General features: G+C 35.0%; 8 protein-coding genes and 1 long non-coding RNA gene across 25 annotated transcripts; 4 read left to right on the top strand and 5 right to left on the bottom strand.

Moving 5' to 3' along the window:
• Positions 1-1,335: 1,335 nt before the first annotated feature.
• Positions 1,336-2,605, bottom strand: LOC148937983 (uncharacterized). 2 transcript variants are annotated; one of them, XR_016138739.1, is made up of 3 exons: positions 2,476-2,605; positions 1,834-1,951; positions 1,336-1,631 (listed from the first exon to the last, which is right to left on the bottom strand). It is a non-coding gene; the product is annotated as an uncharacterized LOC148937983 (long non-coding RNA). The 2 variants fall into 2 exon arrangements; XR_016138737.1 differs by having other exon boundaries at positions 1,336-1,951.
• A 67-nt stretch (positions 2,606-2,672) lies between these two features.
• Ranbp16 (Ran-binding protein 16) lies at positions 2,673-13,592 on the top strand. Of its 7 annotated transcripts, none has more exons than XM_089074332.1 (15): positions 2,673-2,814; positions 4,625-4,948; positions 5,046-5,212; positions 5,316-5,540; positions 5,621-6,491; positions 6,585-6,870; positions 6,937-7,081; positions 7,163-7,310; positions 7,396-7,555; positions 7,647-8,049; positions 8,227-8,389; positions 9,784-9,861; positions 9,968-10,155; positions 10,376-10,503; positions 10,574-13,592. In XM_089074332.1, the coding sequence occupies exons 2-15, from the start codon at positions 4,678-4,680 to the stop codon at positions 10,668-10,670; spliced, it is 3,330 nt and encodes a 1,109-aa protein (XP_088930458.1). In that variant the 5' UTR covers positions 2,673-2,814; positions 4,625-4,677; the 3' UTR covers positions 10,671-13,592. The 7 variants fall into 7 exon arrangements, 6 of the variants coding, with proteins under 6 accessions (XP_088930458.1, XP_088930449.1, XP_088930469.1 ...); XM_089074323.1 differs by having other exon boundaries at positions 2,678-2,814; positions 4,693-4,948; XR_016138699.1 differs by lacking the exon at positions 2,673-2,814 and having other exon boundaries at positions 2,918-4,948; positions 10,574-10,730; positions 11,708-13,592.
• A 766-nt stretch (positions 13,593-14,358) lies between these two features.
• Rlip (Ral interacting protein) lies at positions 14,359-17,757 on the bottom strand. The gene is made up of 9 exons (XM_011647171.3): positions 17,589-17,757; positions 17,286-17,424; positions 16,566-16,816; positions 16,230-16,491; positions 15,967-16,147; positions 15,448-15,762; positions 15,004-15,370; positions 14,693-14,934; positions 14,359-14,623 (listed from the first exon to the last, which is right to left on the bottom strand). Exons 1-9 carry the CDS (start codon positions 17,671-17,673, stop codon positions 14,522-14,524), a joined length of 1,944 nt encoding a protein of 647 aa, XP_011645473.2. The 5' UTR covers positions 17,674-17,757; the 3' UTR covers positions 14,359-14,521.
• A 1,396-nt stretch (positions 17,758-19,153) lies between these two features.
• Positions 19,154-23,851, top strand: LOC105432378 (glucose dehydrogenase [FAD, quinone]). 2 transcript variants are annotated; one of them, XM_089085365.1, is made up of 5 exons: positions 19,154-21,218; positions 21,407-21,762; positions 22,068-22,427; positions 22,745-23,134; positions 23,307-23,482. In XM_089085365.1, the coding sequence occupies exons 1-5, from the start codon at positions 20,638-20,640 to the stop codon at positions 23,336-23,338; spliced, it is 1,719 nt and encodes a 572-aa protein (XP_088941491.1). In that variant the 5' UTR covers positions 19,154-20,637; the 3' UTR covers positions 23,339-23,482. The 2 variants fall into 2 exon arrangements, with proteins under 2 accessions (XP_088941491.1, XP_011645474.2); XM_011647172.2 differs by having other exon boundaries at positions 19,159-21,218; positions 22,745-23,115; positions 23,307-23,851.
• Positions 23,852-24,007: 156 nt separating this feature from the next.
• Positions 24,008-32,111, bottom strand: LOC105432380 (uncharacterized). 5 transcript variants are annotated; one of them, XM_089085366.1, is made up of 10 exons: positions 30,729-32,111; positions 28,974-29,599; positions 27,887-28,397; positions 27,299-27,427; positions 26,197-26,337; positions 25,666-25,794; positions 25,006-25,269; positions 24,668-24,763; positions 24,500-24,571; positions 24,008-24,374 (listed from the first exon to the last, which is right to left on the bottom strand). In XM_089085366.1, exons 3-10 carry the CDS (start codon positions 28,035-28,037, stop codon positions 24,307-24,309), a joined length of 1,050 nt encoding a protein of 349 aa, XP_088941492.1. In that variant the 5' UTR covers positions 28,038-28,397; positions 28,974-29,599; positions 30,729-32,111; the 3' UTR covers positions 24,008-24,306. The 5 variants fall into 5 exon arrangements, with proteins under 5 accessions (XP_088941492.1, XP_088941494.1, XP_088941493.1 ...); XM_089085368.1 differs by having other exon boundaries at positions 30,841-32,111; XM_089085367.1 differs by lacking the exon at positions 28,974-29,599 and having other exon boundaries at positions 27,887-28,563.
• A 376-nt stretch (positions 32,112-32,487) lies between these two features.
• LOC105432381 (uncharacterized) lies at positions 32,488-37,372 on the bottom strand. 2 transcript variants are annotated; one of them, XM_011647178.2, is made up of 7 exons: positions 37,115-37,369; positions 35,590-35,754; positions 35,349-35,483; positions 35,036-35,173; positions 34,409-34,684; positions 34,115-34,264; positions 32,488-33,977 (listed from the first exon to the last, which is right to left on the bottom strand). In XM_011647178.2, exons 1-7 carry the CDS (start codon positions 37,188-37,190, stop codon positions 33,913-33,915), a joined length of 1,005 nt encoding a protein of 334 aa, XP_011645480.2. In that variant the 5' UTR covers positions 37,191-37,369; the 3' UTR covers positions 32,488-33,912. The 2 variants fall into 2 exon arrangements, with proteins under 2 accessions (XP_011645480.2, XP_011645481.2); XM_011647179.2 differs by lacking the exon at positions 35,590-35,754 and having other exon boundaries at positions 37,115-37,372.
• An 82-nt stretch (positions 37,373-37,454) lies between these two features.
• On the top strand, positions 37,455-42,071 carry LOC105432382 (uncharacterized). Of its 4 annotated transcripts, none has more exons than XM_089085373.1 (7): positions 37,455-37,588; positions 39,540-39,689; positions 40,192-40,332; positions 40,686-40,814; positions 40,945-41,088; positions 41,628-41,744; positions 41,830-42,071. In XM_089085373.1, the coding sequence occupies exons 2-7, from the start codon at positions 39,620-39,622 to the stop codon at positions 41,895-41,897; spliced, it is 669 nt and encodes a 222-aa protein (XP_088941499.1). In that variant the 5' UTR covers positions 37,455-37,588; positions 39,540-39,619; the 3' UTR covers positions 41,898-42,071. The 4 variants fall into 4 exon arrangements, with proteins under 4 accessions (XP_088941499.1, XP_088941498.1, XP_011645482.2 ...); XM_089085372.1 differs by having other exon boundaries at positions 37,486-37,588; positions 39,537-39,689; XM_011647180.3 differs by having other exon boundaries at positions 37,552-37,651; positions 39,537-39,689.
• Positions 42,072-42,727: 656 nt separating this feature from the next.
• mRpL51 (mitochondrial ribosomal protein L51) lies at positions 42,728-43,856 on the top strand. Its single transcript, XM_011647182.2, has 2 exons — positions 42,728-42,889; positions 43,294-43,856. The coding sequence occupies exon 2, from the start codon at positions 43,299-43,301 to the stop codon at positions 43,773-43,775; it is 477 nt and encodes a 158-aa protein (XP_011645484.2). The 5' UTR covers positions 42,728-42,889; positions 43,294-43,298; the 3' UTR covers positions 43,776-43,856.
• A 106-nt stretch (positions 43,857-43,962) lies between these two features.
• On the bottom strand, positions 43,963-48,522 carry LOC105432383 (dipeptidyl peptidase 9). Its single transcript, XM_011647181.3, has 10 exons — positions 47,746-48,522; positions 47,525-47,659; positions 47,285-47,447; positions 46,978-47,219; positions 46,593-46,904; positions 46,224-46,510; positions 45,815-46,143; positions 45,493-45,744; positions 45,146-45,418; positions 43,963-45,069 (listed from the first exon to the last, which is right to left on the bottom strand). The coding sequence occupies exons 1-10, from the start codon at positions 47,958-47,960 to the stop codon at positions 44,722-44,724; spliced, it is 2,556 nt and encodes an 851-aa protein (XP_011645483.2). The 5' UTR covers positions 47,961-48,522; the 3' UTR covers positions 43,963-44,721.
• Between the last annotated feature and the right edge of the window lie 10,267 nt (positions 48,523-58,789).

The raw sequence follows: 58,789 nt of genomic DNA, 5'->3' as shown, positions 1-58,789 counted from the left end.
TGTTTACTCTTATAACGCATATTTAAAGAAAGAAAGAAAAAAATATATAGATAAAGCGGATATTTGTACGCAAATTGTTCGCGTCGCAAACGGTTCTACATCAAACAGGAAATGTGAAGATGGAAAATTAATGAATTGCATGCGAACTGTGGGTACAAACTTAGAAATTTTGAAAAATTAATACGATTGGAATTTTGTATAATTTCGAATGTAAAACGAAGTATAATTTTGTAGAGTGTATACGACGTGTGTAGATTTTTGAGTTTGCGACTTGTTTCAATGAATAGGCGAAGTAATAGTGATCGTAGTCAGGCATTAAGATATTCTTGCATAGAATGCTCTCCTTCATTGTTCTTCTGCTATCAATAGATACGCATTTGTAGGTATTATCAAAAGATACAATCGCTTATTCTGTGTCTTCCCGTATTCCCTATCGAGACACGGAAATTTTTCTCCTACTTCTTTTTTAAATTGATATCTGAGAAATCATTGGGAGCTGAAAAAGACCTTCTGTATGTCGCGTCTTCTATTAAAATATATTCACCGAATTGTGTGCGTGTTGTTCTTCGACAAATCGACCGAGTGAGAAGTAAATGATATGAAAGATGGAGCCAAATATCTGGAGATATGAAATATCGGACGTAATAGTTAAGAAAATCACACGAATCTGTATCTTGTAAGAGCATCGCGACACGCACTGCGATCAGATCGCAACATGGGCGTTTGTGATTGTCGAGGATACCAGTGAAATACCCTTAAGAAGATTATTGTGATGCTTTATTGTTAATATCGACATGAATCTTCGTGTATGAGAATAATTGAATAGAGAGGATACAAAGGCTGTGCAAAAGCTATATTCGAAATACAATACCTACACAAGAATACGGAGGATTTTTTACGAAGTCCATTATTATCTTATCCTTCTGTATGCAATATGTGTATTTAATTATATTATAAAATCGTATTGTTAAGTGATCTGGGTAAAAAACAAATCAAGCATATTAAGCATAATTTCATTGATTATTTTTTTAAGTATTGTGCAAGAAAATATCATAAAATAATGAGTAAAAAAAAGTTAAACATCCAGATTTATCAATTAAACTTTCAGAGAATTTATTAATGCTCCAATTTCATTAATAACTTTTGACATTTATATTTACATATATCACCTCATTTTTCAAGAAATTTCTCTCCATGCAATATGTGTAAACATGAGCATTAATCCATCATAAATATTATGTCATAATGGAGTATTCAGTATGATTATAAGAAATAAGAAGACTTTTCAAAACATTTAATAGATCATAAATAATTCTTAAAATATTTTCTAGGTACTTGGCATTGTCTAGAAAACTAATATTTATTTTTAATATAGAAATATCAAATTTATCACAGCGGAAGGTCGACCAATCATTGTCCCTTATCGTGTAAAACTTATTGCATTCTATTCACACATAAAGAACGTTATTAATCATTATAATTTAATAACAATAATACATATTTTTTTCAGAAGCTCCTAAAATTGTTTCTCAATAAGAAACAGCCAATTAAATAAATCGTCGATTAAATTAATTCGAGTTTGGCTTAAATTTTATCTCCACTACTTGATTTATATTCTTTGTGATATTTTGCTAAAATCAGAAAGTTTGTTATATTATCATTGCGCATGCATGAAAAAAGATTATTTCAACTAAATTATAATTAAATTAATTGACGATTAATTTATCCGATAGAATTGCGTTATAAGATAAACTATTTATAATTTGTTTCTAATCTAATCTCCTCCCTGATCCCTAATCTTTATGTTATATAATAAAAATTAATTTTATTTACCTTGATAAAATAATATAAATATTAAAAATATTAATTAGTCAGACTTTGCTTGTCCATTTCTATCAATTTCTATTTTACTCTCTCTTTAACTTACTCTTCATTTTTTTAATTCTTCGAACTAAAAAAATAATAAGATAATCTAAAATTATGATTTACCAATTTTAAGTACTTTTTTACCAATTTTAAGTACTTATATTTAGAATAAATAAATATAAATTTAGTTTTATTAAAAAAAAAAAACAATATTTGATGTAATTATATCGTCTTTTACTGCTAACACTAATTTAAAGCTGTTTCAAAATTTTTGCATATGGCATACATATGTTATGTGTGGCCTCAATTTTTTTGTGGCGACTTTAAATTGCTTCATGTATTAATAGTTATTGATCTTTAATAGTGTAAATTTGATATTTCGCAATCTCTGAGCTTTAAAGCGTATACAGTATATCACGAGATTTGGTGTGTGCCAAGATTTTAAAACAAGCCTCAAGCTAAAAATAGGAGCAAAAGATGATATAACTGGAAAATTGCATCAAATGCTTGTTATTAACTAATAAGAAAAATACCGGAATTGAATTTAAGAGTTATACTTTTATTTATTCTAAATATATTAATATTAATGAAATAAATTTCTTCATGTACCACAGAATATATCTCTCGTCCTGTACATTGAAATGGACTTAAGTCGAAATTAGATCGAAGTCGATCCACAAAGACCTAATTAATCAACAATTTGGCTACTGATTCGGAAGTCATCGGCTCCAGAGATCCCGAGATCGCAGGGCGCGTTCCCATGGGCGCGGGTGGCTCGCGGAAAGAAGATGGCGCTGATTCGCGCGCGCCCACACACGGGGGCAGGACGCGTGCAACGTAGATCGTCGGCGTAAACATGCGCCGGCGGCGGCCGCAGACGGAGGCTGGCATGTGATCCTGGCTTCACCGTAGATAATACGAGGCTGGCGGAAAATGGCGGACGAACAGGTGAGTCGCCGATGGCAAGTACCACGCGCGCGTCCCGTGCGTGACGTTATTAATTGCGGAGCGGTGCGGCGCCGCGCGAGCGACCGCGACCCGCCGGCGGAATCCGCGCCGGATTTCCGCGCGTGTCGTCAAGTCGTACGCGCGCGTGCATGCGTACGTACGTGCGTGCGTGTGTCGCGCGTTCGCTCGTTCTCTCGCTTTCTTTCTCTCGTTCGCTCGTGCGTTCGTTCTGTTTCGCTCGCGTGTGCGGTGAGCCTGACGCGATCTTTCAACGCAGAATCGCGGAGGATTCCCGGGCTGGAGGACAAAATGCCAAAATGCCCGAGCGCGTTTTCCTCGCGCTGACACGCGAAACGGCGTGGATGCGACGGAACCGGGCGACGCAACCGACTCGACGCTCATTTCGATCAAGTCGCCGATCGCGCCGTTCCACGTTAAGCGATTTTACGTTACATTGGTCTCCTTCGATTTTTGTCGCGCCTATCAAACCGAGAGAATCTTAATTCTCGTAGTAGCTGATCCAACGGATAATTAACGACCAAGAAGTCTGATCCACACGTTGAGGTGCCGAGAGATCCGAGCGAGCGAACGGCACGTTACCGATCGCGATCGTACACCGCCAACGAGCATCACGTGAAAGCTCGCATCGCGATGTTGTAAATGAAAAAAAAGTGCGGTAACCCCGCTGCGCCTCGGCGCGGCTGCGTCGCGTCGTTGTTTATCTTCGCATAGAAGTCGTTTTGTACTCCGAGCTGTCCCTCCTCGTCGTCGCCGTCGCCGCCGCCGCCGCCGCCGCCGCCGCCGCCGCCGTTGCCAGGATGTACTCGCGAAGCGAAGCGGAAGCGCTGCGATAAACCGCTCGGCTGCGTACGCCGCATCTCCCGGGCTCGGAATCGTCGCGTTTATTTACAATCCGTCGCCTATAACCTGTCCTGTCCGCGGATTTCGTGCGAAAGATCTCCGTAAGCGAAATCCTCGCCCGACAACGATGTTCAATGTGTGCAACCTGCCGATAAAATAGACAAACATCTTGTCGCGAGTCAATCTTCCACTTTATTGGGTGTATCTGCGTGTGTCTTACGTGAATATAATTTGTGTTGCGTATAGCATAAATATAAATATAAATATAAATAATATATTATCATTAGGTTAATTATTAAACGCGTGTGTCGAACCCTTTGTTATATTTCCGAATATTTCTTGGAAATTTTGCTTTGGATAATTAATTTGATTGCACAAAATGTGTTTATGTCTGTAAATTGTATTAATAAAACGTTATGCTAATCAAAATTAAATCCCAGTTGGGTTTATTGTTTACTACAGATATACACGAAATCATATTTGCTTGTGTTTTTTTTATAATTATTGCCACACAGGATAGAATTGCTACGTAGAAAATTGTTGACGTCGATATAACCTTCGTTTTATCACACAATTATTTATACATTTTTACCATTGTAGATTAATTTTAATCTTAATTTGATTTAATTTGTTTCTTTTATTTTCCATCTTTTTTCAATATCTAAGAATTAAAGAAAGATGAAAGATAAATTAATCTACATTGATAGAAATGAAGATTAGAAGTATATCCTCGAGTTAAATGGTATGACGTATTTCATACATTCATAATAAAAAACGAAACTGTCTTCAGATTTCTCTATTGATTCCACGAGTTAATCTTGAAGTTAATTTCAAATTCTGCGATTTGATCGGTGTAATGAGACTGTAAAATTGTCGATGTTACGAACTGTAGCTAATAATGATTTGTAATGCGCCATAAAGAGTGGATACATTGTTATGAAACTTTTAGACTTGTACCTAAATGGAAACATTGAGGAACGGCTTTATATAGTGTGATTAAAAATGGATCACGTGCAGGAAGTACGGCAGCTGGAATTGCTATGCAAGCAACTGTACGAGTCGCAGGATTCGGCGCATCGCGCGGAAGCGGAGAAGGCCTTGGTTGCTTTTCAAAATGCACCAGATACGCTTACAAAGTGCCAGCTTCTTCTGGACCGTGGGGACTCCGCGTATGCTCAATTACTGGCCGCCACCACTTTGACGAAGCTGGTGTCACGCTCGGCGCAGGGACAGCTTACGACAACACTCAGCTTACAACAGAGGCTCGATATACGTAAGTGGTGCTCATGGCGTTTCATAGAGATCAATGAAAGAGTGTATCTTTTGAAAAAACTTATCGGATTTATCTCATTTGTCTCATGTGTTTGCAGGAAACTACGTACTCAACTACTTAGCAACGCAACCAAAGTTACCGAATTTTGTGATACAGGCTTTGGTTACGCTATTCGCTAGGATATCAAAGCTTGGGTGGTTCGATTCCGATAAAGAGGAATTTGTTTTCAGAAACGTAGTCAGCGATGTAGCGAAGTTTCTTCAGGTTTGGCATATTTCATTCAGCATTATTATCTTGCGCACGCTGCATTTCTCTATGCACATATTTTTTTCATAATTAATAACGATCTGTATTGTAACGAACAAAGGGGTCAGTGGAGCATTGTATGATAGGAGTACAGTTGCTGTCTCAATTGACATGTGAAATGAATCAAATATCGGAAGCCGATGCGAACAGATCTTTGACAAAACATAGAAGAATAGCGAGTAGTTTTAGAGACACACAACTATTTGAAATATTTAGGTTATCGTGTACTTTACTGAGTACAGCTCGTGAAAATTGTAAGAGTTTAAATTTCAACGATGAAGGGCAGGTAAAGTATGACAATGTACATACGCGATTAATAATTTTTTCAATTTTACGTTAACGCATCAGTCATAACACTTTCCGCAGCACGGTTTGATAAGACAACTGTTAAAGCTTGCACAAAACTGTTTGACATTTGACTTTATCGGCACATCAACCGATGAGAGTTCGGACGATCTTAATACAGTACAAATCCCGACAAGCTGGAGGCCTGCATTTTTGGATTTCACCTCGTTGAAGTTGTTTTTTGATCTGTATCACAGTCTACCTAATACATTGTCGTGTTTGGCTCTTTCATGCTTGGTTCAAATAGCGTCCGTCAGACGGAGTCTATTCTCTAATACCGAAAGGGCGAAATTTCTGACGCACTTAGTCAACGGTATTAAGCATATACTACAAAATCCTCAAGGTCTTAGTGATCCAGGAAACTATCATGAGTTTTGTAGATTATTATCTCGATTGAAAAGCAATTTCCAACTCGGCGAGTTGGTCTTGGTGGAGGATTATCCCGAAGCAATACAACTGATCGCAAAGTTTACAGTGCAGAGCTTACAGATGTGGCAATTTGCGCCGAACAGCTTGCACTATCTTTTGACCCTATGGCAAAGAATGGTATCTTCAATGCCATATGTAAAAGCGGGCGATCCACATTTATTGAATACGTACACACCAGAAGTTACGAACGCGTACATCACATCAAGACTTGAATCGGTAGCGGTAGTAGTCAGAGAGCGTCTGGAGGATCCATTGGATGATCTAGGAGTGGTCCATCATCAATTAGAACAAATATCGGTCATCGGTAGATGCGAATATCAGAAAACGTGCACCTTGCTAGTCCAATTGTTTGATCAAGCTGCAAGAACGTACCAGGAATTAATGACGCAAACAGTATCACCGACGCAACAGATTGATATTGCAATTCAAGAAGGACAGCTTACGTGGCTTGTATATATCATAGGTAAACGGAATATCTTAGTTGACATTGCTACCTTTCATAATCAACAATGCTTATATTTTTTTCTTATCTTTAGTTTTTTTTTATTTCTTTTAGGTGGTGTTATCGGCGGAAGAGTTGCATTTAATAGCAACGAAGAGTTCGACGCTATGGATGGAGAATTAGTTTGCAGAGTATTACAATTGATGAACCTGACTGATTCGAGACTCGCGCAGGGTGGCTGTGAGAAATTGGAATTGGCGATGTTGAGTTTTTTCGAGCAATTTCGGAAAATCTACGTCGGCGATCAAGTTCAAAAAAATTCTAAAGTATACAGGAGATTGTCTGATGTGTTGGGTCTTAATGATGAGGCAATGGTACTCAGCATCTTCATTCGAAAGATGTAAGTAATTTGTATGTTACTCACGAGATGTGCCTCAAACTGCTAACGCTGCTTTACGATTTACAGAATAACGAATTTGAAGTACTGGGGTAGGAGCGAACAAATTATTTCCAAAACGCTACAACTTTTAAATGATTTATCAGTTGGTTATAGCTGTGTTCGTAAACTTGTCAAATTAGAAGAAGTACAATTTATGCTCAACAATCATACGGTATATGCTGAGATCTGTTATTACTTTAATATTTTATACGAATATCTAATTAATGTATTAATTAATGTATTTTTTTGACAGCGAGAACACTTTCCATTTTTGGGAAACAATGTTGCTGTGACAGAAATGCGTTGTAGATCAATGTTTTACACATCTCTTGGTAGATTACTGATGGTAGATTTAGGTGAAGATGAGGAAAGATTTCATACTTTTATGCTACCTCTAACAGGTAAGAAAATTTATAAATATGTAATTAATTCTTTCTATCTTGAAAACATATGCAACAAATATAGTCTCTTTTTATATAATTTTAGGTGCATTGGAGAGCCTTGGTCAATTAATGGGTGCTGCAGATACACCTCTTTTTGCAGCAGAGGAAGCAAAGAAAGCGTTAATTGGTTTGGCTCGGGATCTTAGAGGTTTAGCTTACGCATTCAACACCAAAACATCCTATATGATGCTTTTTGATTGGATGTACGTGTGTCCAAGATATCTGTTTATATTAATATTTATTAATAATTTACAATATTAAAAAATAAGCATTTTATATTTTTAAAAAATTTAGATACCCGAATTATACACCGATTTTATTACATGCTGTGGAGTTGTGGCATCATGAACCGCAAGTGACAACACCCGTCCTGAAGTTATTTGCTGAATTAGTACAAAATAGGAGTCAACGATTACAATTCGATGCGTCGTCTCCAAACGGGATTTTGTTGTTCCGCGAGGCCAGCAAAATAATATGTAGCTACGGCAATCACATATTGAACGTTGAAGTACCCAAGGATCAGATCTATCCATTAAAACTGAAAGGAATAAGTATATGTTTCAGTATGTTAAAGGCAGCCTTATGTGGAAGTTACGTAAATTTTGGAGTGTTTAGGCTATATGGTGATGAAGCGTTGGACAATGCTCTTAATACATTTGTCAAATTACTTCTTAGTATTCCTCAAAGTGATCTTTTGGTAAGTATATACATGTGCTCGCAATAATATTTTATTAATTGTCCAAGTAAATTCTTAATATATATATATTATAAATTATAATAGTAATAATTATAGTAGTAATAATGAATATACAATATTTAAATTTTTATAAATATTTATGAACATATTGTCACTTTTAAATATTGTTTTTAATAGCATTATCCGAAATTGTCGGCAACATATTATATGTTACTTGAATGTCTGGCGCAAGATCACATGGTCTTTTTATCCACTTTGGAACCTAGAGTTTTTCTCTACATCCTCTCTAGTATCAGCGAAGGGCTTACAGCACTAGGTGCGCAAAAAGACTTCTATACAGGTCTGTGCGGCTGATTCTATCTTGCTACTACTCTCTAAATCCTCAACGCCATATCTTGAAATTGAAATTATTTTGTTAGATTTCTCTGAAACATTCTTACGAAATAAAACAAAAGTATTTATTTTTCTTAATAAATTAATGTTTCTAAAAAAATTTTTTTTCTACATAGATTACAAAAAAGGAAAAGTTATAAATATTATAAATATTTAACAAACATCGTAAGTTATAAATATTTAACATACATCGTAATCAAGCATAAATATGTGTGTTAATAATTTATATATTGGAAAAAAAATAATACCTCAATACATTTTTATATTACATTAGATATATACAAAATTAAAATATCAGTATTTTCATAACAGTTTTTTATATTTAAAATTATTCTTCGAATGTATTTATATTATATTTTTCTAAATCATATAAACATTTATTTCACATTTATTTCATAATTATTCAAGATATTTATTTTTGTTATACATACTTCAAGAACTTATACATTGGTTTTGATACTTTTTGCTTTTTGCATTATTGCTTGGAATGTGAAATCTGCCTATTATTAGTCACTGCGACAGTTCGAAATGCAAGAAATGGATGCATATTTTGAATATTTTATTATGCACAATAAAGAGGATTACTGAGAACACTTTATAAATAACATTGGCTATAAGAGGATTGGAGTGCGTGGAGCCCCTGGACCCTAAATATGATTAAGTCTAATATGCAAGAATTACATAGCTTGTATTTTCAACAATATATCTTACTGAGTGTTATGATGCAATTTTCCATTACAATAGAATTGAATAATGGGTCTGGCATAGATAATCAGCCACACAGCTGACATATTATTAAATGCATTAACATTTAATTAAAGATTATATATGTTTTCTAATAACTAATGTACTAATTATAGTTGCATGTTTTATTCTTAATATATGCTTAAACCTTTTAATATTTATATGCAATTCAATTAAAAATATTTGTGTAATATGTTATGCATGTGTGCATGCAAAAGAATGAAGTAATAGAGATAAAATTGTTGAGATTTCAATATTGCAGTTAGCTAAGTTTTTAAATTGCAAATTGCAATATAGAATAATTTAAAAAATTTTACATCCTGTATTTAAATTTATGTAATATTTTTTTTAATGATGATTTAAATTTATTTTATTAATTTATTAATTTTTCTTAATAAAAGTATGATCAAATTGTAAGTTTATGAAATATTAAATTATGCGAAAAAATAGATACATTTTAAGAAGCTTGCAATAAAAATACTATCATTTTATATGCATGTATTTTTCATTATGATTTTCATTGTGATTTTATGCACGTGTTTTTGTTTTTTTCTGGGAGTAAGAGCTAGAAGTAAAAATAAAACTTTCTGATTTCAGATACTATGGTCTGCACGGGTTGTTGTGCAACTCTTGACCATATTGTAACATATTTGTTTAAACAGCTTTATCAAAAAGGTACATTTTAATAATTATTAATAAAACAGTATTTTCTCAACGAAACTATTAATAAAAATGTAAAAAATATATTGATATTACATGTATCAGAATATCATGTTTTTAGGATATCCAGGAAGAAAAAATGCAGTTGTTCCTGGAGGAGGAGAATTATTTTTACAAGTTTTGAAGCAACATCCTGAAATATTGCAACAAATTTTAAGTACTGTTTTAAATGTGATAATGTTTGAGGATTGTAGAAATCAATGGAGCATGTCTCGTCCTTTATTAGGTCTCATATTATTAAACGAAGACGTAAGTTTGCAACAATGTTTATAATATTGTAATTTCTATAAATAATATTTTATCTCTTAATATTTGTTTTTTTTTGCATTTTAATTTGTTTTCTTTCATATATATATATATATATATATATATATATATATATATATATATATATACATACGTGTATAATACATATATGTATAAGTTTATAGAAGAAGAGAAAGTTTTATATATATAATATCTTTTGCAGTATTTTAATCAATTAAGAGAAAATATTATTAGAAGTCAACCAGTTGATAAACAAGCAGCGATGGCCCAATGGTTTGAAAATTTAATGAACGGCATTGAGAGAAATTTACTCACAAAAAATAGAGATAGGTAAGAAAACTAATATATGTATTCTAATATAACATTTCTTTAAACATTTTGACGTTTTCTTTTTTTGCAGGTTCACACAAAATTTATCAATGTTTAGGAGGGACATTAATGATGCTCTAAAAGGACCTAATATATCAAATTCAGTCAATGATATGATGACTTCGTAGTAATGCTCTCTCTGAATTAGATTTTCTCGGTTCTTGCCTGCCAAATGCTTGAATGTGTGTGTGAGTGAAATTCTAAATTAATGGCTTAGATGAGTATAAAGATAATAAATATTACCGTTTTACATAAACCTTACAACTTGGCTTCCTATTCTTTGTAACTCTCTTTATCACACGATTAATTCTAGCACTTTTCCCCAATATAGTTGAATAAAGTTAAATATTTATTTTTTTTTATTACCTTTATACTCGAACGTTTTTAACTAATGAAATGATCAAATTCAAATTTTTATATCAATATATTAGTAAGAATCGACAATTATATAATATTTTATGATCATATAAATATAAATTATTTGAATTTCTCGGAACAAATTGCTTTTATATTTCTCAAACAAGATATTTTATTTATTTTACGATCTTTATGAAAATAAAAATATGTAAACAAGTTCTAATAGTTAAAATTTACAATAAGTAAAATTTAATAGTAATTTTTTACTTTAGATTTACATTGTTCAGATTTATTCTTCACGTACATATTTATTTTTGCCATGTAATAATATATTTGCAAAAATTATTTTGATATTTTCTATATCATGACTAATTTAATATCATTGCTTTTGAGTTATTTTATATGGCATACGCCTTGACCGTTTACATATTATTATCATATCTTAAATATTACTGACTTTTCACACAAATAAATCTTTTAGAATCTTTTACAAATGATATTTTCTTATAAAATTATCAACAAAGTATCAAACATCAAAAGATTTTTTTAACTTGATTATAATCTCGAGAAAAAAATAAATATGTTCACAAAATAATTTAATAGATTTTAAAAAATTAGTATTAGACCTATATATATTATAATTTTATTAAATTTTAAATTTTTTATATTGCGTATAACATTTAGAATAGGAAGCCAATATTTTTTACAATGACACATTCTGTTCGATCTTGTTTTCAACGAAGCACGGATCTCTGTTTAAAAATGTTGTGCATATAAACAACTTGAAAAGAGTCATTTGCTCTTACAGATTCTTGTATTGGCGTAGTATTGTAAAAGAGAAAGAGAGTGAGAGAGAGGGAGAGAAAGAGAACAAGAGCAAAAACGCAAATCATGATATATTCATTATTGAAAATTTATTCGAGTAAAAGAGCTGCTATGAAATTATATTATTATTCAGTGAGTTGCGAATAATGTGAACGATGTAAATGAGGATATCATTAAATTTATCATACAAAGACTCACTTAAGAATATATAGTTATTATTACATTGCATTATCATTGACATTACTTCATCAAGAAAGAAGATAGATGAACGAAATAGATATTAAACGTTACGTAATATTCGTTAATTATTTTACAATATAATAACTTTAAAATTGATTATATGTAAAAAGCAAATTATCACATTTTGAACAATTGTCTGTCTAGCAGCAGATTGTGTCAATAGAATCTTACATCACAAACTTCTACATTGATATATTTATTGAGTCATAACTATCAAATGTTCAAATTTCCATCGATGAATATGAATATCAAATACTTGATATATTTTATAACAAGATAGATAACTGGAATGATCGAGAAATCAAACAATTGCAAATTACAGATAAGATAAGATCGATCCTGCATCGAACTGCGTTTAATTATCTTTTTTTTTTTGTTGTAAATATCATTGCAAAATTTATTGGCCATAAGAGAGAAAGAAAGAGAGAGAGAGAAAGAGAAAAACATTCCTTTATTTTTTTATACGTATATATTCCATCTTTTATAACATTTTGTAAATTACTTTTATGGGCTTTATAAAAGTCTACGTGCCCTCTATAAACAGGCAATAAGATGTTCTCTTCAAATTTAGAATTCACGCTATAATTTACGGCGTTTTTTTAACGGTAATCTTTGGAAAAGAGGTACAGTTAGAGGCTTTTTAAAAATGCCGCATTCCCAGGATCATAAATCCCGCGTAAAGTTTATTCGGTGCTCTGCAATTAGTGAAACAATCAAACGATATTAGAAAATCCAATTCAGCTGTCTCTTTGTAATGACTGTGTGATAAAATTACACCATATAATATTTTCTATAATTGCAGATCGTTAGGCGAAACTGGTACTTTGCAGTTTCGTGATTTTGGTAGTGAAACTACCCTCACTGCTCATAGGTACCGCGTATGCTACTATTCTTAGCAAATTGTTGTATTACACTGTGATAGTGACGCCGTAACGTAAGTTACGTTATTGTATTATCTGTCGCTTGATCTTGGCGAATGAAACAAGATGAAAAAAAAAGAAGAAAAGAAAAAAAGTATCGCATTGAATATAAGATATACCTGTAAAGACATGATTTTTTTCACGACGCGGTACAATATTGCGTTGCAATAGTCGGATTTTACGATCTCGAGCTGGTAGTACTCAATCCATGCCCAATACAACGTTTCGAATTGCAATGACTTGTTTGACAATATGCAATACGATATATTGACAGGATACCTAGCGTTACGTTGCGTTGCGTTATACGTTGCGTTACGTTGCGTTGCGAAACACCGTAGAACCCGCAAGAGTTTGATCTTATTCTCCAAGACTATCGTATATACGAGGTTGCGTGATCCTCTTCCGCTGATGAATGCGAGAATCTGTATCAACAGTCCTCAGCACAATTTCAGTTTCCGCGTGCGCCCTCCCGCGCGAGGGACCTTCAATAGATTTTTATACAGATGCATATAAAAGAACCTACGACAAAAAAAAAAGAAAAAAAAAGAGAAATAAATTATATATCGGGCGTGCAAATTTTTCCTACGTATAAAGTACACAAAACAGCATTTTACCAAGATTATATGCCTATACGGGTCGATATTCAGCGCTGTACCTTTATCAAATAATATTGTAAATATACATTGAACACATGAATTGTTCCCTCAATCCTGAGTTACCTTTTTCTATTGCTCTATCTACAGCGCTTATAAGACTTAATAAGAATCTTAATAAGAGAGATTGATACTAATACGCAATTTTGAAATTTATAAACTATATCAACTATATCATATATAGAAGAATGTATAGAAAAGTGTAGTATATAGTAAATATCACGTTTTGTTATTCCCGTAAAGATTTTTTTTCTTTTCTTTTTGCTTATTTCTTTAACTTTAATTTCAAGCAAGTCTTATTCCAATTTTATGCTCTTTTTAACGCATGAATCCTTTAACAACTTTCCTTATTTTTTTTTTCTTCAAATTGATCTCAGTCTCCTGTTTCTATTTGCTCTGATTTCTTATTTTTTTGTTTACATGATACGAGAACTGTGTGAGAAATATGATAACCTTCATCTTTTCCAAATTGACTCACTTTTTTATGCAAAAGGATAATAACACTGATTATGATTTTAGGATATATATATATATATATAGAGTGCTTTTTAAACTCGATGTATTGATTTGATTTACCGAAGTATCTGAAATTTCACAGCACAATTAATATATAAAAATATGTTCATGTTTTTGCTGACGTTGAAATATAAAATATATATAATACAAAATAACGTTTTTATTATATAATATATTCTTTTTATTGTAAAAAAAGAAATTATTTTTTATATTTACCTTATTTGAATATTTGGGATTTGCCTTTTCCCATGCCTTTCTTTCTTATGCTAAATATTCAACAAGGAACTTACAAATTGTAAAAAAAATTTCAGCATTTTGTATATTTTATTCACGGAAAGATCAAACGAGTTAATGGTACATGTGTTAATTGTAACATGTTATAAACTATGGTCATTATATGCAAAAACCTAATGTCAGATCGTATTTTTATAGTGTATAGATATTAGGATTTCGATGTGAAGTCTGTGGTCAGGTTTTGGCCATTAGTTGATGTACTGCCAATTGTACACGTAGTTCTACGCAGGCATCTTTTTCCTCAATAATACTGCGTATCAATGTCGTCATCTTTTTCTGTAACGAAAGAACCGTGTAAACGTATAGAATCAGATCGAGAAATCTCCGACGTGTGATAGAACGTACTTCGAGTAACTGATTTTCTTTGACTAGCTGTATCATGGCCGTCATTTCAGCTTCGTTGGGAGAATGCGTCCTCTCTTTGGGTTTCTTCTTCTCCGTGCCGCGCTCCGTCAACATCTCCATCAATCGTTTGATCTCGTTCCTCTCCTGACTGATGCGAGATTTCAGTAACGCCTGCATATTCAGCAATTCCTCATGGATCAATCTTTCTCGCAACTTATCTATGACGTCTTCTTCTTCAGGTTCTGCATATAAATCAAAGATGTATTAATTAGTTTAAAAAAAGTTAAGATATGGTATTAATTATTACGTACCGGTCGGTTTGTCATTCGGCGATACATTTTCAGATTCTTGCGGTATAACCGTTGCAGCTTCAACCGCGGAATCAACCATGTCTTTTTCTTGTATACTTATGCTCTGTTCATTTTGTGTGGCGTTTGCACTGGTATTTGCCGAGCAGGAACATTTCTCTTTCGCCTCTTCTACATTGTGCAGTTTATTATCTTTTTTTATCAAGTTAGTCAACGATTGAGCATCGCTAGATTTTGCCTGTCCGATGTCTTCATCTACAATCTTTGGCTTCTGGGTAGATTCTATTGGGACATTATCGGATGATTTTATTTCTTCGTCTATACTCTTTTGCGTAGCACCTTCCAATTTTTGAACCGTTTTATACTTTCTCTGTAACAAAAAATGTAGTTACTCTCTTTATATAAGCATGTAATATGCAAATTTTTAAAATGTCCTTGCAGCTGTACCTTCAATTGTGTTATCATCCGTTGTACCTCCCACAATTGTTCTTCACGAGATTTCGTCACAAAACCGGCGTTCATCTGCATATGAATTTGGGAAAGTAATGACTCCTGCTTGGATAATTCCGCAGTTATACCTTCCACGGAATCTGGCAGATTGGTACTACCGGACGATAGCGGTGGCACATATTTTGTCAATTGCACATTCGGAAACAATGCCTTGCAATGAAACAATAGAGCCAATAGTAATCTGTGGCTCATTTGCAAAACCGGACTTAATGTCATCGAGATCGTTTGTGCGTTCATCTTCGTCGTCTTCTCCTGAAGATTCATTAAAAATCAATTGATATACGTTTCATTGGGATAAATCGAGATACAAAAAGTTTTTATCGTGCCATAATCAATTCTTATTTTAAGTAAAAATTGAAATCTGCAAATTGAGAAATTAAATTCTTTGAAAAAATTTAAGCTATAAAGTTCCCTATCCAGGCTTTTCGCATCGAGCTAGTAATATTTCGAACGTACTCGTGCCGTGACATGATCCAAATGTAATGTGACCCACGCCAGGAGAATTCTGTTGCATTCCGGTAACTGCTGCGTCAGCTGAGCCAACTGCGCTTCCCGCTGCGCAACGTCCTTGGTCGAGGCGGCCTGCTCGAAGCGCGATATCGTTTCGCTGTTCTCCAGCACGGGTTCTGGTAGTTCTCTACATCACCACAATGCGCACTTTTTCGTTTGATCTTAAAACACATGGTGAGAAAGAGAATAGAATCGCGAGGTATACAAACCTAAGAAAGAGTATCAATAAGCTCGTAGCTACCGTAGGTTCGAACTCAGATATATTCACCGGCTCTCGGTTATTATACAACTTCTTCAAGTGTTGAACCTTCGACTTCACCCCGGGGACTTTGTACAGACCTTCCACGTTCATTCCATGCTCCTCCACGTAATCTATGCAATCTCGTACCACTAAGGGTAACTCGACTCCATCGTGACAACAACTTCTTTCAATGGCTAGGTGAAGGCTAACACCGAAAATCGGTTGTTCCTCTGAGGAACGTAATACGTATGTATTGAAAAAAAACAAGATATTAACCACATTTGTGTATAAATTATGATCTTACCACCGATATCCAATCCTTCACCACCAGCATGTTTTCCTTTCTTCCGATCCTTTAATTTTTGCTTCGACTTGTCTTTATCCTTTTCCTTCCGCTTTTCCTTGTCTATATCTTTTTCATCCTTTTCTTTCTTCTTTTTATCTTTCTCCTTCTCAACATCTTTTTCTTTTGCTTCCTTCTCCCGTGACTTCTCTCGCTTCTCTTTCTTTGATGGGAATTTAAAAGCTTTGGTCTTTTTTGATTTCGAAGGACTTCTGTGTAGCAAAATATATATCAGTCCGTAATGCATATTAAAAGCAGTTTGATAATCAATTAATCATTTTGTATATGTAATGGAGACTCTGACAATAAAATAAACGTTCACTGAACACATAAGAAGCAATATAAAGAACAATATCAAGTCATAAATATTCGAAATAAGCCGATTTTCCATTTACAAATCAGAATTCAAAATCGATAACAAATGTGGTGCAACAAAATGCGCGCTACAAATGACAAGTACAGAAACAACCATGGATGTGCGATAATTAATTCTAATTATCAAGTATCAGTTAACAGTCTACACTTTTCATACACTTCTGATAAACATCAGATTAACATCAGATCTGTTAATCGCGTGCATTAGCATTTGTATGTTATCTGAGAGAGACAGAGAGAGAAAGACCAAATAAAAAATACTATTAATAAAGACAGGAATCGCACAGCTCTCCGCGCGAATATTACTTTGTCTCTTGATCCTCGTCCGGCGAACTCTCACCCTCTAGGGTCGCGTAACCTCTGTCTTTCCGGTCCTTCTTGTCCTTCCGCTTCCCTCCCAGGAGCTCCTTCTTGGAATGCTTATCGTGACTGCCTTCATCACTAACTGCAGTTAAAAAAAAAATTATTGACGTGATGTAAATATTAGTAAAATAAAAAGGAGAATCAGAGAAGTAAATATGTTTTCTGCATTCTTTGACAGATGATGTAACCTCTTCATCACCTGACCGTTCAAGACGCAAATACAATGTAACAATGACGATCACGTACAATCGCTCTCGTTGCTTTTTCTCGCCGACTCGGACGCGTACAACCCGGGAAATTCTTTTTCAACGTCAGGACTTTCGAAGTCCATTCTCCTTCAATTTATACGCATTTGCGTCAAACGGTTTGACACTTGCCCGTGTGTCAATTCGCATGAGATATCTCGATGATAATGTTCGACTAGTCGATATATCGTATTCTCGAACTGCCGTTTAAATGTCCGCAAAATAACATCGTTTCTCCTTTTCAGCTATTTTTTTTTTATTAGAATAAAAGAAAATTTATTATAATAAATTTATAATAATAAAATAAATGAAAGAATAAAAAAAAATGCACTTCAGCAATCCTGTTGTATTTATGTCAAATATATATGTATTTTGCTTTTCTTATTTTAACTTTTTATAATCATTGACAGATTTACATGATTGTCAGATTCTTATCTATATAAATAACAAAAAATTATAATTAAAAATTATAGGGTCTTCAGTTCTCATTTAACTTATTTGATTATATTCTTCTAATATCTATTTTTATGATTTAATAATTTTATTGGGAATAATTTTAGATAGTCATTAATTTTAGATCAAGTCAATTATATATATTTTTATTGACTATACACTTAATTAATAATACTAGTATGTAATTATTATGTATTATAATCGTGAACAAAAATTTTTATTTAAAAAAAAATCAATTAATTGAAGAAGTGAATAAGAGATAGCAATAATTAAAATTTAAAAAAGGGAAATTTGTAAAATAAGATTCGATATTGTTCTATATTTTATGTCTTTTTTTTTTCTTTTCTTCAAACGACGATGAAAATAACATTTGTGGTATTTTCAACTTATCAAAATTACATTAGTACTATTTATGCAGTATCTATGAACACATGTTACATAATTTTATTATCTTCTTCGTGTGCAGCAAAGGTGCAAATACAGATGTTCCATGTACGGGGCATATTTCGTAATTGCTTATGTGGGTCACACGAGAATACGTTTCCTTACGATTTTATATTGTGCGGTATTTTCACTCGTTTAACCCAAGGCACACCTTAATCAATGATTTATCTAACATCGCTGTTGGAATTTTTCTCTAAACGATATCGATGAGCAAACTCTTTAAATGGTAACTATAGTGAATGTAAATTGCAGATAAATTGGAAATGTTAACATGATTATATGATGTACTTTATCCTAATATATATATATATATATATATATATGTATAAGTTACATTAATATATATATATATATATATTAATGTAACTTATACATAATATATTTTTTCATATACATACTTTTTTCGTTTCTTCTTCATATATTCAATAAAAATTAAAATTAAAATTTACATTTTATATCTAACAAATAACAACAAAAGCCTTAAATAAAATTAAATTAGAATTTTTTAAATATAAAATTAATGTTCAAATAAAAAATATAAATAATATGTCAAAATTAAATTGTAAACAATTTAATTATTGATACAAATACAAAATAAATAATACAAATATAAATAATAAGTCATTAATATATTATTTTTATATTTTAAGTTTTAATTATTAAAATTGAATTATTAATTATTGAATTTTAATCGATTTAAACGACAAATTTGTATATCTTAAATATGGCGTAGACACATTTCTAAATTACAATAATTGGTAAGTCAAAGAAAAAATGTTAACAGTACTCGGTTGTGCAAGGAATTTTGTCATCATCGTAATTGCAGCAGTACACGTTACTGCAAGAATGCCCAAAGTGGTCGACCTTGCCAATTTTTTTCTTTCGCATAATTTTAATGCAGATGATCACCACGGGGAGGTTCAATTCGATTTCAGTATTCGAACAACTTTCGCACGATAAACACGATTACTCCGACACATTTCGTTCATTAACGTAGCGTTTAATTAAAGTGTAAACTCGCGCCCTTGAAAAAGTTGAAGCAAAGCGATGTAACATGTGCATCGTAAACGTGAGAAACATTTCTCACTCGTTAAATCAGAAGAACAACGCGCAGCTGCAATTCAAGATGTAATAAAAAATATGTATCCAAGATTTGCGTAATGAGGTAATCGCGAAAGAGACAATCGACGTTTATGTATACGTGGAATGAATAAGGAAAACACGTAAAGATTCTGCGAACATGTTACGACTGCCCGAGTGCTTCCGGGAATTACGTCTCGGTAAGAGTGAAATGATAATTAAGTTAAATTACCGACGATAAGTACGCACAATCGATTTGGAAAACCGTTATGAGAGTTCAGTGCATCCGAACCGTTTCCCAATGCCGATACATGAAGTACGTGGAATGCGGGAGAGACACTTTAACTGTATTGTATCAAGATTTTAAATCGCTGATTGGGATTCGCTTCATGTAATCTCATTGCATATGACTTGCGCTTACCATGACTGTAAGATCTATCATGACTAAAAAAAAAAGCTGATGCGGTCGACCCTGATGTTATTCAGATCGGCGGCTTTTTCCGATGCAACGCTGAAAGACACTGCAGTTGATCTCCGACGTCGCATTACGAAGATATTGCAATTGAGTGTCACTTGGTGCAAACAGTTAATTTCTATTTCTATTGTGCTAATTAACATCCGCGACCGCAAAGATTTGCAATTAAAGAGACAAATAAATTGTGTTTGAGATTCAATGCAGAATTATCATACATCAAAGTCGTATTAATAATTGCAGTTCCAGAACTCCTATGAAAAGGATTGTTTTACGTCACCTTACGAGTATGCAATTTATAGTGAGTTGACGACATTGCGAAATTTCACAATTAGACATCTCGACAAAACCGCCAATTGCGTATTTAAAAATCTTCAATTTTAAGATCACTTAGGAAATGTAAACTCTCACTTCGATTCGATTACTTAATGTCAAGGTCCCAGCTTTCTAAAGAGAAAGATCTAAACTATTTATGCAAGAGATTCGTAGGAGCACAAATAACTTATTAAAGAACTAGGATACCAATAATACCGATTATAAAAAAAAAAAAAAAAAATTTGACAAAGAATTATTTTCCGTATAACATAAAATCAACTTCACGATGCTCGAGTCCTATTTGATAATCCTGTTCCTGGGAAACGTCGCTGGTATCCTGTCGCCGGCCATTCTCGAGACGATACAGCACTTCCTCGCGGGACTTCCCTCGTCCGATTTGGCGCAGGGCAAGGACGTGCTGTCCGGACAATATCATCTGTCTTTCGACTTCCTCGTGGTCGGCGTCGGCTCGGCGGGATCCGTGCTCGCGAATCGCCTGACCGAGAATCCCGAGTGGAGGGTCCTGCTGCTCGAGCAAGGCAAGGACGAGACCTTCGTGACGGACATCCCCTTGCTCGCGCCGGTTCTCCACATCACGGATTACGTTCGCGTGTACAAGGGTGAGCCACGGCCGCGGGATGCTCCCGGTGGAGGATACTGCCTGTCGATGATCGACGGCCGTTGCAACGTGATAACTGGTAGGGCGGTCGGCGGCACCTCGGTGGTGAACTTCATGATCTACTCGAGGGGCACGTCGTACGATTACGACGGCTGGGAAGCGCTTGGAAATCCCGGCTGGAGCTACGAGAGCGTGCTACCTTATTTCATCAGGTCCGAAAGGTGCAGGCTGATCGATAAGGACGTGAGGTGCGTGGTAAGGTCGCGAGATAAGTCGCGTGAGGAGTCACCGGTTAATCCCGCTTCTCATCGCGAATCTTCTCGATTTTCGCGTTAATTCATGTACCTTCGAGTTATACGAGATAATTTAACGGCGATACCATGCTCTTCCTCATACTTCGTCGTTGCATCTCTGTCTTGCATGTTCTCTCCTTCAGATATCACGGATATGACGGGGAGCTGGACGTCACGACTCCTCCTTACGCCACTCCTCTGAGGGATCGTTTCTTGAAGGCTGGCCAAGAGCTCGGCTACGATCTGATCGATTACAACAGCGACAAGTACATTGGTTTCTCGACCGTTCAAGCGAATCTGCGATACGGTCACAGAGTCAGCGCTAGCAAAGCTTTCCTCAGGCCAATTCGCGACAGAACGAATTTGTATCTATCCAAGCTCTCGACAGTGACGAAAATCGTTATTAATCCACAGACGAAATCAGCCATGGGTGTTCAATTCGTGAAGGATCGTAAGATGTACTTTGCTTCTGCTACTAAGGAAGTTATACTTTGCGCAGGTAAACGAAAATCGTTATAAAGTGTAATTTTAAATTCTACATAAATTCTACATAATTCTACATAATTTATTTTAGAACCGATGAATCTGATATTTTATAAAAAAAAATTAATTTCTCTGAAAATAGATATAGTAGATTGCGTACAGGAACACCTTTACTTTATAAGATAAAACACAATATTTCAGAAAAATGAAAAATTTTTTTTATAAATAAAAAGCTTTAATTCAATTCATTATTTAAAGTTATAAATAATTTAAAATTATAAATTTTTTTAATTAAAATTTTTATTTAATACTTTCAATTAGGTACTTTCAATTCTCCACAATTATTGATGCTTTCCGGGATAGGCCCAAAGGATCATTTGATTTCCTTGGGCATCCCCGTGATCGAGGACCTTCCAGTAGGATTTAACTTACAGGATCACGTGAGCATGTCAGCTTTGACGTTTCTAGTCAACGAGAGTGTGAGCGTGGTCGAGCCGCGTGTAGGTTCCAATCCAGTTAATTTTCTAAAATATCTGAAAGAGGGAACTGGTCCTTTAACAATACCCGGGAGTGCCGAAGCGTTAGCCTTCATTAATGCCAATAGTTACATGAAAAAAACACAAGCAGAAAAACCAAAATATAACTACAATCAACATGTAAATATCTACAAAAACAAGCACGGTAAGCATTTTATCCTTGCAAAAAAATATCGAAATTTCTTGAATAAATGATTTCTTGAAAAAAATGATTTCTTTGTCCTAGAAAAAAAATCCAAGATGTTAATTTATCCTTTGAATGCAAATTAATTGCTTTTAATGGTTTATAATAAAAAATAATAGCATTTTGTAACATAAATGTAAATAATATCTTAAATAATTATAATAATATCTTAAATAATTATAACTTATTTCTTTTTCGATTACAATCTTTCAAGTTCAGTTGGCTTTGTCAAAAGTCGTTACATTATAAAAGTCGTTATATTATAAAACTTCTTGCAGTTTTTCCCAATGTAACTTCCATCACCGTCAATCGCGACTTTTTCAAAACATATCCTCACGTTAACACGAGCAAACTGACAGCGAAAGATCATTATCCTGATATCGAGTTGGTGTTAGGCGCAAGTTCGTTAGCCGGCGATATTTCCGGCAGCTATCGCGGCTTACTAGGATTAACGGAGGACTTTTATAAGGAGGTTTATAGCGGTTACGAGGGCCACGATTCCTTCATGATTGTACCTGTGCTCCTGCGACCTAAGAGTCGCGGTAGAATCACTTTGAGAAGCGCTAATCCGTGGGATCCGCCGATCGTGGACATCAATTATTACGATCACGAGGACGATCTGAATACAATGGTGCAAGCTATAAAGATCGTAAGAAGAGACTTTACATGTTAATATATTTATCTATATTTGTTTTATAATCTTTTTACCTACATTTCACATATTCTTTATATAAATAAATATAAATATAAATATAACATATAAATGAAGACAATTTTTTTATTTTTTTACTCTCCAATTTTTTTTTAAATACGTTCTTCTTATCGCACGACTCGTCGCAGGCGATCGAAGTGGCTTCCACGAGGGCGTTTAAGCGTTTCAACACCACCCTGCTGCCGGTACCATTTCCGGGATGCAAGCACGTTGCTTTTAAGAGTGACGCATATTGGGCCTGCGTCGCCCGCCACGTGTCGACGAATCTAGGTCACTTTGCCGGCACGTGTAGGATGGGCACTCGGGACAATTCGGGAGTCGTGGATCACAGATTGCGGGTGCACGGGATCGGCGGTCTCAGGATCGTGGACGCCAGCGTGATGCCGACCATAGTCGCCGGTCACACGAACGCGCCGGTGTACATGATCGCCGAGAAGGCCAGCGACATGATCAAGGAGGACTGGAAAGGTTCCGCTTCGTGAAACGTGTGGGAAGCGGGAGGAAGTAGAGACGCGACGACGTGTGAAACGTAGGATGCGCGAAAGGGCGATGAATGCGGTGAGGAGGAGAATCTTTTCTGAAATCTCGAAGGCAGACATTAAAGAGGACATTGGCGCCTTTGCGCCATAAAAATTTTAAAAAAGGGAGAAAAGTGAGAAAAATCGGATGTGTAAAATAATAGAAGATTGTTTTGTAAAACAAACTGAATGTTATTGTGTAAGAATAGAACACATTTGCATGTAATTATTATACGAGGCTTCATATATGTGGAGGTCAAATGATATTTTGTTCACGTGTATCCTAGTCAATGATTGACTATAGTAAATACGTATAAAAAAAGATATTATCATATGTTTAACATTAATTGATTTAATGGACTCTTTGCCTTTCTGGAGAAAAGCGATCATTCTCTTTGGCTACTTATAGTTGCTAATTAAATATACATACATTAGTCAAACATTTTAATTTAAATAACAATTTAAATAAATACGATAACAAATATAACGATACGCGTACATCTTACAATAACATAAGTTAATAACCTACAGTAGTTTTATTTTTAAATATTTTAAATTAAATAAATCGATGAATTTTTTTTGCTGAATACCAATTATATATCCACTATTTTCAATACGCAAGGAATTTTGCAATGATAATAATGGAAAATATTCCATGTACTTGCCATCTCGTTGCACCTGTAAGAAATTTTAAATTAACAAATAAGATTAATAATAAAAAATAAGATTAATAATAAAAAATGTAACTTAAATAGGTAGTTTTAATGTGTTTGTAAATATTATTATATTATAAATATTTTTACCATTATCGCTGAACTGAACACAGTCCTGCAGTTCCTCCATCAACGTATAGCCTTCAGTGCAAGTGCAGAAGCCTGAAAAAAAATATATAAAACCATATTTGAATTCTTTCATTGAATAATAAAACAAAGTAATAATTATTATAATGTATTTAACAAATAATTTTGTACCATTGACGCAGTCCACTTTCGATTTCCACGTCGAATTGGAGTCTTTCAGAGTTTTGGTAATGCAATGATGATGAGTCTCACAATGACCACCAAGTTCTGAAACGTGGAATTTTCCAACATTATTATACTTCGATCTGAATGACAAGATTTGATATCTATTTATTTATCTCGCATTTATCTACTGATTTTATCTACTTATTAATTTTATCTACTTATTAACCTAATTAATTTATTTTTAATGGAAAATCAGCATATGATAATATTATTTCAAATCTAAATCTAACGATCAAGTGAGCATATTTAGCAGTAAATGCAAGCAAGAAAGTGTTCGCACTTGCCTACATCGACGAAGCATCGAGGACCACGTCTATGGGAACCGGCGATGCAGTCGCACGTTTTGTTCGCACCACATTGGCTATGGTTTAAGAACAGTTGACACTGCGATTGCTGCTCGCACTTCTCGCCGATCCAGGAAGCGGCTTTCAAACACCGCTGATCGCCCTTGGCCAGCACGTAGTCCACTTTGCAATCGCATCTGTTGTGCATGCACTTCGAATTCTCCACAATGCATTCGTCATCGCTATCGCAGTGCTCGCCCAACTCTGAAAAACAGATTTAGATAACTCCAAACTTTATAAATTCAAGATATTTCTTATAAACCTCATGAATATTCAATGAATTGTCTTTTGCCTTGGAAATGGTTTTTTCCTCATTTGTTTTGTCTTTTTTATTTTTTTTTCTTTTAAGAAATTGGCATAAATATAATTATACTTTATTGTTTTTATGTAATTTAAGGCATTGTTTTGTTTAATGATACATAAGTATTAAATTAATATTATATATTTGTATAAAATATCATATCAAATCAATTAATTAAATTTTACAAAAACAAAATGAAAAAGCAAAAAAAAGAGCTATTTTAGATTTAAAAAATAATAAAATACTCGCAAAATATGAAATTTATTATTAATTTTTATTGATTGTACCATGGTACTTACTGGCGCTCGGCAGGCAGCCGGTCTTGTCAGGATTCGCATGATGACGCAAACCGCAGGCGCAGAAACCAAGTTCGCAAAAAGTATTCTTGATGTAACAATTGCGATTCGAGCGACAAGGTTTTCCCAAGCCTAAATACGAGCAGAAAACAATAATAAATTGTAGTTTTACTTAATTACAGTAATTGAGTAGTTGACAGCTACATTCAATCAATTTCTTCTTCTGCGCTTGATCATCGTCATTTGATATCATGAAAAGATATGAAAGGCCATAAATACAGGCAATTTACGATGCGGTGGAAGTAGCGCTAACGGTAGAAGACAAGCCAGAGTTACTTTATTATGTTACGAGTAATCATTCATAATTTCGCCTCCGCGCACTGAATATGGCATTGAATAGAGACTGCCCATTGTATCATCTCTTGTTATTAGGCACTGACCTCGGATTGTTTATTTTTCCCATAAATATATGCCTAATAAAGGGGCCGCTTTTGATGGCTTGGGATTTTTCCCAGGAAAAGTAATAATACTCACCAACGGACTCGTAACACCTCCCATCCGTGAAGTGGGAATCGTGGGCGCATTGACAAGTGCCTTCTCGACACTCCGATTGCGGTGTAAACGTAAACTCACACTGGATGTCCTCCTCGCAGGGATCGCCGATGTGAGTAGCCACTATTGAAATAATATTCTTTAGGCGTGTTATTCTGTGTCTTCAAGTTTACGTATTTCGTTATATCGATACTTATTTATATATGAGAAAAACAGTTTTGTTGAAATTTTGATCAGATTGAAAATTATTTTGTTGAGGACCAAATATTTAGGACAGGATGTCAGTTGCAGAATATAAAAAATTTTTGCACCACAATTATGTTTAAGCGACCTGCATAATTTGATGGCCCAACAAAATTGTTTAATATCTGTGGCTGATCAAATTTTTGGATACTTCAGCAAAATCACTATTTTTATATATTAAAGATGTTTTATAGAAACTTTTTTTTAAAATTTTAAGTATTTTACTAATAAGAGAGTAAATAAATTTTCTTCTTTGCATTTTGCAAATGCGCGATATTCAAAGATAATATCAATGTTGAAGGTAATCGAATGAAATTTTTAGTGCAATTTAGCAGGTTGTATATAAATGATGTATCTCCTCTCCCCGAGCGGCTCACGTTTAAAAAATTAAATATTGTTCAAATATGGAATAGACAAAATGTCGATCTCATTCTTCGAACTTTATTTTTAAAAGTCATGTTTATTCAATCGCGTAGGATCGTGTCGAGAGGGTTTCTTATCTAGGGACGGATTTACGCCGTCCTGACTCATTCATAGAAATTATTCGTGATCTCTGTCGGCTCAACGAGCACGACGAACGACACGCTCCAGGTGAGGCGGGATCGTGAGAAAGGAACGGATAGGAATAGGGATGAACGTGTATCTCCGCGGGATCTCGTTTCTGAGGTCGATGACATCGTTCCTGACTGTTCGAATAATTAGACCGAGATTCAGAGAGTCTCGACTGCTCGAGTTTTTTCTAAAATTCTACTTTGTTTCAAACTTTGAGACGCCCGTTAAATTTAATAATATAATCAACGTCGTGTGATACGACGCTCGAATAATGCAAAACGTGAAGTACCTCTCAGACACTTGTAATTATTGTTACTTCTGAACTCGATGTGATCATCTTTGCACGAGCAGGTCTGCTGGTTCCGGCAATACGCGTTCGGAATACAGTCGACATCGTATTTACACAGGGAGAAGGTTTCTGAAAAAAAAATATTTACCTCATTTATGACGCGATATGTTATTTATAGAATCGAAATACAAGTTTGAACATATTACTCCCAAAATTCATTCTCTTAGCAATTTTTATATCATTACGATTTAAAACAAAAAAAAAAAATTTTAAATTGAAGAATGTAAAATTTGTACGCCTAATTGAGAAATAAAATCTAATTAAAAATAAAGAAGTAGGAGAGACGGCCAGCGGATGTGGCGATCGGCTTTGTACGTCCGCTGGCCAATTTACCGTGACATAACGAGTGCGAGCTAACAATCGATTAGATACGATCCGTGAAGAATGAACAATCAAGAGACCCTCATATTTCACGGTAGTTGCACGTTTCTCGGTTACCCTTGTTCAATCAATTTCGTATGTAAAAGCCGCAATCGCGGCGAAGACGCGCCTGGGAACTCGTCCCGCTTCGGAACTCTGTTTGCTTACTATTGCTGCTGAGATTGCTGTTACTGCGATCGTTGTTGCATCGCAGGGACGGGTCCTCGTTGCCGTTGACGTAGGTGATCGTCGCGCAGACGGTAACGGGTACGAGGACGAGGAGCCCCGTGAAGCCGCATACCGTCCACGTCTTCGTCATCCTCGCGACGACGGCGGACGAACGCCACGTACGAAACGTTTCATCACCGTCGCCAGTCGACTTATTGTCATTTTCGGATCCCGCGAGGGCCTCGACGAGATCCGACCGTTCCGATCGCTCGAAGGCCGCCACGTCACGATTCGACAGCCGGGCTCTCCGTTTAGCCTACGATGCTCCCATTGTTTTCTCGCTCTCGTCCGATTTCCGTTGCGCAATCGTAGGCAGGGATACGTGGGTACACCCTCGGATGGACATCATCGAGGCGTATCCCGCGTAATCATCGTCGGATTCCACGACATTGTTCGCCCGTGCCTATCGCTTCTTCCCCGTCCAGCCAAGGCGAGGCATCGAAGGGAACCACTGTAATTTGTTCGGTCATCAAAGAATCGATCTGAGACCTCGTTCGAAATCACGAGATCTCGTTAGGCGGTCCGGCTACAAAGGTCACGAGACTCCAATTTGAATTAGAATAGAGTTTTGTGACGGATCAATTTTCGTCCTTCGCGATTAAAGATCTGAATAAAATCTGAATAAAATCATTAATTAATTAAAGAATCGATGTCTTTTTTCCAAAATCAAAGTCTTTGACCGATCGAAAACGTTTCTCTCATCGTTAGATCTTTTATTCGCCGCAATTTAAGTAAAGAGATGTTTATGATAGATGCATCTTTATCTCGAATTTCAATCAAAGTTATGATATGTAATTAGTAATTATCATAGTTAATTTTAGACGGCTAACTTTAGACGTTCCAGTTCACAAACGATCGCGTGCGAGCGAGCTCGTCGCTATAGCATCATCTTGTTTCGTCGATTTCGATAGACGGAAGTCATAGTCGAAGAAGTATTTCCCACGTACCCCGTAACAAATCGACTTTGATTTAAACGTGCAAATATCGCCCATTCATCGACGGTAATAATCAAGAAATCGTTTTATACCCGCTGAGTTGTCACTGACGAGCGGCAGGTGCTGAAATCATCCTAACGCCTCTTGGTCCCGTTCGATTTGAATTAGAATTGCACATCGAAGCGTAGCAAACACGCGCGAAATATGTCTCTTCTAGTAAAACAAATTTCACAGGAAACTCTTTTCTTAAGAAACGACGCGTTTTGTTTCCGCGCGTAGGCAGAAAATTGTTTATATTAATTTTTTATATTTTCTATATTAATTTTTTCTATATCTTTCTACATCGAAGTCGTCATGTCTACATCCGAAGCTTCCGTATTTACATTTCCTCTGAGATACCGAGCGATTTGAACCGCTTCTCTCAGTGCCTCGGGTCTGTCGACACGAAACCGTGGGCGATATTCCTCGCAATGGATTTCAATGACGGTCCCGTGAACGCTCGAAGGTCGATCGTGGCGAACAAACGAGTTTAGCGCCCTACGTTTCTATAGTTTCGGTTTGCGTTGCGCAACGCGGTGCCACACATACAACAGTAGAAGCCATTGTTACGTGTCAACAGTGCTGTACCGTTGTGAGTGAAATTTATTCGAACATAGCACGTATTCATTCAATGTTTGCTCGACTTGTAACTTCATTGGACGACTAAAATGATTGTACCCTTGAAGAAACAAACGCAAAAGAAAGGGATTATTTAAGCGATAACCGAATAAAATCGGACGATTTAATCGGACTTTGATCGTAATCCGATGCATTTAAGCAGATTTGGTAATCGTGATAATGTCAATGATGTTAATGAATGTAATTATCGCGATTACGGCGAGTTGATTTACGTTGATTTAATAATGTCCGGCATTATTTGCACAGTGCAAGTAGTTTATGCAACTCCGAGCTTTGTTGAAGACCCGGCGTGTTGTAATCTCCAAAACACATTGTTAAATCCGTATAACAGGCAAGCGTAGGAAACGGGCCCCTTTGTTCTTTAATTATGAGCGATTCTACTCGACATTCACCTAACTGTGAGAACCAGGAGCGTAGATCCGGTCTCCACGATTCTCCGATCTTCGCGATTCCTCACGAAGGAGAAGAAAAGATTACTGGGTCATAAAAATACCGTCCTTAAAACAGCCCACGAACATCGTGTTTTGCGATTTCTCTTAAATCCGTTAAAACGCGATAGATTCAATATAAAACGAGCTTATCTTCTTCGACAATTATCCGAGAGAAAAAACAATTAATCGCAATAACTAACTGTTATTATTTAAATAATGAGAATTTTATTTTTTTATTATTCCGCGGTGCATTAAGATTATGGTTAATACTTTAATTTTCATAATTTTCAAAATATTGAGCAACACTTATTTGTACATTCGCACTGTTTGTATCATTAATGTACACCAATGAATTAAGATAAGATGAATTTTTTGAAGAAAATATTTTTTGATAATTTTCTTCGCATTTTCTTATTTGCATTTGTTTTTTCTTATTGAAACAATATTCAAACAATATATCTTGATTCTTTTTCTAAATATTATTACAATTCAATATTCAATTCAATTTTTATACTCACGATGTAATTTTATATCTTTTAAATACATCGTTATTACATTAACTACTTTTTAAAGATATTCTTTTCGATATTTTTATTATTATATTTCTTCTAATTATTATTGCAAACATTGCATCTGTGTTTACTTGTCAATACATAATAATTGCATGATATCTCTCAATTTTTCCCTTTCAATTTGCTACACAACTCAATAATCCAATAGTCCAATTTTTACACTCACATGATTATGATTTTTCAAATATTTCTATTAATTGATCGTTATCTTAAGGATGTTCTCTTCTTTTCTTTACGATATTGCATCTGCTGCTTTTAGTAATAGGTAATGTTCGTACAGTATATCTCTCTCGATATTTTCCCTCGCGGGTTTTCCGGTGTCACACACGATTCTTATGACTCACGTCGACGGAACGGATGCTCACGCCGGCTACGCGCGCCGGCAACTGTATTCGAAACGAAGCAAAGAACGATTGACAGTCCAACGTTCCGTAGCTCCCTCACTGGAGGCCTCCTCGGCTGACTCTTCAGCTAATTCCTCGACAGATTTCTCAGCTCTCCCGCCACTTTTTCGGAGGACTGCGGATTTTAACACCTTTGTGCACCTTGGCCCCTCTTCTTCACTTTGGAGAATGAAAAAAAGGTACAACTCAGAATTATAAACTGTTTATAAGTGCAGGACCTCATAAGTAGGTAGATTATTTTATCGTGAAATGACACATTAAATTTAATTAACGTGTTTTGGGCGTAATTAATTTAAGTGCTGATTGGAGGTAAAGAAGTGGAGTCTAAAAATTGAAACTGTATAAAAGTTCGATTTAAAAGTTCTTAAATAGCTCTTAATTTTGCCGTAAAGATAAATTCAATATTCTTATTTTTAAGTAAGGAGAGGGGGGGATGAGTGAACGTTTCCTTATTTAAGAAAATCAAGTTTCAATCTATAGTGACGAGCTCAAAATTTTTAATTTGCAGGATTCGAAAGCTCATAAATGGCTTGTAATTCTGAGTTGCCTTTTTGTCATTCCACAAGGTGGAGAGGGAGGGAAGGAGGTGCACAAAGATGGATTTAACACAGTTTGGAATTTTAAATATTCAAATTTCTTCGTGCGATCGTCCAAAGTTTCTCTATCGCGTTGCTTTATCTAATCGCATCTAATAACTTATTTAAAATTTCTTGTGAGATAACCCTTTTATTCCTTGTCTCAATGGTTGAACGTAGATCAACGGGTGGTAATGACGTCAGAATTGGGCCTTCTATTCTATTCATGAATGATATTGTATAACAAAAGCTGCAATACATATGCAGATTTGCAACATTTTGCGTAAAATTCTTTTCTTCTATTTCTTCTTTTCTTTTCTTTTCTTTTCTATTTCTTCTTTTCTTTTCTTTTCTATTTCTTCTTTTCTTTTCTTTTTCTTTATCTAAATACGTCATTCTATTATTGAACTTTTTTACAAAATATTCATGATAAAGATAATAATAGTGAGTTATTGAAATTCTTCGTCAGTCCGCATTTTCTATTATAAATATGAGAATTTTCTATTCTAAATATAAGTGAATAGCTTTAAATAGTTGTTTAAAAAAATGATAAAAGTGTAATGCCTCCTCCTCCTCCTCCTCCTCCTCCTCCTCCTCCTCCTCCTCCTCCTCCTCCTCCTCCTCCTCCTCCTCTCTCTCTCTCTCTCTCTCTCTCTCTCTCTCTCTCTGGCTTTTTGCATTTTATATATTTTATATATATTTAATAATATATGTATATATAACACATATATTATATGATAAATTTGTATGATATGTATTATACATTTTATATCATACAAATATAAAAATATAAAATAATTAATATAATTATATAATTGTATTAGTAATTATCAATTAGTAATCATTATTATATTACGTGTTTATATTACGAATTTAAATACAAAACATGCTTAATGACGTTTATCTAAATAACATTCATAAAAATGTAAGAAACAAACAAAATCGCTTCGTTTTAAGAAATATATTTAAGAAAACGCATGCTATCACTGTAGTATAACATATAAAATATATTTTATATATATATATATATGTAGTTTTATATTAAAATATTTACTAACATAAAGAAAGCTCAGTGAGTTTTATCAAAGTTTTAATTAAAATAATGCGATAATAATTTCAATATCGACTGGATAAGTGCAAAAGAATACTAAAGTTTATATTAATTCGCTTGATTCTGAAAAAGTATCAGAATTTCAAAGCTATTTATATTATTTGTATACATGAATATAAAATTTATACAATGTGTATATACAAACATTTTCTGTGAAAATTTGACATTTTGCTTTTTAAAACCATATATATAAATTTATACATCGAAGTAATAAATATATATTGAAAAGAAAGAAATGCTATTATTGTTAACTTCATTTGGCTACTATTTTTCATTAAACAATTGCATAATAATAATAAAAAGTTATTTAAACATTGTGCATATACTGTCGTCTGATCCGAAAGGAAAAATATGAGAAAATATAAAGATTTCAAACAACTTAAGTTTTCTTTCGCGCTCGTGAATTCCATCCAGTTTGCATCGCTCTAAGGAGCAGTAGCGCTACAGAATACATCAGCATCCGCATATTAACAACCTCGTTAATTAAATGCACGCGAGTGGAAGGCTTTGAACATATCGGTGTACCTAGTTCAAGCCTTTGCCTTCGCCGCGAGTATTTTGCTGCGCAATTACAATGGCGTTGATATTGTTTCATTTCCGCGCTGTTTTTTTTCCATGCGTCCGGTTTTACGCAACGTACAATGTATTACAGCCTTGGTGATTAACGACGAAAATAAAAGTGATGAATACTGTCGACTTTTTATGCTGTGCCCTGAAGAAATATTACAATTATCCATAATTTTGAATGTATACCGTTTAAATATATTACCGTACTGTATTTTGAATATATCACGGATTGACTGCAGGTACGATTACTTAGATCTGTATACGCAATTAAGTTGTAATCTCTTATCAGGATTTAAACATCTCATTTCTCTCTCTCACACACTCACTCACTCACTCATTCATTACCATCATGACATTCTCACGAATACACGTGCACGCACACATTTGTACAAGCAACTCATTTGAAATTGCATGTATCTCGAGGCACCGTTTGCTCAATACAAGTACGCATTAACGAAATATTTTTAATACTTGTGAGAAATTTGCGAGACTTTCCTTAAGAGCCTTACGATAATATGAATAATTACAACCCACAAGTAAATAATTCGAGAATGACTTTCCTTCTCGAGTCACGGCGCTCTTATTTGCGTTTCTTCCTCCTCGAGATTAGGCTTTTCTTGTGAACGCACGGCATTACGATTATCAAACTCCATTAACTTTCAACGACATCCAGTTGTGTTGGTATTTTGTGCTTCACGAAAGTACAAGCAGCGCTATCGCAGAAGCGATTATCGACAAGGACGCTGCCAGGAATGAACCTGCGGAACAGAAGTTGCGTCAAGCGAGAATTTTCCGAGAATAAAACCCAAATCGCGTCCTCTTTCAGAAGAAAACAAGTGCCAATAAATCCCGGTCTTACATAAGATGCGTGTCACGTATGTCGCTTTACACTTACCGCCGCTCACGCATTTGTTGTCTTGCAAGACGTAATCGCTGGCGCACGTGCATCTGTTGAGATCGCACACCACAGACTTGTTCGACGAATCGTTCTCGTAGTCTTCGGCCTGGTAACACTCGTAATTGTTCGCGCATGCCTCGTTGATCGCTGCAAAAACGATGCAAACCAGTTAGTTTCGTCGATTTATACGACGATGATCTTCCTTCCTTCCTTCTTTCGGCGACAGTTTAACTCGGAAAAATCCGATGGTGGTTCTAAGCGAGGATTATTAATTGCAGGACACGAGGGTACCTTTATTGGGGAAGCACTTCATTAGCTCGTGCTCGTAATGAAAATCCGGCTCGCATTGGCATATCTTGTCAAGGCAGGTCGAGTGCTCAAACGTCGTTGTGCACTGTACCGTCTCTATGCATTCATCCTTCATCTTTCTGGCGACCGGCAAACATTTTGTGCCTTCCGTATTCAGCACTGTTTCGGCCGCGCATTCACACGTCTGGTTCTCCGTGCAGATAATGCCGTCGATGTCCCTCGAGCACTCCTCGTTCTTCTTGCACGATTCACCATACCCTACAAAAGTAATTAAAGTCAAAATATACACACAAAAATCCCTATTGTTCTGACAACTATAAAAAAGAATTATTAAAATATCTAAAAATTTTGCTAAATTTGAGAATAATTTTGTTGGGTACTAAATTACGAAAATTATAGTATCTTAGATATTTTTCCAAAATACCTGCTATTTTGAATATTTGATTAAAACAAGACTGTTAAATTTTATTATATATGAAATAACATCACATGGTGATCGATACATGAATCGAATGTATGTAAGAAATTATATCGAATTATAAGAAAAACATTAATTTTTAACCTGTCTCTACGTTTCATTCAAAATAAAGACTATTATGTAATACTTACCGATTATTTTCCAACACTTATTGTTTATGTAATGATAATCAGGCGCGCAAACGCATTTACCATTTTCACAAACTGTATTCTGCAGGAACGTTAAACACTGATTTATATCTTCGCAAGAAGCGTTTATCGAATTGACTTCTATTTAAAAAAAAAAAAAATATCGTACATAATTATAATATTAATATTTAGAAACGAATTATAATTATAATTATATAAATAAATTATCTCATATGAACATGTAATAGATTATTAGGAACATCAATTTATGTTTAAATTCGAAAAGTATTTTTGTATTTCTTACTACGACACTCACTTTCGACGCAACGTTGTTTGTTGCTCGCTGGCACGTAGCTCTTTGAGCAAACGCATTGATTAATAGTATAGTTGCATATTGCACCCTGGAAATTGCACTCTTGATCGTGTTTGCACGTTCGATAAACCAGCGGACCTAAAAAGGGATTAATTTACACATACAATCGTAGGCGTTTCTTTGGAAAATCCGATAATTAGGAGATAAGAATTTTATAATAGAGTCGTGTTTCCAGTTGTATCACCTGGAATTCTATTCTGGTGTGTAAATGTATCGAGGCCTGAGCAAGGTCTCCGGACGCCAATGTCTTCGGTTGGACACATGCAATATCCGTCTTTACAAAAAGCATCCCTCGGAAGCTCCGACATGCTACTACAATCTGACGTGTTTGCGCATGGGATAGGTATATCTGCAATTGAATCGGTCGTTTCAGAAAGCGCGAAATGTCACGAACGAGAAGGCTTTCTAAAGCCGAGATATGAAGGGTGCATTTTATTTTTCCAGAAAAATAATCTCGCAATTAAATTTGTAATCCAGACACACGTGAAATGCTTCTCTTCAGCCATCGCCTGTTTTTAAATTTTTCCTATCTTTCCATTCTATTAAAGATACATAAATTTTGCCTAGTTTTTCATTTGGAAAATAAACGTGTTCTTAACCCACGACCGATTCAATCAAATATGTATCTAAAATGCTTGATTCAATGTATGAAGTATGCGATTAATTTGCAGATTTACAGAAAATAGAAGACTCATGACGAAATAAATAATGCTCTGTTGCTGTATAAAAAAATATATTTATATTTAAACAATTTGATTGTTATTATGTTAAGATTAATAGCGCGTGTCGATATTATATTTATATTAATCAATATTAATAATATATATATATATATATATATATATATATATATATATAATTATTATGCATGTACGTAATGATAAAATTTATTTTCATAAATTTATTAAAATATTTGAAAGTATAATTATTGTGTGTGTGTGTATGTATGTCTGGAAAGATATAAATTTACTGGAGAAAGTTTTATTTAATTAAACAAACATCTGATAGAAAAAGCGATAAGCAAATGCGGAAATATATTTTGCATTTCACTAAGAAAATCCTAAGTTATTATGATTCACATGTATATCATGACTCATATTGTTATCATAAATTATAACCGTTAGTTCATACAACATATTTAGCATCATGTCTGAGCGATCTGAATGTTATGACTAAGAAATTGTAATCAAGTTGATTTCGAAGTATTCGAAGTATCATTTTTAATTTAAATTCTAATTTTTAAATTTAAAAACTCTATATTTATTATTGTATTTAGTACAACTTGAATTAATTAAATAAATTATAATTGTATAATTTAAAGTATATTTTTTCGCGCGAGAAAAGATACATTTAAAACATGCATTTCTTCTTGCGTAAAAATATATTTTAAGTTATATAATTTAATTTACATTCAATAGAATTATTTAGAAAGAAACACAGAGGCAAATTTCGAAATTCCGAGGAAAGGTGACCCGGATATTTTGAGTACATTATAACACGCTGTTTACACACCGCAAACGTCTTATCTCGTTCTCTGTAATTATTACCAAGAGTACATGATTCGAAGTCACGTTGATGATGAGTCTCGCGAGAGAAAATGCCGCGATGAGTCTTTACAATCACCATGTATTACGAAGCAAGCATGCGTTTTGTGATTAGTGATGCAAAATCGATAGTCGATAGTCGTGCGAAAGATGATGCACACTTACCGATCTTGTCGCTCGCCAGACTGTTCGCCAGATCGATCGCCAACGCGATCGTGCACAGGATCACGCACGTTCTCATGCCGGCTGATGGCTACTCCTTTCTCTTGTCTGAAGACGAAAGCCGTTCGACGTCAATCGCGTCGTTTACTTTTCCTGTTATGTTCCTGGCTTATCTGTGAACGGTCCGGTCAGTTTCGGAAATCCGGTCTGTGATCGAGCGATCGGTTTGTGATCAAGCGTGATCGGCACCACGCGCGCGACTAGTGAACGTGAATCCGGAGCGCCGAGTATACGAAGACCTCCTCGTCTCTTTCACCCCGCGACCGATCTCTCGCAAACACATTTCTGTTGTGTTCGTCCCTCTCTGTCCCTCCCTGTCCTCTCCCACTACGGCATTAATTTTCTCCCGACTCCGAAAGGATCGGAGCACTGATGAATCCGATCGGCAGTTTCGCGTGCCATGCTAATGATCGCGGGGTAAAAGTGTATTTAAATTTCAAATCGTAGATGACCATACCTTTTTGTCATATAAATTTAATCGTAAATTTAAATTTTGTATTTGTAATTTAAATTTATTTTATATGAATTAAGTCATTACACTGAGAAGAAGATATTTACGAATTTATTTGCGGGAAATAAGATTTATTTAAATATAGTAAAATAAAATTTTATTCATATATAGCAAATGAATTACAAGCAGTAAGAAGAATTAAATATGAGAAGTATAAGGAAATATGCATTTCATAAAACGTATTTTATCATCACAGTCAAATTGTTTATAATCAACAAATATCGAAGAAAATACACAAGTTAAGTATTTGTTTCTAGATATTTCAACTTTTTTTCTCAGTGTATTCTTATATCTCATTAGTTGTATTGACTTCAATTCCTTCATAAACGCCGTTAAGTTTATACGACATGAAGATTCTTAAAAGAAATTCGCAACATTTTTGAACAGAAATACAAAGCAAGAGCGATGATTTACATGAGTTATCGTTTATTAACAAAAGTGCAACATTTCTAAATTTTTAACATATACTCTAATTTTTTTTTCTTACAAGAATTTAACTGTTATGTGCAAATACTTCGTAACATTTCTATGTATATTTCATGAAAATTCCGCGTTCTTTATAACAAATACAAGATCCTGTCATGTGTTTCGTTTTTTTTTTGTAATCGCAGTTTAGCTTCGTCCTCCACGTTGTTTTATTCGTTTCTGTTATATTCGTTTGTTACATCATCCGTTTTATTTTACGCGTTCATTAATTCGTTTACTTCACCATTCCCAGACTCTATCCCTCAATCAATTTCAATTCTTATAAACCAGATGAAACTAGATTTAAACAAAACTATAAACTTCCCACACTTCGTGATCGTCGTATTGTTAATCAAAAGTAGAGTAGATAATAATCGCAAGAGTTTATTGCAATCGTACTGATATCTCACCACACATTTTATATATTATATATAAATGTTGGCGTTATGTGCAAATATCATATTCACATTGTTTATAGCGATCCACGTTAAGTAAGATATTCATCGTTAAGTAAGATATTCACACGAGTATTTGCCACATTTCCCTCATTTCCTCGTAATTTCCTAGCGTGCGTTTAACGCTCGTTGCATTCTACCGTCAGCGAGATAAATGCGATTTGCGGTGAATTAAACGAGATGCGTAAAGTATCGCGCGAGAATGTAAGTGAGAGTGTAAGGTCACGTTTCACATAGTAACCATAATGATAAATGAAGAGACGCGCGGTAACTCGATGAGGTTGAATTAGCAGAATTATTGCCGTCACGGCACGAACTTTCGTTGAATGGACGCTTGGTCAATCGTCTTAACACATAATTAAACAAAGTACGATAATCGTATTATGTCATTGGTTCATCGTTCGAATGTTCTTTTTTCTGTTTCATCGATTGCTATTCATTGATATTCACTTATGATAAAGCCGAAAAAATGAAACACTCCTCCCTAAATTATTGAAAAAAGGCTCAAAATATGATATATTAAAATAATAATTTTATTATAGCAACATTGCGTATATAAGACATCTAATGACAGGTGGCACAAAAAGGTGTTCATCGCCATACCGCGAATTCGCGAAATCGATGACAGGGCATTATCATTATACAATATCGAAAACGACGCGCGTGGCATTACAGTGTCTTTCTGATGAGTTTTTTTGCTACGGTTTCGAATATATTCATAACTCGAATTGTACTTCTTTTTGACTACAAATAATTGGAATATGTGAGAGAGGCTCGTGTTTTTTTTTTTTTTTTTTTTTTTTAAATAAAAATGAGTCAATTTCTCATGATCGCATTTCGCTTGATAAATGAAACTCTGATTCATTCCGAACGGGATATCACTAGATATGCCTCAGAGATAAGACCTTTATCTCACGAGGGCGTATTCTCGTAGTAGAAGATGCGTTGTGAACCCGCTATCTGGCAGTCACCTGGATATGCCTCATCTTCACACCTGAACTACGGATCTCAATTTCAATGACGATTCTCGTCTGCATCTCCCTCATTCTCTTCTCGCTCGCCGACTACGTCTCTTGTCAGCAGAATCGTGAGTACCTCGAATTATCTCGACGTCAGTCGATATAGTCCGATATGACGTAGAGTTTGAGAGATTTAGATATATTTTCTTCATTAATTCTATGAAAATATTCTATAATTTTTTATTCTATAATTTTATATTCTATAATTTTATATTCTATAATTTTTTTCAAAATTTTTTTAAAACTTTTATGAAGATTATTCTTATCTTTTGGATCTTCCTCAGACATCGTTTTGAAGAAATTTTAAATTTTTTTTAGGTATCTTTAAAAATAAATGTTAATTTCTCAATTAATCTACAAATTTATAACTTTTCAAATTTTGTAAACTATTGATTAGGCATTTCTTATACGCCTTTATGCTGTCGTGTTATTTGGATTGAATCGTCATCGAAATATCTACTGATAGCAAATCGCGTTAGAAGATAGATGAACATGGCAATTCGCCGTTTAATTATCTCCCTTTTCAGAGTTTATTTTCATTTATAATTCAAACATTTTTTCTCATTTTAGCGGAGCGCACTGTCGCGTTCATCGGCGAAAAATGCGAGAGGGACGTCGATTGCATCGAGAATGCATTCTGTCGCTGGCAACAAACTTGCCTATGCGATCCATATTATTCACCAAGTCTTGATAAATCAGTGTGCATCGCCAGTGAGTTCATTTACCAATTATGTCCCGAGTGAAAAGTAATCACTTTGTTACGCGAAAACGAATTGACCCAACGAAAAGCGCATTTCGAATAAATCAACAAATGTGAAAATGTTGCCGATAGTATTGCACATATAGTTTATTATTCTTTCGATTTTTCATCGCACTTGTTGCTTCATAATTGATTTGTGACTCTTTCATCAGATCATTTGATTACATCAGGCAAGTCACATTGACAAATGCGCGTACTCATCGCTATACTTGTATATTTAAAAAATTTTTTTCTTGATATTTTTAAGTAGAATAACATTATTTTTTGTATAATGATGCGTTATTTTTCCTTATGATTCATGCAGCTGCTGGCCTAAGTTGTCAAGATAACACACAGTGTCGAACCATGGCGAATGGCGAGTGCAGGCAGAACACATGCGCTTGCAAAGATGATTTCTTCTTAGACAGCAAGAATTCTTCAAACTGCATCAGTAGTAAGTAAAAATTACAGTTCTTGTGTCTCATACTGAGATATAAACAAAAAAGTCACGAAAGGTCCAGAATGTCACGAACGGTTTTATCTTCAAACTTGGCAAGCGGTTAAAAAAAGAAATGATGTTTCAGGACCTGTTAAAATTGACGATCCTTGCCAGGTGTCCACCCTATGCCAGGAAAGTTTCGATTTCGCCTTGTGCATCAATGAGAAGTGTCAGTGTTTCACGGGATATCATTTCGTGAACCAGACTAGAGTCTGCGTGCAAAGTCGAGGTATACATCCTTTTTCTTCCATGAAAAAAAAGAAAGATGCTCGATGAATAAGAGGAAAAAATAAATAAGAAAAAATCGCAAGCAAAACGGAAAGATTTAAAGTTCCTGCTGATCCACTGCAGCCATGGCTCTCTTCTTGATTTGGCAATTCATTTTCTAAATATGTGATTATTGATTACGAAGCAAAAAGAAAGTTTTTGGCATATTTTATATTATCAAATTTATTATCAAATTAGATGTTATTGTAAAATATTTTGATTTGTGAATGTAATTTACGAACTTTCACAAATTTTCTTGTTTCTGATATCATAATTCAAAATAGCTGCACTGAACCAATAGAAGCCTTAACAAATACGAGCATTGTACGAGCATTATTATAAACTTCATTTTTACACAATTTTACACGATACGATTTTTATACTTAATCTTCAGTTTATGGCTTTGGCAGTTTAAATTTTTTTTCTGTTTTCTATTTTGTGGAATTAATCGGAATTTAAGAGAATCACGTATTAATCTTTAATATTATTTTGCTTTTTCAGCACTATATTTTTCTTGCATGTACGACTACGAGTGCTACGAGAGCGGCAGATCTCCAGACACCATGGAGTGTAAGAATCAACAGTGCGTGTGCAAGGAGGGAGAATCATGTTCTAAAGGTTAATTACACTTAATTGCATCGTTACAAACTAATTCGGCCCAATTCTTTTGAGTCATTTGAGTTTTTGTCTCTTTCTTTCGTAGGCGCACTGATGACGACCGCCGAAATACTCGTGGTAATCTCGTTCTTTCTACAGCGAATCGCTTGCTAGCGAATATGTATAAAATATTCAATTATTTTAATCAAATTTACAATGTTGTTGTTGAAATGATTCAGCTCATGTAAATTCAAGTCATGCAAATTATAATTTCTAATTTAACATAATTCCTTTATACATTGTTTTTATATTGCATTTGTACTTTTAATAAATGCCTCTTAAAATGTTTGAGAGAAATCGATATTTCCCACAAAGTTAGAATTTAATTTTCATATATAGTCAATATATTTTCTTTTTCGAATATTCTATTGAATAATGTTTTCCAATCACTATATACATTATTTAAACATGACAACATTATTTAAATATGATAAACGTTAAGTACTAATTACTGCCTACAAAGTTTTGTGACTATTATTGAAATAAAGAGTGTCGGCATGTCGAATTTGAAGAGAAATTTATAGAGAAAATTGAAATTAAAAGTAACAGAAGCAAGTTGTAACACCTATATAAAAAAAAAACAATGTTATAAACAAAATATAAAAATGTAAAGAAGAGATAAAGGTTTATAATGGTGCTGACTTATATAAACTTCTATTTTTTTCTTTATCTCTTCTATTTCTTCTTTTATCTTTTCCTGTTTTCCGAGAATATTATCGAGCGCACTCGAATCATGCGTTATATCTTTCTTATTTCACATGGAAATTTGAAAATAAAGAAACGTATGCTCTTAGCATTTTTTTATTGATTCATAAATTTATCAAATATTTATTTATTAATAAAGATTACAATAAGAATCTTTTGTAAAACATATTTGAATAAATTTGAATAAATTTTTAATACGTTCAAAAGGAAAAGAGAAATCTTTGATGTAGAAGCGAATATTAAAATGCTTAGACACAAGAACATTTAACTGCGCATGCGCATTCATCAGATGATATAAGTTTCATATTCGATTCTTTCGAGTTAAAAGGTCGCTAAGATTCGGTGTTTTACTATCAGATGTGTCACGAATAAGGATTTTCAGTTTAATCGAATAGAAAAAGGTATGAAAATTTAATTAATAATTCATAATTTCATGAGCAACATTTGCATACCGCGTGATTGTCAAGAAGTTAGGTTATGTTTCGAATAAAGAAATATAAAATATACATATATATATATATATATATTTATTATATGTAATGTATTTTTAAAATATCAAATATCTTATATACATATATGTATATTTTATAAGGTTTAATAAGTCATTTATGAATAAGCCAAATATCTATATGTAGAATCTTAATTTGTTTCCCAGAGATTGCAATTTACCATAGATTAACTCTGCATTCAATTAATAAACTCATAGACTTCAATTAATAAATTCATAGACTATACAATTATTTTTTACAAATACCATGCTCCTATATTTTATTTATATGTAATTTTTCTAACGTATTTTCTCTAGAATCCATGTCTTGGATTGTAAACTCTGTCCGTGCTGTCATAAGCACATGGACTCCGCAAGTAACGTCGGTACGTTTTCGCTATCACGCGGATAAACTAGCAAAAGGCCCCACAATACGGCGATATGGATACGAGGATCCCATTGATATGAGGGGTCTTTTACCACGTATGGACAATGCTAAGAAACTTCCAATGCCGATCTATCGTCCGACGGATGCTTGGTCCGAAAAGAGGGCATTGTTCGGCCAGAACGATTACATCGATATATTGGGTTCGGAAAAACTACATCCAACAAAAATTTTATACAACGTACCTTCGTGGTTGAGAGGTGTCAGTGGTAATGAATATCAGGTTTTACTAAGAAAGAGAAAAATGTGGGCAAAGGGTATATTTCCAATCGCGAGACCCACCAAGTGGAAAGAATTAGAAAAAAGAATACGCTATCTTCATAAGTATTTGAATCGTAAAACTAAGTCGAAGTAGTTCACTTTTGACAGAAATTTGATAAATATATGTAATTAAATTCTAATTCTCAAATATAGTCGCTAGATTTTCTTTTTCAAATATTCTATTGAATACCTTTTTGGATATTTACTAATCAATATATATAACACTATAAACATGACTAACACTAAGTACTAATTACTGCTTACAATAATTATGAAAAATATAAAATAATCAATTTATTTATTGACAAATAATTATCCATCGGATATACGATTATTTCACAACATTGAAGAACACAAATACTTTTCTCACTGAAACACAGATTTTCATTTCGTAGAAAGAGGAATCTGTGTTGCACGTATCATATATGTACATAGTCACAGTTGAGATGTCGATCGTCTAACGATTCATCATATATTGCAAAATAACCGAGAAACAAACGTATGAAGTAGTTTTCTTGATTAACTATTGTTAGTACATTGAGTATTGTCCATTCTCTTAGAAAAAAAATCACAATCAATATTATCACGATCATAAGCTTCGACAATAGCTGATTAAGAAAACTTCGTACGCATTTAATACGCATTTTGTGATATCTTGACAGCATCGGTGAAAATTTATATCCAGCATACATCTTTTTTGTAAGTTATATATTATAAATTTCTTGCTATAGAAGATTTGTTTTCATTCTTGTAATTAATTATACAATATATTCACAGTGTGTTGTTGCAAATGTCTTGCATAAAAAATGTGTAATACTATCTTAAAAAAGCTCTATAGAGATACAATTTATACAGAAACTAGTACGAATTCTGACCATCTGAAAGTGTTTCTTCCTTTTAAATTTTACATTTAAATGTGTACATTTATATGTAAATTAATGGCAGTTACTTAACTCGCAAACTTTTGCTCAGAGGAACGATTATTATCGAACTATCTAACAATGAAAAGAAACAAAAATAAAAATAGAGAGAACATAAGTTCATAAATGATTCTGCAAGAAGGATAACAGAGTCGTCTCATAATGTTTGCTGGCGTCTAAACTTCTCAGACTATGCCTCTCGTTAGGATAAACTTGTAATTGATACGGTTTACCTATCTTCACAAGGGCGTTAATCAACTGGCTAGTATGATAGAAATGTACATTCTCGTCTATAAGACCGTGAATAATTAATAAACGATTCTCCTCGTCGGGAAACTTGTTTACGTATGTCAGAACCGATCCGGCCATGTAACCATGAGGATTGTTCTGTGGCAAATCCATGTAACGTTCGGTATATCCGGTATCATAAAAGTTCCACGAAGTAACTGGCGCACCAGCAATGGCCAACTACAATGCGACAAAAATAATTTTTTTTTAAGAAAAACTTTAAAAAATGTAATGCTATGGTAACATGCGCGCATACCTTAAAGATATCAGGATATTGTATCAAACCCATTAGACTTAAGTATCCGCCGTAAGACCAGCCGTGAAGAGCCACTCGGTTTAGATCTATGTATCCGGTGGTCTCCGCTAGCCATTTTAACACTTCGACTTGATCGCTCAGCTCCACTGTTCCCATTCTACGTCGTAAATGACTCTCGAATACTAAACCTCTATGCTGCGATCCGCGAGAGTCGATTAAAACTACACAATAGCCTTGAGCAGCTAACATATGCATTCGTAAATGTCTTAAACCCTGCAAATATTTTATGATCTTTTTATGCTTTGTTTCACACATTGATATATTCCTAAAAAATACCTTATACCTACTTTAAATGTATTTGATACAAGTTGTACTTCGGGTCCTCCGTAGACATTCAATATTGTAGGATATTTGACTCCACTTTGAAAATTATGAGGTTTAAATATCATTGAGTAAATCGTATCTCCTGACTTGATTTTATGCGTGAAAATTTCCGGGGCAAACAACTCAGATTCAGGCGCTGATGGTTCTAGGAGATAACCTACAGGCGTAAGCGATATGCTCTCCACTGTCCAATCGGTTTGTGATATTTTGAATACCTGCAAAATAGATAGTACAAATTATTGATCGAATTAAATGTCACGATTGCGTGTTTTGCGAGGAACATACTTGACAAGTAGGCAACGTTTTAATGGAACTATAAACAGTGACCAACATCGTGCACTCTTTGTTAAAATATATATTATTGTAACTGTAGCCAGGTCGCGTTAGGAGTCGTATTTCTAACGGCCGTCGCAGAGAAACCGCATAAACGTGTTGTTCCAACGGCCCTTCTCGTAATGCGCAGAAATAGACGATCGAATTAATCTCGTCGACCCATATTTTTTTCCCTAACACTTCCCAATCACCCTGTGTCAGGGCTACTTTGGAAGTGATACGTGGTCGAAGAAATATGCTATCCATTCTATCCAAAGGCTCTTCCACTCCGTTACTTAAGCCTATAATTAAAACGTACGTTAAAAAAGAAATGAACAACTAAATTAAAATAAAAGATGAATATAATAATCTCATCGTGAACCTGCTATACTGGACGTTATAAGATACAAATGTCGAAACTCGGATTCTTCACTCCCCCAGATAAATTTGACTTCGTTCGCGTCATCGGACTTTAAGAAATACAACAGGTCGTTCACGTTGATCCAAATTGAGCTCTGCTCGGAATATATCACTTGGACGCTCGGCGACGTGGGTGTAAAGTGATTTTCTGTATTGTATGTGTTTGGTGTCGGCTCGCAGAAGTTATCTATCGACAGCAGAACCAACTCAAGTTTCTGCTGTTTTCTATCCAACAACTGCACCCAAACGCTATATTTCAACAAAGTGATATTATCCACCTATATTGATTAACAATGTTTCACGTATCGTGTCACTTTTATCTTGAACTTACTATTGAGCGTCCGGAGTCCAGCCGACTCTCACCATATACTCCATCCATGGAAACATGATATGAAGGGGATATTGAAGTTCTAGTATCTCGATGTCGACAATATGCAATGATTCCGTCAGGCGGAATTGCACCATTTTCAAGTTACTTCGAGCATTAGACATACCGGCTCTAGGAAACCTAAATTCGTCCACCTCATCAGAATTCGACGAAGGGAAGCAATATATCTTGACGTCACTCTCATCCACTTCTTCATATACTATTCTATAGATACCATCGAACATGGACTTTGGCTGCCACCAGTAGCCAATATACCTAAAATATGCAGAACAGATTTTCTAATTTTCACACTTTTAGCATGTAAGTATTTGATAATAAATGGCTCAACCTTGTAAATTCCTCCTGCATGACATAGGAAGGAGTGCCGGCTGTAAGCGGGTCGTCCACAAGACTTCTGCCTCCTTTTCTAGCATGAGTTAATCGAACCGAAGATCCTGTGATGCTGTGAGATAGATACAGATCTCCCGAACATGTGTGCGCAATCAAGGCGTTGTTCCAAGGACAGATCTGAGGACACAGTTTTGCTCCGGTCGTTGACATCCTAATTTCTGATGGGAAGAGAGGTCCAGGCTAATGGGAAGACATAGAGATTAAACACTTTCTTTCATCAATTTACTATAATATGTAGATATTACCATAAATCCAGTATCCACACATTGATAAAGACTGCTAGCAGCTGGAAAAACTAATTTCCCACTTTCTGGGTGAATCTCATAACTGGTTATACCCCACGTAGCAAGTCTTTTCCTTTCCCACAACAATTGTTCTTCCTTTGATAGTCTATTTGCACTGGATACACTAAAATCATCGTATGACAGATTCAATTATTCTTGAATAACAATCCGATGCATGTTGAATATTAATAGGATGTTTACCTCTGGAAATTCGCTTCTATGACAGGCTGCCAGTGCAACCGATAACTGTTGGCATGGTCAGCGTGCGCGATGTCCACATACAAAAGAGTGGTCTCCCAGCCGTTACTCGGCGTGCTGAGGAAATAGATTCTAGTTCTGCAAAAGGAGAGTGACGCATCGTTAATCCTGACAAGAGCGAGATTGGGCTGGGTAATCCTGAACAGGCGCGACGTTTTCCTCACCGGCCATCCGGAAGTGATCGGAAAGTTATGGAACCCGGCACGGATCCAGCCGACACCCCGGACAATTTCCTCCTGAGATCGCTGACGACAGCGCGGAGCTCGGACCAGGACTTCCTTGGCACCGTGCTGTCGGGGACGGCCTGCTCGCCCCCGGACTCGTTGCTCGTGGTCTCCATATTCTCCATACGTTGCCAGCGGACTTTCCGCGAAGTCATTCGTTCGCCAGCGAGCACCTCCGCGACCGTCTCGGCGCGGTCATGACGACGCGGACGCGACGTACGACGGTGCGGATGCACAACGGGATGTGCAGGTATGCGAGGACGTGCGCGATCACGAGAAGAGAGATGACTGCGACGAGCCGCTCGTGCGGCGACGACGACGACGACGATCCACAGGCGAGACACACAGCGTACTGCGCGCGCGACCACGCATGCAGCGAAGGCGGACGTGGGGAGCGACTGGAGGTGAGAGAAAGAAGGAGAGAGAGAGAGAGAGAGAAAAAGACTTTATTTTTAGGTTATGCACCGTCCGTCACCACGGTCGCGACAGAGGCTCACTTTCACCTTCTCCCCGGTTTCGCTCGGCTTCTCGGCGATCTCTCCCACCTCCCTGACGTCGCACATTTAATTTCCCGAAATCTCGTACTCACACCACCGCAACCACGACGGTCATCACCACTACCATCGCTACCACTATCAGCAGCATCGCTACCCGCCACCACCGCTACTGCCGTTACCGTCGCCGTCGCCGCGCCGCCACTATCACCATCATCACCACCACCATCACACCACCACCACCACACCACCACCACCATCATCACCACCACCACCACCACCACCACCACCACCACCACCACCACCACCACCAACACCACCACCATCACCACCACCACCACCACCACCACCACCACCACCACCACCACCGCCGCGACTCCACGTGCCAAGAGTTCGCCGCAAATGTCAGAAATTCCGCCCGAGCTAACGTTGTCACTCGAGCGCTCGTGACAGTGATTCTCGTCATTGTCGTTCATCGGTGGCAATTCGACGATGACCGGCATGTTCGCGATGCGTGTGAAGGAGGCGAAGCCACGTGAAAGAAATTACCGATTACGTATGTGCTCGCGTACAATGCACACGTGCCGCGGCGCCGCGATGCACCGCGATCCTCCTCCCTCGCCCCTGCGTTCACTCGTCGCTCGCGGAATGGGAAATATTCGCGTAATCCTAAAAACAGTTTTGATTATCAATCAGATTTTGCCGAACGCATTTTTATCCTCGGTTTGCGAATTCGAAAACTGCTTGCGTATGTTAATCCGTACGTTATCAAAGTTCATTGGGTAATCCGCATTGATTCGCAGTCACATTGAATTATGTCAACGGGCATTGAATTAAACACGAGTTGATTGTGTGTCGTAACGCTGTCTTCGAAGGTAAATACTTCTTGTTCCATAATATCCATAAAGTATGTAAACAGCTGAAACGTTTTGTCATTGTGTTGTGTCTCGAAGGCGAAATCTGCAAACGCAGAATTTCATGCATAATCTGTGTTCACTTAGCTTCAGATCGTAAAAAAAGAATGTCTCAATATTTTTTTTTCAATCGAAATTTAAAGAATTTTATTTTTTTAAATATTAACTTTATGCATTTAAGATAATTTTATATAGTTTTGAAAACGCCGGCAATGATTTTCATTAAATTTAAAGAGAACTTTATAAGGCTTAATCAAATTTAAAAACAATGGCACTTTTTTTCTAATTTAATAGAAGTTTGTGATAGTTGATGGAATGAATGATGCGTTGAAGGTTTCGCTTAAGTAAAAAAAAAAAATAATATGAAAGATATTTTTTTAATCTTATTTATTTAAGACTTTCCATTTTTACACGTATGAGATTATTTTGCGTGGTCCTGAAAACACAATGGCAGTTATTATGATTAAATATCACAAGTCTGAAGAAGAGAATTGTGATGCTTAATAAAATTTAAGAACAACGGCGCTTTCTTTCTAATTTAATGGAAGTTTGCGGTAATTGATGGAACAGCAATTTGCGATAAGCGTTGAAGGCTTTACTTAATTTTAGATTATGAAACGGGAGATAACATCTCATTAAGATTTTTAATCGGAATTTAAAGAATTAAATTTTTTCCAAAAGCCATTAAAACACATAGAGATAATTTTATATGGAAGGCCAGATGTTTTGATTAAATTAAAAGCCTGAGGTTTGCAGCGCTTAATAAAATTTGCACACACATACACATACAAAACGGCATTTTCTTTCTAATTTAACGAGACATGTTGGTTGGTAGAACAGCATGAATTTGTAATGTACATTTAAAGGAAAAAAAAATTTCTGAGGAGAACAAATATACGTGCTCACTTGTCGCAGTCACGTTCGCGTTATTCTTACATATTTTAATAGCTCTCCTCCATCGCGACGTCTGTTTTTATCCTTGCGTCCTGAATAATTCTCTTCGTCTTCGTTGTCAGCGGCTCTCTCTCGCAATTACATAAAAAAATCCAATTGGTAATGCCATGTCGATTCTCCACGTATCAAAATAAGAGATTCTTTTTTCTTTTCCCTAGAGAAAACAAGACGTTTTCATGATTGTAACACGGTTTATTCTTGATGATATTCGCGAGGAAAAATTGTTGTGGTGTTACATTTTCCATAAATCTATGCCAGGTATCTAGGTCGCTATTTGTAGGCTGTACTTCGATTTGAATATGCCGATAAATACCATCGAGTCGACTGATAAGCGACGGGATACTCCAAATTTACGTGATGTTTTGAGTAATTTTTTTTCGTTTTTAAAAATAATTACTAATTAGACATCTACCTGACGTTTTCCATATACGTCCAAGTCGCAATAATACAAAAAATTAACTTTGGAAAATTTTTCAAGAAAAGAAAAAAATCGTATCTCACATATCTTTTCTTTTGAATGCATCTTTCTTATCTCCATGATATTTTACATCACTATTTTCAAATATTTAGGGTTAAAATTATAAAAGAGTTATTTTGATATGCTTTACTATACTATATTCTGCTAAACGTGAAATGTATAAATATAACATGTTGAAAATGTTTATTATTTGTGCAGAATTAAATACATTATTAAATTAGAATTTTCAGTCTTTAAATGAAATTTATTATGTAAATATTTATAATTTAACAAGATTTTCATGATTAAATATTAAGCGTGACTAGATATTATATTGCGTGAAAATTATATTATTGAAGATCATACAAATAATTTACCAAATATCAATTGTTTATTCCAAGGTTTTTCTTGGTTGTATCAAATACAAAAAAAGCGTTTTCTCTCTTTTGTTTTATATATTTGCAAATTATGATGTACCTCGTAGAATTTCTATGTGTTTCAAAATAAATGTTAGAAAAGAATGAACGTAAATATAGAATAATTAGATACGTATCAACTACTGTGACAATTTTATCGCAAACTTGCAAATTACTCCATCTATGCCGCGAACACGTATAAATTAAGGACAAGGTGACTTCTAATTATAAGTCAAAATTGAAATTAAAATGATTTATTTATTTATGCAAATTTATTAATCAATCATTAAAACATATTACCATTAATGTAAGCAGTGAATTGTTTAAAAAAAAAATTATAATCAATGAATTGCAAACGAGTATTCAAAAATGTTTACGCATATATGTGTTCCAATTTTGAGTTGGCACACATTTTTCATTTTTATTTATGAAATATTAAACTACCTTTAATATTAATAATATTCAAATCCACATTATTTAATCTTGTATATATAATATTTAATAATCCATTAAGTACTTTATATAATTTCAGGGAGCTATTAAAGAAGGTTGCCTCATTTACTCTTTCTTCTTTTAATATATAATAATTTTATGAAGTATTTTATAAAGTACAAGAATTAAAATAAAAAGTAATCTATAATTTTATATATATATTTATATTTATTTATTTATTTATAATTACATTAATCGGGTAAGTCTGATCTCAAAATTAGTACGCGATTTATAATTAGAACAGTCACCTTATAAATTTGACAGAAGAGATACGATTAACAAACGAGGAATGTGCAATTTCTCTGACGAGGCACATATTCAATATATTTTGTCAGCGTTCGTACATATTTCGGTTTACATATACTAATCTATCGAAATTCGTTCTCTTACATCGTCCAAGCGTAACATTACAGTCCAAACAGCTCTATCCGGGTAAGCAGATCATATTTCTTTCCTTCATCACTTTATGTCAGAACACGTGTATGACAGTGCAATGAACAAATTATTTATTTTCCTCGGGTAAGAAAACGCATCGCAAATGATAAATTGATGACTGTGTAACTGAAAATTATAGCTCTGTCCTTGTAACAATATTAAAAATTGAATTAAAGGTTCGACACAATTATGCCAATATATATCGTCCGCCAATCAACTTTTTTGATGATAATTTGCTTCACTCATATTTTTTTTACAGAAACGCAAAATGTTTGGTGGATTATCCAGATGTGGCCAAGTCCTGAAATCTAAATTTTATACACTCGAAACTTTTAAGAGATATCCGGAGGTGAGCCACATTAACGCGATTCATATTACTTGATCGTTCATTATTTAAAAAAAAAATTAAATAAAAAATTAAATAAAAAAAAACATTAAATATCTAATTAAATATCTGAATGCTAAAGAATGCAGCTTAAGAACTCCTATTTTTTTCTTCTTTTTCTCAATACGTCATCTGCACGAACACGCATATTAATACAAAAATATTTGAAATATATGATATTAGGAATATTTAGATATTTAATTACGTTTCTCATTAAAAATGCATGTAAATTTGTGAAAACAAACTCGCATAAGTGTTTCCATTTTAATTTCTCAAAATTTGATTTTAAATTAATTAAAATATTAATTATATCGATATCGTTGAAATTCTTAATATTTGAATTTTATATTAATGTATATTGAAAATATTACTACTATTATGAATTTAATTGTATGTATTTAGATATGTCGCTGCGCAATGAAAATTAACAAAATATTCACTTACCTTGAGCTTCTCTCTTCATCGGAAGACAGGAATAATTGAATTTACCAGGATTTACTCTTGAGTTTAATCATAAATACGAAATGCTATATTGTCCGCTCGCAAAACTGTTTTCTCTCGATAAAATTTTTATTTCAACGACTGTTTCGGTCTACTATTCCGCACGTACGGTGGAATCGAATGTCTCGTGGATGGCCCACACGTAGGCATAATTTTCGGACCTGCACTACCAAACCCCTTCTCGCGCCTCAGCTACCTTCGGCAACCGCTCGTCGGAGATGGTCTGCACGAGACCCATATATTTCCTGAGATACGTTCCGGCGGTGCAAAGCACCAGAATTCTCACGGGAGAGGCTGAATCCCTTTCTCCCGTATTCCTTAAGTATTAACGTAGAGAATTTCGTGGGTGGTCTCGTAGTAAAATTTTCACGAATTAATTCGATATATATAACTAACATTCTCGTTTCCGCTTCTATACAATGGTTAGATAACCGTCTTGGAATCTATTCCAATCTCGAAAGTGAAAATAAAACTTTCTTTATAAAAAATGCAGACATGAGTAATACAAAGTGATAATCATTTTGGAGGAGTTATGAAATTATACTTTGTGAAAAAAAAAGGAAGGATATCAAAAGAAAATATGAAGTAACAGAGGATAAATTCCTCAGTCGTGGCCATCAAATACTTAACATTCGCATTCTGCGTCTCGCGAGGAACTCTTTTCTACATCATTCTCTTTTTACATATTTCGTTCTCCAACGCCGCCTTGAATCACAGTTGTTTTTTCGAGGAAGGCATTTATATAATTCGATAAAGTCAACAAATTTGAGAAGTGTCGGGGAGAACCCAAACTGATTTACATACAAATGAAAATGAAAAATATAATAGTTGGATCTCTCCGTTCCGGATGCATCCGTGCACTTCATCTCCCTACGTAAGGTCGAGGAATGCCTGTGGTTAGGCATCACCAACGTGGTCTAGCCGAGGAGTCAGATGCCTCGTGGAGGAGTAGTTGGCATGCAGATCCGGTCTACGGCGTATCTTCTTTTTTTTTTTTTACTCGCTTCCACTTTTCCCTACGTCTTACCTTCTCTCTCCATCACTACCACCTCCACCGTCACCTCCCACGCTCGAGCACCCTGTCCGAGTTTGCTACATAATGCAGTCGGCTATATTGAATATTTCGCCGCGGTAAAATGATAAAGAAATCCTCGGCAAGCTTCTCGGACTTATGTGGATATAGAGCCGTCGCCCTCGTCACCTTCAGAAACGAGGTGGAGCGTGCCCTCGCAAGTACCAATAAGTAACCGCCGTGACGTTATTCATTAATTCCGGAAAAGTTTTGGAAGCAAATTCTGATTTCAGATTCGGTATGTCGAGTTTGCTCTAAAATTGATCTTTCGTCTTCATTTTAAACATTTCCTAAAAAAATAATCAAATTTTGCACATATCAGTTTTTTAATCCTGGTAAATATTTCAATTCAGAAATGTTATACTATTTATATTATGTCCGTGCGGAACATTAAAAAAGTACTAAAAGAAACAATAAAATTAATTTTTTATTATTTAAATATAAAATATTCTCTCTTTCTCTCTCTTCTGTTACATGCGTATTTCCAACGAACTTGTCTCATTTTTTATCGAAAAAAGTATTCTTTTTATACAGAGACTGTCCTTTTTGTTATTGTTTACGATGGTATTTGCAGTTGTGTTGATAAATTTCATCCATAAATGTATAGATAATATTCTCTGCATAGATAATGTTTCTCATGCCTTCTAAGACCTAACGCGAGTGGAATAATAGCAAAGAGAATTCCCTATGGAAGCCTTTACGATCATGGCTACAGGGTCTTTCACACAGTGCAACTATCCAGGCTTTTCTATTTTGTTGTTAACGATATATATTTTATTATTTAACATTTTTCTTTCAGCATGATAAATATATCATTTTTTTAGTATTCTGGATTTTGCGTATAAACTGATTATTCCTATAAACAATGCATATATTACATATATTATCAAAATGAAATTCTGAAATTTCACTGGATTTTTTTAAATTATTCAATTATTAAAATAATCTTTAATACAAACCAAAGAGTAAATAAAAAAAGATGATGTTTGTAGTATAACATACTACATACTAATTATGTATGACTACTTAGGACATGTCTCATTATTTTAATGAACCAGCCACTCGCCAGACAGTAATGTCGATCCATTCAAAGAGAATATATTACACGAAAAACTCGAAAGGATCTGGACGATGCTGTAGAACAAGACGACATTTTCTTCAGCACGACATTTAAGGCGTTCCGACTCCCGACCAGCGATATCCAGTCTAAGTATAGCGTATGAACGAAACTATGGAGCCATTTCAAAATTGAAGGGATGAATATATCGAAGACGGATATAGATACTCACGCGCAATAAAATCATGGATAGAAATTTATTCCATCTTTGCCTGCACGTCGCCGATACTTTTCAATCCATACGTGATCGTTCTTTTGTGAAAAGTTGTAAGACAGGGGAAGGGGGCAGCGTGAACAATTGAACGGCGGGACTTCTCGATTTTCCTTTTAAAAAGACGGACAGGATGAAACGGCGCACAAAAAGGTTACGGAATTTCCGGAACAGCTTTTGGTACAGAATGAGGTAGGGGCTGCACTTCAGTTGACGCGGGCGTAGGTAACGCGTGCCCCTGGGGGGTCGCAATATCGATCTCCCCTCTTCCCCTCACATCTCCCTCGCGTATTACCTCCTCCACGTCTGTTCGTTCTGCAGCGTATCAACAGCGGACAGCTCGAATTGTACAAACCTAATGGAATATGTGCCTTCCGAGAAGCCTGTCGTCCTTCCTGTGCGAATTTATTCAGCTGGAGATCCGTTTTCATCGCCGATAGAATATCAAGATCTAAATGTAGAAAGTCAAAAGAGAAAAATTGATGGATGGGCGTGGATCGTTCATTTTTAATCATTTCCATTTCCATTCCATTTTCCAAAAATAAAACGGTAGCAATGATGAGAGAGGAAAATTGGTGACTATGGCGAACACATTGAGTTCTATCTTCTGAATTCTTCATGCAGCTCGCTTTTTCGTTAAATGCTCGATGCACATAAGCTCGTAAAGTTTTCCTCTAAGAAATTTTTTAAACCGAAAAATCTAACGCACCTCCGAAATTATACTTTATAATTAAAAAATATACTTTATAATATGTCGTTAGCGATTCACAAATGCATAGAGAGGATAATAGGAGCGCATAAAGGGGTTTACACGAGGGTTTGCGTATGTTGATTAAAATATATGTATATGTATATATGTACATAATATAGCGGTAATATCATTAATAATAAAATTATTTAAATAATGATATCAAGTGATCCCGCGAAGGGAACAGTTTCGTCGATTCGTTGCTACCGTGATATCTCCCGTGGGTGATTTACAGACGCTCTTTACAGATACTCTTGCACTTCGTTGTTCTCTTCTTCCGTCGCGCAAAATGCTGTAGAATGCAGTCCTTGGGAAGAAGTAGATGAGTAGGTGGGTGTCTTTTTTTTTGTAACTTATGTCCTCCCCTCGCGACGTATGCTGTATACGATTTTGAAAAAAGCCCTTGATCATCCAGCCAGCCAGAACTTCGCCTAAACTTGCAAAAGTATCGATCTCGCAATATCACTCTTAGAGAATTAAGTGTTATCACTTAGAGCCCAAGACCTCGCAGGGTTCGATATGTCGTGATCTGTGCGATTAACATCGTCGACTATCCGACCGAAACTCATCGTAAGAATTTTTCAAGGTTCTCTGTTTCAATATGTATATTTCTCTCTATTGGATTGTCTCTCTCGCGATTGACGTTTTGTCGCGATAGTCGATGTGCTAATGGAAACAATCACGCGCACAAGCAAAGAGATTATACTACACTATTACATTCTATCGTTACAATTACTTCACTTTCCATTTTAAAAGTTTGGAGTTTCTTTTTTTGGGGGAAATCGTTGGAGACATTACCGTTCGCGTCCATCGCGGGAATTCGCGAATTAGTAATATCTAATCTAAAATATAAAAGTCATCATTTAAATAGATCATATACTATATGTGTATATATATGCACAATTTGTACTTGAAGTAAACATACAAAAAGCATTCGTCTATTCACTAGCTGCCCTAACGCTTATGAACAAAACGCACACCAAGTGTGCAAGGTACCACAAAATAATATCCAGACTTGGAGATATGTACGAATTAAATAATATATCGAATATCTAGCTATCTTCGTTTGCACCGCACTCTTTTTTTCGGTGCTTTCATAAATATGATGAAAAATGACAATTCCTGTAATAGGCGTTTTGTTGGCTCTGTCGATATGATCATGAAAAGATTCAGCTACGAATATCTCACATTCTATCACAGGCATGAATACTCCGACGCGTTGATATACATTACATTAATTATATATATTTATATAATTAAATATATATAATTTCAAATTAATGATTAGATCGGGGGATAAACGCGTCGGATAAGAACATCGAACCTCGTTGTATAATTTTTCAAATAGATACGCAGAAAAAAAAAAGTCCGTGCAATTTTCGATATCGAAAATCAAGTATTGATGAAATTTGGAGTCTAAAGGTTATAGATATCTATGAAAACATTTGATATATTATGCTTCTCTATTCTTACGGATTCTAATTTATATCACATAGCCTTTTGTTCTATTTCTGATACGAATTTCCTAGAAACGCTGCTTTCCTCAACTTAAGATATTTCTAATCGTCTACTTATTATCTACTGATCTACTAATGAAAATTTCTATCAAACTCTTTTACTTCGCAAAACTCTACTCTAATTCATCTTGATATTGTTATCTTTTTTCTAAATTAGGCCATATCATGATTAACGATATCGGGGATTAAATCCCAATCGTGCATGCTTGGGATATTCACTTGTAAAAAAGTTAAATCTCCTCTCATTTTGGTCTCGTTAGATTCCTGTAATTAAGTTTGCCAGCTTCCCTATTTATATTTGCATCCATTGATCCATTGCATCGTTAGCAAGTTCACGTGCCAGAAAAATCTGTCTCCGTCGCGATTCTCATTCTACCATTGTGACTTTTATTTGATATCAATCATTGAAATCTGATGGATGAATAATTTTCAATTAATCAATAGACTTCTTCGTACGATTTAATAAGGAGTAAAACTAATACTCGACATTTAAGATATCAGTCGAAGGCAAAGAAATCGATTGTATATTACATTGCATTTTTATATTAGATATCATAATAATTCTGACGCGGAACATCAACGTTCTAATATCGATGTAAACAAGAAAATTGAAATTATAAACGCGCGACAAAACACGCCGGCTGAACTCCTCGCAAGAATAATTCCAGGCCGGACAAGTTCGATTAATAATTAATGAAAATTACATGCGTCACAGATGGGCGAAATCGTCGCTATGAATAATCATCTGCAAACCATGACGAATGAATTCGTGCTTCCGTGACTTCTGACAAATGCGATAACGCCACGAGCGCGGCCGCGACGAATAATTGCGCGATGCAATTTGCGTCTCATCGATATCTGATCGAGCGAGGGTGATGTGATTGGGGAGGGGTCCTGGTTGACGGGGGAAAAAAATTATGTCAAAGAAAAAGAGAAAGAACGTAACGATCTAATTCCCTGACGTCGCAACTCACCTTCCCTGACGTTTCCTCTCCGCCTGTCGGCGCACCCGCGACAGCGTGCCTCTACTTTCCGTTAATTAGCGTATATAGCCATGTCAAATCTACGCATAAGTCTACTTGTATCACTCGTCGGAAGTCAAGTAATTACGCCAAGATACATGCTCTCTCTCTCTCTCTCTCTCTCTCTCTCCTCCGGAGGATTACTCCGATTCACCGGATTCCCGTGTGGAACGAAGGACGCAGGAGGCTCTATGGCGGTACAGGGGGTGGCGGAAAGGAGAGTTGAGGGTGGGAAGTGTAATACGTGAT

Source organism: Pogonomyrmex barbatus, unplaced genomic scaffold (genome assembly GCF_055798465.1).
Source record: "Pogonomyrmex barbatus isolate J1 unplaced genomic scaffold, ASM5579846v1 scaffold1, whole genome shotgun sequence".
Lineage (NCBI taxonomy): Eukaryota > Metazoa > Arthropoda > Insecta > Hymenoptera > Formicidae > Pogonomyrmex > Pogonomyrmex barbatus.
Note: the sequence above shows the minus strand (reverse complement) of the source record. Positions and strands in the feature narration are given on the sequence as shown.

Excerpts from the sequence above, each read along its gene's own strand:
- LOC105432381 (XM_011647178.2), bottom strand. The coding sequence starts at position 37,190 with ATGAGAACGTGCGTGATCCTGTGCACGATCGCGTTGGCGATCGATCTG. Across the intron at positions 35,484-35,589 it reads ACACCAGAATAGAATTCCAG|GTCCGCTGGTTTATCGAACG; the intron begins GTGATACAACTG and ends ATCCCTTTTTAG. Across the intron at positions 33,978-34,114 it reads CAACAAATGCGTGAGCGGCG|GTTCATTCCTGGCAGCGTCC; the intron begins GTAAGTGTAAAG and ends TCTGTTCCGCAG.
- LOC105432382 (XM_089085373.1), top strand. The coding sequence starts at position 39,620 with ATGACGATTCTCGTCTGCATCTCCCTCATTCTCTTCTCGCTCGCCGAC. Across the intron at positions 39,690-40,191 it reads CGTCTCTTGTCAGCAGAATC|CGGAGCGCACTGTCGCGTTC; the intron begins GTGAGTACCTCG and ends TTCTCATTTTAG. Across the intron at positions 41,089-41,627 it reads AGTCTGCGTGCAAAGTCGAG|CACTATATTTTTCTTGCATG; the intron begins GTATACATCCTT and ends TTGCTTTTTCAG.
- mRpL51 (XM_011647182.2), top strand. The coding sequence starts at position 43,299 with ATGTCTTGGATTGTAAACTCTGTCCGTGCTGTCATAAGCACATGGACT.
- LOC105432380 (XM_089085366.1), bottom strand. The coding sequence starts at position 28,037 with ATGACGAAGACGTGGACGGTATGCGGCTTCACGGGGCTCCTCGTCCTC. Across the intron at positions 25,795-26,196 it reads GAGGTGTTACGAGTCCGTTG|GCTTGGGAAAACCTTGTCGC; the intron begins GTGAGTATTATT and ends GCTCGTATTTAG. Across the intron at positions 24,572-24,667 it reads GAAAGTGGACTGCGTCAATG|GCTTCTGCACTTGCACTGAA; the intron begins GTACAAAATTAT and ends ATTTTTTTTCAG.
- LOC105432378 (XM_011647172.2), top strand. The coding sequence starts at position 20,638 with ATGCTCGAGTCCTATTTGATAATCCTGTTCCTGGGAAACGTCGCTGGT. Across the intron at positions 21,763-22,067 it reads GGAAGTTATACTTTGCGCAG|GTACTTTCAATTCTCCACAA; the intron begins GTAAACGAAAAT and ends ACTTTCAATTAG. Across the intron at positions 22,428-22,744 it reads TATCTACAAAAACAAGCACG|TTTTTCCCAATGTAACTTCC; the intron begins GTAAGCATTTTA and ends AACTTCTTGCAG.
- Ranbp16 (XM_089074332.1), top strand. The coding sequence starts at position 4,678 with ATGGATCACGTGCAGGAAGTACGGCAGCTGGAATTGCTATGCAAGCAA. Across the intron at positions 8,390-9,783 it reads GCAAAAAGACTTCTATACAG|ATACTATGGTCTGCACGGGT; the intron begins GTCTGTGCGGCT and ends TTCTGATTTCAG. Across the intron at positions 10,504-10,573 it reads CTCACAAAAAATAGAGATAG|GTTCACACAAAATTTATCAA; the intron begins GTAAGAAAACTA and ends CTTTTTTTGCAG.
- Rlip (XM_011647171.3), bottom strand. The coding sequence starts at position 17,673 with ATGGACTTCGAAAGTCCTGACGTTGAAAAAGAATTTCCCGGGTTGTAC. Across the intron at positions 14,935-15,003 it reads GCCGAATGACAAACCGACCG|AACCTGAAGAAGAAGACGTC; the intron begins GTACGTAATAAT and ends ATTTATATGCAG. Across the intron at positions 14,624-14,692 it reads AAGAAAATCAGTTACTCGAA|AAAAAGATGACGACATTGAT; the intron begins GTACGTTCTATC and ends CTTTCGTTACAG.
- LOC105432383 (XM_011647181.3), bottom strand. The coding sequence starts at position 47,960 with ATGACTTCGCGGAAAGTCCGCTGGCAACGTATGGAGAATATGGAGACC. Across the intron at positions 45,419-45,492 it reads TTGTATCAAATACATTTAAA|GGTTTAAGACATTTACGAAT; the intron begins GTAGGTATAAGG and ends AAATATTTGCAG. Across the intron at positions 45,070-45,145 it reads AATATCCTGATATCTTTAAG|TTGGCCATTGCTGGTGCGCC; the intron begins GTATGCGCGCAT and ends GTCGCATTGTAG.